At 42.1% G+C, this 72089-nt stretch overlaps 1 protein-coding gene across 1 annotated transcript; it reads right to left on the bottom strand.

Annotated features, from left to right (window-relative positions):
- Positions 1–10405: 10405 nt before the first annotated feature.
- LOC148018295 (uncharacterized) lies at positions 10406–53389 on the bottom strand. Its single transcript, XM_087661489.1, has 5 exons — positions 53332–53389; positions 52418–52502; positions 51991–52117; positions 12600–12815; positions 10406–12486 (listed from the first exon to the last, which is right to left on the bottom strand). The coding sequence occupies exons 3-5, from the start codon at positions 51994–51996 to the stop codon at positions 11617–11619; spliced, it is 1092 nt and encodes a 363-aa protein (XP_087517615.1). The 5' UTR covers positions 51997–52117; positions 52418–52502; positions 53332–53389; the 3' UTR covers positions 10406–11616.
- Between the last annotated feature and the right edge of the window lie 18700 nt (positions 53390–72089).

Raw genomic sequence — 72089 nt, forward strand, 5'->3', positions numbered from 1 at the left:
AGGGAGCACATTCATAAATTCCTTGAGCGCTTTCGCATGCAGGACGTAAAGCCTATTGGGCAGTCCTATCCACTATTGGAAAAATGCAAATTAATGGTTTCTATCAAGATTGAGAGTCTACCCATCATCTTTTAAGTGCTATCTAACAAGGAAAGTGCTGGTAAGGAATCATTGTTGAGTTGTGAATTCAAAAAACAAGTTCATTGTAATGTTGACTACGACTTGCAACGCATCCACCTTGCCATCGGCAATATTAGAATAGTAATGGCTTTCAACAAGGGCACCACAACCAACCACAGGCCTGGCATGCTACCACCGATAGTTAAACCCAGTGTCAACCCTAAGGAGGGGAGTAGTGCACCACAATATATGCCAATTGTAAAGCCCCACCAAGATCTAGAGACCACAACCAAAGCCACAATCCAAACACTCAAGTGGATCCCCAAGCGGAGACCACAATCTCACAAATGCCAATCATTTGGAACTCATGGTTTCCATGCCTCACACTCTAGACCTAAACGGAGGGGTTGGCACTCCTATAACTTACAAGTGACTAGGCCGTGTTGGGTCCCAAAAGCCCTATTGCAAACCCAAGGATACTATGAAGATAACACCTTTGGTGTGGTTGCCTAAACTCTCAACAAGTGGCATGTACAATCCTCAATCTCATGCTCCAAAAACTACGGCCCAAAAACGTAAATCGAATCAAGGGAAGAGAAAAACCAAAAGAAAGGCTGCTCAATCCATGAGTGCTCCAATGGTCTATCGACCCAAAGCTCAACCAAGCATCAATGAGCAACCACTCATGAATGAGCTCCCACCTAATGACTTTGATGTAATCACCATAGCAAAAACCAACGATAAAGCATCAATCGAACTCGAAACCTCCCAAACCAAGCTCACCAAACCCAATGAGAATCCCAAGGTGGAACTACCACACCCCAACTTGTCTAATCCAACAAAACCAAAGCCATTAGGGCCTTAAGCCATCGCAACAACGATGATCCATTCTTGAAGTAGCTTCCAACATAGCCATGGACACGGGGGATGACTTAGTAACATGCATCCGATGATTGGACTCGATTTTCACATTGTTTGCTATAAGTTACGAATGTTTAGACCTAGGCCTACTTGCTAAACCCATAGCAAACGAGGTACGTTCCTTGCCATGTTCGTGGGAGGAATACGAATTCATCTTCATTAAGGCCTCCACCATTGCAAAAGAGATGATTTCCAATCAAATCTCCTGAGAAAAGGCCTTAAGCCAACACTTAACCATATCCTATAAGCAAAGCAAAATTCTCATGCCACCACAGGAACTTACTGAGCTCTAATGAGACTGAGTCCACTTTTTTACACAAGTGGTATGTTGTGTGCATTTCATGGGCTCAAGAGGGTTATCAAATCATGACCAACGTAGAGCAACAATGTGCCATCAAGACTTTTGGGTATGACCAGACATATGTGGCCCCCGACCCCAACTTCATTTAGGGTGTTAGCCATGACAAGAAATCGGCCATTAGAAGACAATATCATGCTACATCCATACTTGGATAGAATTGTAACTAAGGAGGAACTCCACATTGCTATTTAGTAAGCAAAGTGCAAGAACTTGCACCTGCACCAAAGAAGTCCCCCCCTCCAAGAACTAAAAGGCTAGCAACACAGTCGATGCCAAATCATGCCAAGGGCTAAAGTTACCCTGCTTGAAAGTATTAACTACTTCGGTGCCCCCAACCATATGCAACACAAAAGAATATGATGAGTTAGTAAACTAACTTCAGAGCTAACTTGATAGAATGACTAAAGAGAAAAGGACCGCACTTATTACAGAGCTGGAAGAAGAAAAGAGTGCCTTTGCAACCTACATGCTAGCAAAAAGGAGGGTAATGAACATCATAAACATGGAAATGATTGCATTAAAATAGGCCCTAAAGGCAAGGCAAGGTGAAGAAAGCCTCATCAAAGACGTGTATGATGAGGAAGGAAAGAGACAATCATATGGCTCTAGAGGAAATGTGTCCCTTCAATTCCAGGGAAAATGGACGCCTAGAGCTAGAAAACGAGGAGTTGAAGAGGCAAAGAGAGGAGGCAAGAAAAGAGTTGCATGCGGTAAAAACACAAAAAGATGAAGAGACCGCGAAGAAGTTGGTGGAGCTCCATAACCAACTTTAAACACCTCTCCACGAATAGGCAATCCTAAAGGAGTAAGTAGAGCGTCAGAACCAAGAAAAAGATCAAATGAATATATTATGGCAGGAGTGGGAGCAGGTTCTCACCACTCTAGCCCAATACCAGAATCCAGGTTTGGAGTAGATGAAAGAGAAGGCGGAAGAATGGGCAACCAAGAATGAGGACAGAATCAAAGACTTAGCTTACCGACTGGCCCATTCAGAGAGTAAATGCCTCACGGGATAGCAGAGAGCAAAGCTGCAGTCATAGAGATGGGGATATTAGAGCAACAAAGAGCCTTTTTAAATATAGTGCTAAATGTAACACAATCAAGAGAAGAAGAGACCATTGAGGAAGTCTAAAGAAAGTTAGAGCTAGCAAGAAGAGTACTTCAACATGGCTTCTTCCATGCCAAGGCACCCAAACCTAGCACCGACTTAGGAGTAGAGGACCAAAGAGCCCATTTGATCATAGCCGGGTTAATCACGCAAGAAATTGAATTGCTAGGGTTTGGGAGCTAGAGCAATGAGTACATCCTCTTCCACAAGAGCCGATAGAGCCAATCCATGAAGAAGGGCCAAACTTTGAGCATGACTAGGTGGAGAAATAACAATTGCATGAACCGAGTCCCCCCCTATGTAACCACAAGCACAACCAGAAGAGCAAAGGGAGGAAGCCATGCCACCCGAAAGAATGGTGGAGATGAGGCACAAGTACAGAGAGCAAATAGAACTAGCACATAGAAAATCCAAGTCAAGCTGCTGCAAGTTTCACATGTGGCCATCCTTGAAGGACAGGAGTGTGACCCTGTAAAACTGGGGCCAGAAACTAGCAGTGTGGGAGCAATGGGAAAATCGTTGTCGCCCTTTCAAATTTTCATTCACCTTCCCTCGAACGTTGGACTTGGTACTATCTCCAAGGGTGGTGGAGAACGTAATAAAGCTCTCGGTGAGGTTGGGGAGGAGATGGTTGGAGGAAAGAATGAGACACCCCATGAGGTGGCAATTAGAGTCTGTGGATTATTGAAAAAACAAGGCGGCGAAAGTGCCCAAGAGAGTGGAAGTGTATGAGGCTCAACCTAAGTGGCGTAAAAACATCTAGGACTCTAACTTAAATTCTTGGAAGGATGGCTTTTTGTAGCACCCTACCACACGAGAGGAATGATCCTACCTACATGCCCTACCCACAGAGGATTGGAGTTGACATCAACTAGGAGGTGCATGGTAGGTATGACTTCCCTATGATCTACAATGTGAATGCCACATCTCTTGAAGAATGCCTAACCTTCACTAAAAGGGACCTCTGCCCCCATCAATAGCAGGCTTCCTCAAAGATTTCTCCTTGTGCCCAGATCCTGCTTTCATTACCACCTATAATTATCTCTGCCTTTTGTGAATACTACTGAAACAAAAGCCTACTGCAAAAGAAGAGCAGTTATCGCCCCCTCTTTTTTGATATTAATACAGGAATAGATAGCTATGCAATGGTCCCGCCTCATGATGAGATCCACCCTCTTGCCAGCATTTTGTATGAGCCTATTAGAGGATATGAGTGACAATAGACTCAGTTAACTTGAAGGGCTATATGCAAAGTAGGGCCTTCCAAAGCAAATCCCTTAAGCCACCATGCAGCTTGGCCCCTGCCCATGAATGGGATGCTACTTAAGGTGCTCCTTTTGTAATAGAGAGAGAGAGAGAGAGAGAGGGAGAGGGAAGAGAAAAAGTTAAAAAAAAGTAAAAAAAAAGTTTTTAAAAAAAGTAAAAAAGAAAATGAACACAAAAATGAAATCCATCTATCTGTACTCTGAGCATCACAATCATTGCACCTAGGCACCACCCTAGCCCTTTCCCACTTCACAACTTAGGGCACATCAAGGGCACGACATTTTGATAGACATGTCTCCCTAAGTCACTCACATCACCTTCCTTTACACGGACAAGGTCCTCAAGTGTGGAACAACACCTTAGGCTCGCCTGTGGTTCGTGACCCATATCCCAATTCCACCATCACTTGCATAGTACACTGTACGATAAGGTAAACACAATCCCCTAAGAAGTGCACTCTTTTTCTTTTCAAGTACATTGTACAACAATGCGGCAAGCCAACAACTACGGAGAACTTCTTCAACCAACCATCTATCTCCAACATCGGCAACCTTCAAAACCTGCTTCACAAAGCGTCCCCAACGTAACCTACCTCTCCAAAGGCACCATGAATCATTCCACATTGACCCTCAACATTTTCAACCCATACCATCACATGCCATGGGACTGACACTCAGCTAGGAGGGCAGTAATGTTAACCCTCGGAAGACCAAGACAGGAAATCCGAAAAATCAAAAGTGAAAGACTGTCCCAAGATACAAATTGTGCAAAATTTAGGAAAAGCCCCAAATTTGTGCTTGGAAAGGAACTTATGTGTGTATAAAGGCTTACTGGAATAAAAGAGTAAAAATAAATGATAGATTTTTTAACATTAAAAAGAGGCTTTGACTTGTTGGTTGAAGGCATCTAAGTTGATGACACATTATGATGTGGCAAGGTGATCACACGGCAACTAGTAGGCGGTGATGAGGTGACTCATAGGCGACAACTGTATGTAGGTCAACAAGTGCACGACAAGCAAGTGACAGGGGCGGCGCTTTGAGGGTGGCTGCAAGTGATCGCAAGATCAAGGTGGCATGTCGGATCAGATAAGGGCAACACTTTAAGCAAGTCGACTGGGACAAAGTATCAACTCATTCATGTCATCAAGAACAAGCATGTCCAAGGTGGTGCAACACGAGCAGCATGCTATCACACGTATGCCAGCGAAGTCAACGTGGTGAGCAATAACCAAGATGGGCAGGGCAACTAGCGCACAATGGCTACGATCAAGCTAGAGAAAGAAAAGCCTTCAAGGGCAGCTAGATAGATCTCGAGCAACGTGCAAGGTGCATACAAAAGTAGTCAGCATGTGACCAGTAGGCAGGGCAATGATGGCGATTGAAGATGGCACCACACACTGCAATTGCCAATAAGTTAGTAGAGTCAATGTGAGGGCAATGGCTTCTAAGTCAGTCATCCAAGCACGAGATGCTCAATGGCAATGGCTGGCGGCAATGTCGCCAATGATGGCGATGGTGAAGAATGTGAGTGGCTCTATACCACTCTTGGCCTAGGTGTGGAGTAATTGTGCAATTAATTTGATCGAAAATGAATAAGAATGAAAGAATTAAATGATGCACAAGAATACTCAATCATAAATGAAAGGTGATGTATTAATGAGTGTGAGAGAATGCAATGCTCAAGGTGACCAAAATGAATAGTGTCACACATATGTGCTAATGATGCACAAATTGTCCTTTTATCATGAAATGAAACCCTAAACCTCTTAATCATCATTAAAAACCCCTAGCATCACTTAAAGCCTAGTACATTACTAGTGGGTGCCTGGTGTTAGTCTTGGCCTAGAGCATTTACTTAGTCAATAAATTTGAGTGGTAACATAAGGAATTGGTTACGTACTAGTGGGTGCCTGGTGTTAGTTTTGGCTTAGAGCATTTACTTAGTCAATAAATTTGAGAATGGTGACATAAGAAATTGGACAATAATTAGTTAATTCATGCCACTTTAGGAACCAATTGATGTATAGGATGTAACTTGGTGGTGAAAGGCAAAGTAAAAGACTATGATGAGGGTGGTAAAGTAGTGAAGTTTGAAGTTTTTAGTAGGACACAAGGTAAATTGAAAGCATTGACTTTCATTTAGCAATTTACTATAGCCTGCTTAGGAAGAAACTTCATTGAGTCGTCAAAAATCCAAAAGAGAGCCACTTTTCTGAATAGCATTGTATTGTAGTGGTGGTATACTTTGATGCAAGGTACAACATGGTCCCTAGATTTAGTTAATTAATTGTTTACTTCTACTTGGTTGATGCACACCTTTGAAGTTGATGTAATGATTGCATGGCATTGAATGTACCACAAAGCAATAATTTGAAACAATATAATAAGAAGTTTTGGAAGGAGTTGTTGCTTATCACTTCTTATTGTGTAGTCCCCCTTTCTAAGCAGTTTGAAAAGTGTTGTGGATTGCCCAAACAAATTCATGATTTTTGCATTAAGATCATTGTGAATGGCATGTTATAACTCACATATATAGCATATTCTGCGGATTGTTTGGTACATGGGAAGTCTTCAATCTCTAAGAGTGATTAGGTTAAGTCATTGAAACATATTTTGAGGGTTAATAGAAAGGGTAGATTTGTAAATAGCCCTCAAAAAAGACAGAAACAACAAGGATGGACATGGGAGAGTGTTGCCTAGCACAAAGAATTGTTGGCAACAAGTAAATGATTCATTTGTGAGCAAGAGGGATATATGGCAAGTAGCTATCCTAATAGATAGCAAGTTGAAATATTGAAAGTAAAGAGAATGCAAAGGATAAAAGACCTAGAACATCAATTGTGGTCTTCGATGTGCTTAGTGATGAGTCCAATGTGGATGCTACTAAGCTTTACAGAGCATGGGAAAATGTCTAAGATCAATATGCTTTGATATTCTTTGATTTGGGTGCATGAGCAAATTTTATCTATATAGGCTGCTCATTTAGGCATTAGAGATTATGAGATCAGGCCTATGGGAGAGATTGGCATGGCATACAAGGGGTATGCAAAGCCCATCACACCCATCATTGGGAAGCTTTACTCGCACATGCAAATTTATATTGATAGTGAGGAGTTCTTCATTGTACCACTTCACGGTTGTGATGTTTTATTGGGCATACTGTGGTGTCATTGTGTGGATGCAATGATTGATACCCATAGCAAAGTTGTCCATTTATAGCATATGGACAAAGCACATATATTGTATTTAGAGTTGAAAGGAGAATCACTCCCAATTGTATCCACTAGCCATCTCTAAAGTAATAAAAAGTCATCTTTCAACGTACTTGATTTTTATCGAGAATAAAGATGATGTTGAGACTATTGAGAACATGTCTAGTTTGGATAAAGACCGCACGTCATTTCTAAAAATGTAAGTTGATTTTTTTCGCACAGTCAGTTCTATGACAGCTACTGCCCAAAAGGCCAGAGAATCATGCCATAGATTTGATCCCTGGAAGTACTTCTTTGAATAAGGCACCATGTAAGGTGAGTGCAATCTAGGAGGAAGAGATTATGAGTCAAGAGAATGAGCTACTAGATAAGGGTTGGTTTAGTCTAGCTCATTTGCCTTTTGCTCACATGTGCTTTTGGTACAAAAGACAGATGGTTCATGGCATATATGCATTGATTATCGTGCCTTGAATAATATCACAATCAAAAATCAGTTTCTAATTTCTAGAATCAACGATATCATGGATAGATTGTTAGGATCAACCATATTTATTTAAAAAGTGGATACCATTAGATATGCATAAGACCATATGATGTACAAGAGACAATCTTTAGGACATCTTTTGGGCATTATGAGTTTCTTGTCATGCCATTTGAACTCGTGAATGCTCCAACTATATTCACTTGTATAATGGATAGGGTCTTTAGGTCACATAGAGAAATTGTGAAAATATTCTTTAATGATTTGATTGTATATTCAAAGGATAAAGAGGAGCATAGAAGGCACTTGGACAAACATCATTTGGTGATTAGTGATAATAAAAGTACATTTTTCTTGCATAAAATCCACTCTTTTGGCCATATACTATCGATTGATGGAGTAGAGATAGATGTTGCAAAGGTTGAGACAATATGTTCATGGTCACATTTGAGAAATTTATATTAGATTCACATATTTTTGGGCTTGTGTTCTTATTATAGAAGATACATCCCATCTCCAATGCATGCTTTGCAAAATAAGGGTGTGCCATTTAAGATGGATAGCAATGGAAATTTTAGCCGTCGATAAGTTAAATAAAAATGTGACTTTAGATCCAATGCATATGTTGCCTGATCTTAGGAAGTCATTTGTAGTGTAGTGTGATGCTTCTAATTTCTTACAACTTTTACCTTTGACCTATACAAAATATCAAAAATACACGTCCCAATGACATGACATACCACACCAACCCACTAATTCCACACCCTCTAGAGCCTCGCCCTACCTCATTCACCTCCTTCACACAAGATATGGTGAGGGCAATAGAGCACCTATAGCATGGACAATCGATAGATCATGCATGTGTACAAGGTGACCACTTCATTTATGCAATGGATGTTTTGGTTACACTTTGTGCTTTCATGTTTAACATGGCACAACAGGAAGGCTTTCCTATCTTGTGTGAGGACAATAGAGCACCTGTAGTATGGACAATCGATAGATCATGCATGTGTACAAGGTGACCACTTCATTTATGCAATGGATGTTTTGATCCCCCTCTTTGCTTTCATGTTTAAAATGGCACAACAAGAAGGCTTTCCAAACAAGTGGACCATCCATAACATTGTCTATCAACATGTCTAATGATCCCTTAGATCTAGGTAGTTACAAGATTATCATGGTGGGCCACACTTTGGCCAAGCTACATGTAGTAATGATTGAGGAAAGTTCCAGTGCCTATGTAGAGAGAGGGAGATTGAGAGTTGTAGGACATGCTAGATTCAAATGAGGATTCTCTACACTCAACCACATCTTCACTCTAAGATGCATGATCGAGCAAGCAAAAGCCACAAAGAAGGGACTTTACTTTTGCTTTGTGGATGTCCATAGGGCTTTTGATATAGTCCCACAAGATAGACTACTACAGAGGTTGCAAGCACTTGGGATCCCACTAGACATGATTTGGGGCATCCATGTGTTGTATATGAGAGTGATAAATCAAGCAAATGCCCATGAGGACTTTCAAATTGGTCTCTAGCACCATTAGCATGAAGTAGGGATGCCCTCTCTCACCTGCACTCTTTGGACTCCACATTGACGAGATAAGAGACCATATCACACAAGGAGATGGGGTGGACATAAAAAGCACATTGGTCTCTATTATGCTTTCTATTGATCACATTCTCTTGATCTTTTGAGTCACATAAGAATCTATAGCAACATGTCCATGCCCTACATGACTTGTGCACATAGCATGGATTGACAATTTATCATGGAAAGACCTTGATCTTAATCTTCCACACCATCCCCAATATGGAGCAGATCAATCTTCACTTAGAACCACATGTGTGGAAATTATGGACTCGTACGTCAACCTAGGGGTCACACTTACTGCATCCATTGGGAGATTCACCATGGCACAAGCAAGCAAAGATTGACTTACATGAGGATATGCAACATGGACCATGCTAGAAAGAGTGTCATTAAGGGCATTTCCATGAGCACCACACATGAAGTTCACTATTTGACACATTGGTCACACCAAACATAATGTATGAAGCATCTATTTGGACCCCTGGTCTAGCTACATATCTATGGACACAGTTTGAGAGACTGCAAATCATTATGCTCACAAATGATCTACAGCAAACCATCAGTACCACATGAGATCATTAGAGCATAGTTTGTTACACCCCACATGATGATGGAGGCTCTTCCAAACCATCAACTTCATACACAGAGTACGCAGAATGCATCTGCACACACTGCTTAGGAGACCTTTCAACACTTTCATCAAAGCACAACAAACATGAATTCATGGTATGCTCAAATTGAGCAGTGGCTCACAAGATATGGGATCAACATGGACTACATCCCCCCCTTCCGGTATGACCTTGACTTCTCCATACACCTCTTGCACTAGAGGAACCTAGTCATGTGATAAGATCTATACCAAGAAGCAGCCTCCCCACTCAAAGATGTCATACTATAGGGACCAAGGACCATGACAGATGGTTTCATTGAGAGACTTGGATAACTAGAGATATACATGCCACATGAGATGTGAGTAGCCGTAGGCCAGCTCAAGGTCTCCTCTCATCAGCTCAAGATTGAGATATTCAAAGGAGATACCCCCCTTAGGCTAGTCCTAGAGTCCCAATGACACCTAGGCCAATTCCTACTTGAGATTCAAAGGCTCCGCACATCATCGCTCCAAATAGGTACTTTGCAAAAGGGGGGACAGACAATCACAACTCACTGATTCTTTCCAAAATATAGCCACACACACCCCATTTATATAGAGTAACAATCCAAGGCCTTTTGTGGAAATCAATCAATCAATCAATCAATCTCTCTCTCTCTCTCTCTCTCTCTCTCTCTCTCTCTCAGCTCCTTGTGATTAAACCCTTGACACGTACGGTCACCCCTCATAGAAATTCTTTAAAAATCAGGGATTCTTGGGTTTTACGCCACATTATACCTGGGCTTAAGAAGAATGCAAATTCCATGTCTCCACACAAACCTATCCCAATAACAAGAAGCTGATTTCCAAGCAACCAGATATACAATCTATGCATCCTAAAGGAAAGCCCCGTGCTCCAAAGCCATGGCCCTACACCTATACAAACCTTCTCCAGCAGTAAGGATGCATCTAACAAGATCGCCCTGCAGTAATATCAAGCCATATCTGCAGGTTTGAGAAGTTTCCCAGTGAAGATAGCCACCAGCTGTGTCATCAAACTTGCATACCTGATCTACCGCTGTGAACATCTCCATGTTTACCATATGGTTTCTGAATCCTCTCTGTAATCACAAACTTAGTTTTTTGCAACATTCTCCACTCAATCATAGTTTCCAGATGAGCACTCAGCATCCATAGCAGTAAGACAGAGAAATCTACACCCAAAACTTAAGATGTGATCACTTGTTCCCTAGCACAAGAATTCATGGCACCATCTAATACGACAAATCCAAGCCACAAACAGTACCAGGAAGTGCTGCTCCAACTTGGTCCAACTTACTGTCCACCCAACTAAAGATGCGCAGCCAAGTATTGCTCCTCTTCTCCACCCACTCCACTTTATGTCCCAACAACACCACCATATTTGTGCACATTGCTGCTTTCACTGTAGCAGCCAAGTTAACCATACCAACTGAAGGTACTCATGCATGTGCAGACTGTTCTGTACTCACTCGCGGTGATTGAAGGTTTTTCAGCCAGGGCCTTGAACTCTTTGACTACAGGCAACATACATTTCTTCTAATGTTTTGTTCAAAAACCCATAATAGCTTGGCAAATCTATAAGTTTGATTGCTCCATCTCAAGAGAGACTAGTTTTGTTGTACTAATGTTCCACATATGTTATCACATGGCAAAAACTCCAACTATCAGATTATTGTAGATATAAACCACTCCAAATTTTATAGCACAAAGGCAATCTGAAAGACTAGTATTAAGTAAATAGCTTTTGCACTCAGAACAACTTCTTGGAAGCATCCTTCGTGCATACAAAGATACTGTCATCGAATCTCAGCAACATAAAAATGATGTCATTATTATGATGTGATTTGCAATTTTCTTCACAAGTTTCACACCTTCCAGAACATTTCTTGACATCAGGAAGGTTCTGCAAGAACCTGAAGCGTCACCTTTCCTTGTCTGCATCACATTTACCTTCCCTTTTGTCTTGTTCATCACTCTGTAAGGACTCTTGAACAACTTCTAGTGTCTGGTTAGCAATACAAAGCTCCTCGTCAGTTGGTATTATTAGCACTTTTATCCTGGAAGTCTCTGACTGAATATCTCGAGGGCCTCTTCCTTCAGCCTTATTTTTCTTGAGATCAATACTCAAACCAAGACCTTCAAGACCATCACAGACCATTTCTCGTACACTTGAAGACCGCTCGCCTATTCCCGCACTGAATATGACACCATCAACTTCACCACCAAGATTCAGATAGTAAGCCCCAAGGTACCTACGAATACGGTGTACGTAGACCTGTAATGCTAGTTTGTGTTTCTCACTACCAGCTTCTGACAGTTCTATTACGGTCCTCATATCTTTCTCTCCACAAATGCCATATAATCCACTCTCTTTGTTTAAAATGTTGCTGATCTGACTCAAATTTAGGCCTTTTGAAGCTTCCAGTATCTCTAACACTGCAGGGTCAATGTCTCCACATCTTGTTGCCATTACCAAGCCTTCCAGAGGTGTCACACCCATGGTAGTATCAACACACTTCCCTTTCTTGATCAACGCCATGCTTGCTCCAGCCCCAAGATGGCAAGCAATGATATTCAATTCCTCCTTCTGCTTTTCTAGAAGTTTCACTGCTTGGTCAAGAAGATATTGATAGCTTGTTCCATGAAAGCCATATTTTCGTATACCAAGCTCTTTGTAAAGGTTGTATGGGAGACCATATGTATAAGCATAAGGGGGGATCGTAGAATGGAATGCTGTATCAAATACAGCCACCTGGGGACAGCTGAACAACCGCTCTGCAACTTGTATACCCTGTGTAAGGCCAGAGTCCTTAAATTGATTGAGTATAAGCAGATGCTGAAAAGCTGAAAACAAAGAAGGTCCAGTTATACAGCAGTTGGAGGCTTGCTCAGATGTTCACATACCTCAAGATTCGGAGGATTATGCAGGGGAGCAAGGGGGATGGCTCGCTCTATTGCCTTCTTTACGTCATTTGTGACCAGCATTGCCTTTGTCATATGCTCTCCTCCATGCACAACTCTATGACCCACAGCATAGACATTATCTGTATGACCCCTGTCCAAGTGAAGAAGCTCCAGCACTTTCTTCAAACCCGTGTCATGATCAACAACAGCATTTCCCTGCAGTGTTTCTCACCCTTTACCCTGAGTAACATAATCTTCTTAAAGTCAGAAGCTATACGTCCTAAATTACTCTTTTGAAGACTAAAACATTGGATCTTAAAAAGTCCTGCATTGTTTAGTTGAGATCTTCTTAATAAGGCAATGGTGTTAGCAACATGAATATCGTAGCATTGGCATCCCAAGGCTGGGAAGAAGGATTCTACTCAATTAGCATTCTGCATAACAGGTTGCAATCGTTGTAAGAGGCATAAAGAGCACTGTAGCCAGTGTAATTGCATGACTTACACACCTGACTATGCAGAGTGGCATGCAACTTATGTGATTTTCACTTTCCACTATTATGATTATTACAAAGTCTACCAGAGAGAAATGCATTGCCAGCTGTGCTTCTAAAGCAGTTTGAGTGTGCAAACAGTAAAAGTTGAGATATCTGTAGTCCGTATGGATGAGTCTTCAACTTTGTGCTTGTTCACCTGCAAGATCTAGTGGGCCTACTAGAGCTATGTCCCTATCCCTAGGGTTAGGTTTGCCTAACCAGGGTCACACATCTAGGGCTGATCTAGTGGGCCTACTACAGCTATGACCCTATACCTAAGGTTAGGTTTGACCTAACCAGGTACATGCATCTAGTCAAGGTAAACAAAGGATAGAAAACTATTATCTTTGGTTAAGCTCCCAAAGGATGAGAACTTTAAGTTGAGGGGATTAAGAGGACAAGGTCACAGAAGCCCACAAAAGAGACCATGTGGGTCATATGCGTAGAGGATTCTCAATTTTGGACTTGGATAGCTTGGTGCATACACTAGGCAGATATGGGTTGGTAGTAAGGGATCCCAACTTTGTGGCTTGAAAACTGAGACTTGAACCTGTTTCTAACCCCAACTCCAAGGCGAGCCAGTAGACAAGATCATGTCTGGACAAGCCCAAATGACTCCTTACTCCCAAACTCTAGGCATCGGATCGCTTAGTGCACACATACTAATGGAGACTAGTGGTATCAAGATGCTAGTTCTTGAGGCTTCAAAGTCAAAAGTCTAGTCTTGCTCCTAACCCATCTCAAGATTTCAAAGTTGGGCTCTAGTAATATCCCCCCATATAGAAAGAAATGGATCTATACATAATCAACTTGCCATCCATATTCGTTGCCAATGCCACAAAAGGATTAGCATCTCATCTCCCAATAAAAGAATCGTAACACCTCAAAACCTAACAAAAGTCTCCTTTTTACAATGTCCCTTTAGGACAATGAAAAAACTTCATACTCCTTGTTTACCATGGCTGTTTGGCAAGAGCCTATGTGCTTATTAGCATCTAGACCATGGTGGCATGATTGTATATATAACAGTGCTAAAGGTCTCATAATTTGCTTCTTTTAGTTAAGTGACAAGACCAAGACAACATTTCAAAGGGGAAAGGAGGGAAAAGGCGGAGGTGGGAAACTCATAACATTGTGAGTGAGAACCCTAGGGCTAACACAATGCACAAGGTGTACAAATCAACACAACTAACAAAAGAATACTCAGAAAATGGAAATTGGAATGAAATCAAGATGAACAAAAGGAATAAATGAATGATGCAATGTTCTACCAACTACAAAGTATTTAGACCTGATGGTGAAGGCTCAATCCACAAGAGTAAGAAAACACCTAGCAAGCCAATGTCTCTTGAGGAGCATCTTGAAGGGGAGGCTAGCATAGCCGTCAATAACACCACAAACAGCACGATGAGTGTGTCAAGCAAGTAAACAAAAGGCTCAATTAATGGAAAATTACAATGCATTTCGACCTAAGATTCTTAAAGTTAGCCTCAAAAAGAACTTTTTATGTAAAATGCATTTTAATTTCGACAATAGGACAAATGCCCAAAAATCTCCTAGAAAGGACGTGGGAATCCTCATTCACCCCTCATCATTATCATCTTCACGCTCTTCCCTTCAACCACCAACATCCTCAACACAAGTAACAAAAGAATACTCCGAAAATGGAATGAGAATGCACTAAACGAATGAATGAATGATGCAAGGTTCTACCAACTACAAAATATCTGAAGCTGAAGTAGAGGTTTGATGCACTAGAGCAAGAGAATCCTAATAGGCTAATGTCACTTGAGAAGTGTGTTGAAGGGGAGTCAATACAGTCGTTGAAAAACACCATGAACAGCAAGATGAGTGTGTTGACCAAGTAAAATTAAAGGTCTTGATTAATGAAAATTACTATGCATTTTGGTCTAATTTAACTCTGTTAAAGTTTGCCCCCAGTAAATTATTGATTTAAAAAGTATTTTTATTTTTGAGAGTAGGACAAATGCCTAAAATCCTCCTTTAGAAGTGTACATCATCTCGTGGGCTACACATTGATGCGCTTTGATCCATGATCCAGGCTCCCTAGGCATTTAAACTGTCATTAAATGCAGTTGTTGCCAGGTTAGGGTTTATTTCAGGGTTTCCTATGACAGTTAAGCCGTTAAAGTTTCATTTTTTACTGTAAAAAGACACTTTGTGCCTCATTAGCACATAAGTGTGGCATTATTCATTGTGATCGCCTTGAGCATTGTGCTCTCTCTCACTCATTATTACACTGCTTCTCATTTGTGATCAAGTATCCTTGTGCATCGATTAGTTATTTTATTCTCATTCATGTTCCATTAAATTAATCACATAATTGCTCCACACCTAGGCCAACTGTGGTATCAGAGCAAGGTTTTTTCATCACACTCACCATCGCTCGCGATCATTTTCCATGCAGCCATTGCCATTGAGTGCCACACCTCAGCTGGCTGCCACTGGGCTAAAGCCATTGCCATCGTGCCAATTTTCATAGCATTGGTTTTCGTCACCCCACAACTAGTGGCTCCGACAATCGCACATCACCATGCTGCCATTGTCGCCTCCAATTAGTCTCTTCAGCATACAAGCTTCCTACAAGCATACAGCCACTATTGTTCCTGCCCTGTTTTTCCAATTACTGCCCTGTTGAGTGCTGGGCCTAGTGCCCTACAGGCTGCAAACACCCAATCCTGCAGTCACTACCAGTGAGACCAGTTGTGTGCCACTCTGTCTGTGCATCTGCAACATCATTCAAGCTGCTGCTGACACTAGCGCCTTGACTGCCTTGTCCTGCCTCCAACTGACCTGGTTCACTGTCACCTTCCTGATAGCAACAGTGCCTGGTGACGATCTGCTGACCTGTGCACAGGAGCTGCTTCGTCATTGCCATGATCCTCACGTTAGACAGTCACATCGTGACCTGCAGCTGCCCATGTCCACCGCCATGTACCAGCCAACAAGTTGCCGCCCTTCTGTGACCTGCTTGAATTCGATGCCGCCTATCTTCTCCCACCAGCCAACTGGGCCACAACGACCACCTGCCCGCTGCAACATCAACATGGCGGTCTTGCCGCCTTGGGGCCATCTTTATTCAAAAGGGTTTTTTTTTTCAGAAAATTCTTTTACTTATACACTACAAAAGCCCTTGTTCACAAGCTTGCCTGATCTAGGCACAAATTGTGCTAAAATTGGGGGTTTTCATAAAACCTTTTCCAATTCAATCCCAAATTGCATAAAAGTTTGGGCCTTCTCATCATTACTCAGCAACTCATCACCAAATTGGCAAAATTTGTCATCGATCATCGACCAATTTGGGGCTTTTCACCCAATTGGTCAATTTTTACCCAAACTTCATTGACAAATTTGGGCCTTTTCAAGAATTTGGGGTTCTTCATCAACATTGAGGCTCAATTCATCATCAGCCACAACATTCAGCACCATTTAGGTAAAAATCTCTAAATTCCTCTTCAATTTCCCAACAAAATTTGGGGCTTTTCAACATTTGAGCCCAATTTCACCCCAATTTCTTCGAAAAATTTAGGAATTTTCTGAAATTCATCAAATTTCATCAATATCGAGGCTCAATTCATCTTGATGTGTGGCATTCAACATTAATTGGGTAAAAACTTTATCCAATTTCTCTTGAATTTTCAGGTAACTTTTGGGGCTTTTGCCCAATTTCCCTTCTTCAGCATACAAATTGCCCCTCCTAACATTGTCTTCGCACTTCTTCATCATTGGGCTGCCGAAATTTGAGGCTTTTGCTTCAAATCATCTCCTTTAGATTCCGCGCATTGAAGTCGTCCTTTACAGGACTGTTTGTGCCTATCTCCATCAAGATTCAAGACAAATTTTATTATTTTGGCATATTATTGGGTAAATTTTCAGTATATTTTGCTGCTGTTCGCATTATTGGAGCACTTTCAGCAATTGATCTTTGATTTCAGCATATTGCTGATTGCCACCTTGATCGGGTAATATTTTATTTCTGAAAATAATTATTTTTTGCATATTTTCCTCTCTCCTCAGCAATAAAACAACAACAAAAAATTATTCTTCTTCATATTATTCGACTTCATTGAGGTGGGTAGCATCTCTTCTATCAGCGGCTTATTATTATTCAAGCATCTATTTTCTCTCTCTTCACTTGGGAAAATATTACTTTATTGCTCAATTCCACTCATGGCCAACAATAATAATGATTTGTTGGGCACGCTTGGCACAAACACAAGCTCGATAACACCAATTACCCAATGTGGGCTTACATGATGCAACTTGTTCTTGTCATGAAGAATCTATGGCATATTGTCAATGGCACTGAGCAGAGTTAGCTTCTCCAACACCAACACCACCTCCGCCTCCACATCACGAGGTGACGCTCATGATGCCAAATCTTCTTCTTTGACAATGCCTCCTACTCAAGTTGCATGATGTTCTCTACTTGCCCAGCATCAAGAAGAATCTTATTTCCATTTCAGCCATTGCAACTTCAAGGTTTCACATCATTTTTTATGGCACCCAATGTGCGATATATGACAATTAAGTCTCTTCTTCCATTGTCTTGACATGCACCTCACTAAAGGTCCCCATCTTCTTGATACTTATGATCAGCAACTCACTATATCCTATTGACAATTCCTTATTAACAAAGGAGTCTTTTCATGATACACAGTTATGGCATCAGAGACTTGGCCACATTAATTATCGAGCATTGATGAAGCCCCAATCGCAAGATTTGGTCAGAGATCTTTCAAAAATTCACTTGCCAACAAATCACATATGTAAAGGTTGTTTACTTGGTAAGATACACCGATTCTCCTTTCTAAGGATTCTCATATTCATTCGCCATCTATTTTGCATCTCCTTCACTATGATGTTTGCGGTCCTAAGCAAACCAAATCCATTGGTGGATTCCTATATTTTGTCACATTCATTGATGACAAATCTTGATTCATTTGGGTATATGGGCTGAAATCTAAGTCCTAAGTCTTTTCTTGCTTCAAGACTTTTATTGCCATGGTGGAAAACCAATGCGGTTTTTGCTTTCGGACCCTTCGCACTGACAAAGGGGATGAATATTTTTCCAAACAGTTTTCAGAGTATCTTGCATCTCAAGGCAGCGGAACGGAAGAATAGATCACTCATAGAGATGGCAAGATGCATGCTGAAGAGTAAGAATTTGCCTAATTCTTTTTGGTTCGATGCTATTCTATGTGTTGCTTATGTTTTGAATAAGTATCCCACGAGAGTTTTACGCACAATCACTCTTTATGAGGCATGGACTGACTCCAAGCCCTCTCTCTCTCTCATATGAGGATTTTCGGATCATTGGGCATATGCCATGTCCCCTCTCAAAAAAAGCATAAACTGGATGATAAGGATGTTTGCTGCATATTTATTGAATATAGTGCTGAAAGTAAAGGGTATCATCTGTAGAGTTGAAGCGGAAGCAGAGAAAGAGGGCAAGCACAATAGTCGAGGTGCTCAACATTGCTGAATAGTGAGATAGTGTGAGAGTGAGTTGGCATATAGGTGTGTACCAGTGTGGTACACAAAGAATAAAAGAATGTATTTATACTTGGGGTACGGTACACTTACACCCGCTAGGGTGAGTTCACATGTGTGAAGTAATATATACACGGAAGAGTGCATAAAGAGCCTTTGAGTTGAAGCAAAAGCAATGAAAGAGAGCAGGCACAATAGTCAAGGTGCTCAACACTGCTAAACAGTGAGATAGTATGAGAGTGAGTCGACGGATAGGTATGTACCAGTGTGGTACACACAAAGAATAAAAGAATGTATTTATACTTAGGGTACGGTACACTTACACCCACTAGGGTGAATTCACATGTGTGAAGTAATATATACACAGGAGAGCACGTAAAGGGCCTTTACACCCAACAGCCTCCCACTTAAAGGTCTGAAGCGAACCTTTAACCAACTCCCACAAGTCTGATGCAATGCTCATGTGGAGCCTTTGCAAGGCTTTTAGTGAGAACATCTGCAGGGTTATCTTGTGATTTGATCTTAGTCAATGTGACTAGGCTATCATCCAAAACCTGTCTGATAAAATGATACCGAACATCAATATGTTTGGTACGTGCATGAAAAATGGCATTCTTAGCCAGACATATAGCGCTTTGGCTATCACATCTAAGTACAGGTATTTTGGTGGGCACCCCAAAATCCTTGATCAAGCGACCAAGTCAAACTGCTTCTTTTGAAGTTTCAGTGGCTGAAATATATTCAGCCTCAGTGGTAGAGAGTGCTACTATTTTTTGCAATCTAAAGCACCAAGAAACCGCCCCACCAATCAAGGTAAAGATGTACCCGCTAGTAGACTTGCGAGAATCCAAGTCACCTGCCATGTCTGCATCACAATAACCCTACAGATCTAACGTACCCTTGCCATAGCAAATACATTTTCTTTGTGTGCCCTTAAGTTATCGTAAGATACATTTCACTGCTTCCCAATGTGCTTTGCCAGGATTTGACATGAACCTGCTTACAACTCCCACTACATAAGCTATGTCAAGTCTAGTGGCAACCATAGCATACATGAGTGAACCACAAGTTGAAGCATAAGGCACACCCTTCATAGTATTGGCTACCTTATCACCTTTCGGGCAATCTACTTTGCTAAGCTTAAGATAAGGTGAAAAAGGTACACCAAGAGACTTAGCATCAGCCATAGAAAAATGATCAAGTACTTTGCTAATGCACTTTTCTTGTGAGAAAAATAAGAGTTATTGCTCTCTATCTCGTGTTACACGCATGCCCAAAATATGTTCAGTTGCACCCAAATCCTTCATGGAAAGGGCTGAATACAGATGTCTTTTCAATGCATTAATCTGGATCTTATGCTTACCAGCAATAAGCATATCATCCACATAAAGCATAAGTACAATAAGGCTTCCATCATCAGTCTTCTTAGTATATAAGCAGTGATCTGCACTACTCCTTTTAAATCCATGTGAGAGCATGAAGGCATCAAACTTTTTATACCATTTTCTAGGAGCCTGTTTCGAACCATACAAGCTTCTCTTAAGCTTACATACCAAATGCTCCTTTCCTTGTATAACAAACACTTCCTAAAAATCAATGCCCTCCTTTTGTGTATAGCCCTTGGCCAGAAGTCTGGCTTTGTATTTGGGCTTGCCATCCACACATTTGATTTTATAGACCCATTTGTTAGGAATGGCTTTCCTATCCTTGGGTAATGTAGCCAAATCCCAAGTATCATTCTGATACAATGACTTCATTTCTTCCTGCATAGCTAGCTCCCACTTTTTCTTTAATTCACATGATGAGGCCTCTTTATACGTAAGAGGCTCACCTTCATCTATGAGTAAAATGCAGTCCAAAGAAGGATCAAATCTTTGTATAGGTCTTCTGACATGTGTAGACCTTCTTACCCAATGATCTGTGTTATCAAGTAATGAATCCACATTCAAGGGAATATCAATGATGTCACAGGGACGTGAAATTTTGAGATGCTTTAATCTTGCTAGTAACATTTGATTAAGTTATTAATCAAATGTGCAAGGTTGTTTAGCACATGTGATGCACATGGCAATTATTTCATGGGAACGGGCCAAGGACCCCGCGGATGCAGTGGGTATTAAAGGCAAAAGTTGTGTTAAGTTATGCCAACTGGGTTTTGGTGGTCAGTTGGTGCCAGGTTGGACCCTAGGACAATTGTTTGGCCATTAAGTGTCAGTGGTGACACTAGGGGCTAGCTAGTCTAAGGGTCAACAGAGGTTGGGAACCACTTCAAGTTGCAAATGGCCTAGCCAATTTCATTACAGATGGGCATATTTAATTTTGGGCAGGGTCAAAAGGGCTAAAATTAATTTTCAGAATTAATTAATTCTGAAAAATTAATTTAATGGCTGAAAATGCATTGGGAAGGCTGCCAATTGGCAAAACTTTCCCATGCAACTAGGGAGAAGGCTATTGAAGGGTAGTGGAAGTGAAATTGCAGCCATTCGGAGCTTGGTAGGGGAGAGGAGGTAATCAAATTTGACTCTGAGAGGCGACGACGACTGATCGCGCGCCGCGACAAGACAGGGGGCAGCAGGATTTCTCTTCCACCTCAAGAGAGGGCGGCGGAAGAGGAGGGCTCGCCAGCCAAGCTAGTGTTTTACCCCCCTTATGAAGCTGTTGGTGCCATCAGATTTGTCATCAGAGCTACGAATCAAAAGATACATTTCAACTGATTTTCTCTCTCTCTACAGCATTCTCTCATCTCCTCCAATCTATGCTCAAGCATTCTCAGTAATTCTCAGACATTGGTAGCAGAGTACAGCCAAATTTGGTGGACAACAGAGAGTTTACTGCTGTAAACCCTAAATTACAGCAGTAATTAGGGTTTAGCAGCCACCTTGGGACCCGTGGCATCAGTCAAAGGCATTGTACATTGAAATCGGTACCGAAAATTCGTGGAATTGTGGGGATTTTAGATGCTAGCCCATCTATTGTGAATTTGGGGCAGCATTTGACCAGTTGGGGTTCCATTAGAGCAAGTCCTGGGTGAAAATCAAAGGGCAATTTGCCTGAATGCTTTGCTGATTATTGAAACAGCAAGAGGCTTTTGAACCAGCCAAGGAGATCGTGAAATCTCGGCTTGTAATTTATCCATCAGCAATTGAAATTAAAGAAATACCGAAAGGGGCGCCAGTTTTGGGGCCAACAAGGTGTCCACTGTCCAAGTTTATGAAGGTAAGTGAGCATTTCAATTTATGTTCATTTGCTAATTGCTGTAATTAAGTGCTTAATCAGGTTAAACCACCCTATCCGAGAAGGAAGGCTGGTTTCATGGTTCCATAGCAGGGATACTCACTTAATCTCTTGATTTGGTGACCCCGAGACACCTGATTGCAAGCCAAAGCTTTGTGCTACTGCTGATTTTTGTGCTCAACTGAGAAATTACAGCAACATGTCTTCATACAGTGAGATGGAATCAAGCAGTGATGATGCCTCTCAGTATGGACATTCTCGTGGAAATGAAGGAAATGCAATGCCTAATCTTGGACAAGGCTGTCATGATGGACAACAAGCTGAAAATATTGCTGTTGGGCAAGATGCAAGGCCTTCAAGCCGTCATGAGGTAGATGACCAGCAAAGTGAAGAGGAATTTGATGACCAGTTCAAGAATTGGATGAGGACAGCAACAAATCTATTTGCTGAATTGGCAAAGGATCCTCAGTTCACCCGATTTTTGAATGCTCCGAAGAAGGACAGCAAGGGTAAGAAGAAAAAGTCAACTTCTACACCTTCGGGACAGCAAGGTGCACCAAAGGTAGTGCCAAATCCTTCACTTGAAGCTCCTAAAGAGGCCAATGAAGCTAAACAGTTGGTACCTATGGGGCAAGGAATGCAAAAACAAGGCCATTATGGAAGTGCCAATCCAATGGATTTTGGACAGCCGGGCATGCATGCTATGATGGGGCAGCCAAGATACTTTGGTGGTAGTACGATTTTTCATGCAATGGTTGGCCAAGGGCCGTATACGGGAATGCATGGCACAAATCGCTATGGTATGCAGCAGCCAATGCATGGTGTGCAAGGCCCTTTGTATTCGGGTATGGCTGGAAATGTGCAAAACCCTATGTATGGTGGCATTGGCTTGATGCCTGGGGCACAAAGTGGAATGTTTGGCAATGCATCTGCACCCCTGAATGCTTATGGAGCTCAAGGAATGACTGCCCTTCATGAGCAAGTGGAAAAATATGTATGTGGGTTGCCCAAAGGAATCAGGGATTTTTGCATAAAATCCACCGTGTCTAGCATGTCTCAGCGCATAGAGACTGCTGCTACAGCCGATGCTTTGCTGCATGGAAAGGATTCCGGCTTCCAAGAGAGCAGGGAGAAGCCGAATAAAAAGTTGTTTAAGGCTGAGAAAAGGGGCATATCTAAAAATCAACCTGAAAAGAGGCCAAAACAGCAAAGAAAGGGCTCGAAAACATTGGCACAACGTAAGGAATTGATGGCTGCAAATAAATGCTTTATTTGTAAACAGGAGGGTCATATTGCAAAGAATTGTCCCAATAGACAGCAAGCTGCAAAATCAGAAAATCAGGGAGATCCTAAGGGTAAAAGGCCCAAAACATCAGTGGGATTGGTGCCCGATGTTGTTAGTGATCAGCCCAATGATGATGCTACTGAGTTGTGTAGAGCATGGGACAAAATTAGGGATCAACATGCATTGATCTTCTTTGATAATGGTGCACGAGCCAACTTCATCTCTACTGACATGGCAGCCCGTCTAGGCATCAAAGAGGATGAGATGGGAGCTATGGGGAAAGTTGGAATGGCAAGTAAGGGTCATGCAAAACCTATCACACCACTCATTGGAAATCTTCGGTTGCACATACAGGGATATGTGGACAGCGAAGAGTTTTACATTGCTCCACTTGAGGGTTGTGATGTATTGCTTGGTATGCTATGGTGCCACCGTATGCATGCAGTGATTGATTCATATGCAAGAGAGATCACTATGCAACATTAGGGAAAGACACTCACACTTGATGTAAAGTTGAAAGGGGAATTTGTCCTTGTTGTATCTGCAGCTGTTATTTCTAAAGTAATGAAAAATCATCTTTCAGTGTATTTAGTTTTTGCTAAGGATAAGGATGATAGTGAGAATGTTGGGAATATGTCTAAATTAGAGAAGGATCGCATGTCATTTCTGAAAATGTATGTCGATTGCTTCTCTTAGTCACTTCCAGGGCAACTACCACCTGAAAGACCCGAAGATCATGGCATAGACCTTATCCCTAGAAGTAGCCCTCCTAATAAACCACCCTATAGAGTCAGTGCAGCCCAACAAGAGGAGATTATGAGTCAGGTAAATGAGCTGTTAGAAAAAGGGCTGATTCAGTCTAGCTCATCTCCTTTCTGTTCTCCAGTGCTTTTGGTGCTGAAAAAGGATGGTTCATGGCGTATATGCATTGACTATTGTACTCTGAACAAGATCACGATAAAGAACCGCTTTCCAATCCCTCGGATCGATGATGTTATGGATAGATTGCAGGGGGCAGCAATATTCAGCCGTATAGATTTGAAAAGTGGGTATCATCAGATACGCATTAGAACGAAGAATGTGCCTAAGACAGCTTTCAGGACATCTTTTGGATTATATGAATTTCTTGTCATGCCTTTTGGACTTACGAATGCTCCTGCCACTTTTAATCGAATGATGGATTGCATCTTTTGGCCACATAGAGCATTTGTGGGTACTTTCTTTGATGACATGATTGTCTATGCAAAGAATGAGACGGAGCATAAAAAGCACTTGGACATTGTTTTCAATGAACTACGTAAGCATAGGCTGGTTATCAATGACAAGAAGAGTAAATTCTTTTTGCATGAAATCCACTTCTTGGGACATATTATATCAACTGATGGTATTCGTATGGACCCTGCTAAGGTTGAAGCAATATGCTCATGGCCAACTTTGAAGAATGTTCATGAGATCCGTAGCTTCTTGGGTTTATGTTCTTACTATAGGAAGTATGTATGTAGGTTTGCTGAAATTGCATCTCCATTGCATGCTTTGCAAAAGAAAGATGTGCCATTTAGATGGACAGCAGTCAAAATTTCAGCATTTGAAAAGTTCAAGGAAAATATCACTTCAAATCATATGCTTGTGTTGCCTAATCTAAGGAAGTCATTTGTGGTTCAGTGTGATGCATGTGGTTCACTATTGAGGATATTGGTGATGCAAGATGGCCGAGTTGTGGCTTATGAGAGCCGAATTCTCCATGGTGTAGAGAGGAATTTACAAGTTTATGAGAAAGAGCTCTTGGTTGTAATTCATGCACTGTCTACGTGGAAACATTATTTGTTGGGGACTGATTTTATAGTGTAGACTAACGATCAAACTTTGAGATACTTTCTGACGCAAACAAAGTTGTCAGAGAAGCATATGAGATGGGCAAATTTTCTCTCTGTGTTTCATTTTCATATTGTACACATTGATGGTAAAAAGAATGTTGTGGCTGATGCACTGTCACGTAAGCCACAAATTTCAGCCATCACTATGGTTTATCACACTGAGTTGGATGCCATGAAAGAGCAATATGCTACTAATTTGGACTTTGCTAATGTTTATGATCAGCTTTGCAATGGCCAAAGGCATGAGCATTTTATGCTAAGAGATGGATTTTTATTGATGCATGGACGACTGTGTCACAAAGCAGTTGAGGCCTAGAGTGATCATTGAAAGTCATGCTCCTCCGTATGCAGGACACAAAGGTATTGATGCCACACTCAAGGCAGTGAAGCATTTCTTTTATTGGCTAGCTTTGAGGCATGATGTAGAGCAGTATGTTAGGACATGCATCATATGTCAGAAGGTAAAGCATCATAGGCAAAAGATGTCGGGCTTGTTGCAGCCCTTGCCTACTCCAAATAGGCCTTGGCAGAGCATTGCTATGGACTTTATCTTTGAGCTTCCTAGAACACCTACAGGGAATGATGGGATATGGACTATTATTTACAGGTTTAGCAAACAAGCCCATTTCATTCCGGTGAGAAAGAAGATAAAGGCTGATCATATGGCACGATTATTTATACAGCACATTTTCAAGTATCATGGTATGCCTGAGTCGATCATCAGTGATCGAGACCCTCGAATGACCAGTCTATTCTATAAGGGGTTGTTTGAGAATATGGGTACCACGCTGAAATTCTCATCATCCTTCCATCCGTAGACAGATGGTCACTCTAAGGAAGCAAATTCCACAGTGTTGGACCTTTTGAGGTGTTGTATTTCAGACCACAAGACACAGTGGGAGCAATATTTGCCATTGGTTGAGTTTGCATACAATAATACGGTGCATAGTTCCACTGGCAAGGCTCCATTTGAGGTGGTTGAGGGTGGCAAGAAGGTTCCACCTATTTTGCACACTAAGGATAAGATCTTTGAGGCTGATCGCTTTGTGGAAAGCTTGGATGCAGCCTATCCAAAGATAAAGTATGCACTTCAGAGATCACAGGACAAGCAAAAGCGGGCAACTGATCACCATAGACGTGCTTTGCAGTTTGCATTGGGCGATTATGTATTGTTGCGTTTCGAAAAGGCAAGGCTGAAAAAGATGAAGGAAAGAGAAAGGTTGTATCCGAAGTTAAGCGTGAGATACTATGGGCCCTTTCAAGTGTTGAAAAAGATTAGCGATGTTGCATATCGGCTGAAATTACCTCCACATTGGCGGATACATAATGCCTTTCATGTCAGTTTGTTGAGACCTTTTCGTGGTGATGTGTTGAAATTTAGCCAGAGGTTGACGAACTAGATGAGATCTTGGTACCCGAGCAGATTTTGGCACATAAGGAAAGGAAGGTCAGAGATAAAGTTTCCAGAAGATATTTGGTGAAGTTTCAAAACTATTCACCAATGGATGCAAAATGGATGGAAGAGGATGACTTGGCAGACCATCCTCACTTGTTGCAATTTTATCTCGATGCCTTTCAGTTAGAGCCGACTTTGGATCAGGCTTACTCAGGTTCAACAAAGCGGGGGTCCAGAGCATTACCTGATACTCAAGGGAGAGGTAGTACTTCCACTCCACCGGTTTTGGACAGCTCTCGTATGTAGTGGATCTCGGATGTATTCAGCATGCATCCAAGGTACTGTGCTGACAGTATGTCTGCCATGAGGTCACTACTCGGTGTACTAGTCACTGTGAGATACATGTATATGAGTATGGTTGTCACCGCAGCTCTGAGACTATACTTATGCATGAGTTTTTGGACAAGTTTAGCATGCATTTTTGCCTCAATTTTGAGATCAATTTCTGATTACTGCGTTTATGATCACTTTGGGATCAGTTTTGCATCAGTTTCTGATCAGTTTTTTTTTATTTTACCATCAGCTTGTGATCAGTTTCGAGCCACATTTGCAGCCATTTGTGATCAGTTCTCATATCAGTTCATGATCAGGTCATGCTCAGTTTTTAATGGTTTACAACTGATTCCATGGACAGCCGCATGTAAACAAATGTCATTGACAGTTTCAGCCATGGTTTATGCTGAGAATAAGCCTTACTGTGGTTTTGAAGTCAGAACGGTTGAGAAACATGAGTTATGGATGCATCCAATGGTTTCTAGCAACAGTTTTAGACTGTTTTTCAGTTTTCTATTATGTTTTTCTGGCTGGAAATTTTCAATAAGTTTTGCGCATATGCAACGGTTCGACAACAGTGGCCAATGTTGTGATCATTGTCATACCAAATTGAAATTCCAGTGCAATATACTTTTCCTTTGGCCCAATGTAGTGCAATCGAGGACAATTGCAAGGTTTTCAAGGGGGAGGTCTGTCACGGGGACGTGAAATTTTGAGATGCTTTAATCTTGCTAGTAACATTTGATTAAGTTATTAATCAAATGTGCAAGGTTGTTTAGCACATGTAATGCACATGGCAGTTATTTCATGGAAATACACCAAGGACCCCGAGGATGTAGTGGGTATTAAAGGCAAAAGTTGTGTTAAGTTATGCCAACTGGGTTTTGGTGGTCAGTTGGTGCCAGATTGGACCCTAGGACAATTGTTTGGCCATTAAGTGTCAGTGGTGACACTAGGGGCTAGCTAGTCTAAGGGTCAACAGAGGTTGGGAACCACTCCAAGTTGCAAATGGCCTAGCCAATTTCATTACAGATGGGCATGTTTAATTTTGGGCAAGGTCAAAAGAGCTAAAATTAATTTTCAGAATTAATTAATTCTGAAAAATTAATTTAATGGCTGAAAATGCATTAGAAAGGCTGCCACTTGGCAAAACTTTTCCATGCAACTAGGAAGAAGGTTGTTGGAGGGTGGTGGAAGTGAAATTGCAGTCGTTCGGAGCTTGGTAGGGGAGAGAAGGTGATCAAATTTGACTCTGAGAGGCGACGACAACTGATCGCGCGCCGCGACAGGACAAGGGGCAGCAGGATTTCTCTTCCGCCTCAACAGAGGCGGCAGCAGAAGAGGAGGGCTCGCCAGCTGAGCTAGTATTTTACCCCCCTTTTGAAGCTATTGGTGCCATCAGATTTGTCATCAAAAGATACATTTCAGCTGATTTTCTCTCTCTCTACAGCATTCTCTCATCTCCTCCAGTCTATGCTCAAGTATTCTCAGTAATTCTCAGCCATTGGTAGCAGAGTACAGCCAGATTTGGTAGACAGCAGAGAGTTTACTGCTGTAAACCCTAAATTACAGCAGTAATTAGGGTTTAGCAACCACCTTGGGACCCATGCCATCAGTCAAAGGCATTGTACACTGAAATCGGCACCGGAAATTCGTGGAATTGTGAGGATTTCAGATGCCAGCCCATCTATTGTGAATTTGGGGCAAAATTTACAAATCTCAAAAAGATTCTTTGTGTCAGATGTAGATGCACTGCCAGCCATCTTCAACAATACACATCTGCAATAAAAGGCTGAATGCTTTCAGCACTAGCAAGGTTGATGAATTGTAACAGCAAGTACACACTCTTGTACTTCCAAGGTGTCCAAGAAGCAAATGTTTAGCTGCAAATTTCAGTCTCAAGTACTGATTACAGCATATGCACGAATCAAATCTGATACATTTGCATTAAGGATAGCTCCCACTTCGGTAATACATCACCAAAATTCCCAAATGCAATGACCCAAATGCTTTATTTACCACTGTTTCACTGCATAATGAGTATTCAGAAATACACATACCAAGAGAAGCTACCCTTTTTTAACATTTGAAGCATCCAAAACTCAAAAGACTCCCACTCAGCAATGAATCTACTGCAAATTTCCCTGTCCAGTCTCAAAACAACTCAAAATACATCACCAATGTGAAAAATCCCAAAATTTCTGCAGTAAATCTGATCCAATTGCATAAATACATCTTCCCAAGCATCAGGTATGGGTAAATGTTGCAGAAATTTCATGAATTCTGCAAAAGCCCCAATTTTCGAGGTCCAAGAGTGCACAAATTTCCAAGAAATTGGCTCAACCAAGTGAAAATTTCACTTGAATTGGAAAATCCCCAAAATTTCTGAGACTCATGCACTCATCGTCTGCAATTTATGGTTCAGAAATCACTGAGTCATGTGTCTGTCACCAAATTTGGGAAAAGCCCCAAACTTTGAGAAACATATTTGCACAAATTTGTACTCTGTGCTTGTATGTGTGAACACCCAATAGAGAGGGGAAAATAAAATGAAGTGAGAATTTCTGAATTTTAGAGAAAATGGGTTGTTGACCTGCCCGTCATCCATGCAGCCGGACACCCTGTCGCCCGTCACGCGGCAGTCTTCAGTTGTGTCACACGCATGTCGAGTCGCCTGACTCGCCATAAACCGTTGCCATGTGCAAATTCGTTTGCCTGCCACGCCGTGAGCTGATCGCATGCTGTCTGACTGTCTAACCACAGGCCTGTTCACAGCAACTGTCGCCCACTTGTCGACTGAGTTCGTCCCCTCTGCACCTGTCGCGAAGCCGGTCAGCCCGTCAATCTGTCCACATGCACCTTCAACAGCACCATCCTTTGCAACTTGGCCTGACGACTATTTCTGATCACAATTAGTGCCTGTGCACCGATTGTGACTGTTTGAGAATCTATGGCTCTAATACCAGTTGAAGTGGAAGCAAAGAGAGAGTAGGCACAATAGTCGAGGTGCTCAACAGTGCTGAACAGTGAGATAGTGTGAGAGTGCGTCGACGGATAAGTGAGTGCTAGTGTGGTACACACAAAGAATAAAAGAACATATTTATACTTAGGGTACGGTACACTTACACCCGCTAGCGTTCACATGTGTGAAGTAATATATACACGGGAGAGCACGTAAAGGGCCTTTACACCCAACATCGTCTTTATCAACCCTCTACAAGCAAGGTTATTGTCAGCCGAGATGTTATCTTCACTCAAAATGCTTCTCACCACTTACTGAACTGTCAAAAACAGCCTATTATTGATGCTTCGGACATCCTTGACAGCCTACTACCACTTTTCCATGATGGTTCCATGGCTGATTCTTCTTCTCAGCCTTCATTTCCACCACTTACAGATACATTACAGCAGTCTATTCAGCCTAATTTACAACCACAACAGCATCATGATACCTTGTCCGAAGAGCAGTCCCCCTTTTCTTGATCAATTGGAGCATACAAGGGCTGAAACTCAGCAGCCTAAAAGTGTCCCTTGCTGGCTACTAAACACTCTTCAGGACAGCAAGCAGCCTCTTCCTTTGGCTGCCTACACACAAGCCTCCGCTCGTAAGGAACAAGGTAATCTTCTTGCATGTGCATTGGTGGCTACAATATGCAATGAAGGATCTCTATGTTATAAAGATGCTTTTTCAGAAGATCATTGGGTGGAAACAATAAAGGTAGAAATCGATTCCATCTGTCAAAATGACACTTGGGAGCTATGTGACTTGCCTCACAGCAAGTGTGCAATAGATACCAAATGGGTTTATAAAATTAAAAGAAAGTCATATGGTTCTATTGACAAGTACAACTTCAACCTTGTTGCCAGGGGCTATGCCCAACAATAAGGAATCAACTTTGAGGTGACTTTTGTCCCTACCTCTCACATTACTATCATCAAGAGTATTATTGCCCTTACTACCCACTTTCATTGGGAGGCCCATAAATTGGACATCAAGACAGCATTTCTCCATGAATATCTCATGGAAAAGACATATGTTTCTCAACCTCCAAGATTTGCAATTAAAGGCTCTGAGCACAAAGTATGTCGCCTCAAGAAGGCTTTGTATGGTTTAAAGCAAGCTCCGCTTGGTATGCCCGCATACATTCTGATCTATTGTATCTTCGATTTCAGAATCGCTCTACTAAGGCTACTCTTTACATTCCACATTAGGGATCTAATTTTATTATTCTAGTGCGTTATGTTGATGACTTGCTTGTCACTGGGACTAATACTGGTCAAATTGCAGCATTTAAGGTTGATTTACACAAATCTTTGCCATGACTGCTTCACTATTATTTGGGTATCCAAATTTGCCACCATTGAGAGGGGCATCATCATGACACAATCCAAAAACATTTGACAGCTTCTTCAACACTTTCAATTTGAGGATTGCAAGCCCATGTCTACTCCCTTGGAGCCTAGTTTCGAATTTACTTTTGATGATGGCAGTGGATCCTTTGATACAACTTGATATCATCAGGTTGTTGGATGCTTGATTTATCTATGTTACACAAGGCCTGATTTTCAATTTGCTATCTCCCAATTGAGTAAATTTATGCACATTCCTTCAATACTTCATTGGTAGGTAGTGAAGCGTGTCTTTTAGTATCTTAAAGGCACCCAGGATCTTGGCCTTTTCTACAAGGTTGATTCTTCACTATCTTTGCATGGATATTCTGATAGTGATAGGGCTGGATGTTGAAATTCTCGTGTCTCTCATAGTGGCAATTGCTTCTTCTTAGGTACATCTCTTGTTTCTTGGTTTAGCAAGAAACAAACTACAATTGCTACTTCCAATTGTGAAGCACAATACAAAGCAGCGTTCACAGCCACAGTGGAGTGTCTTTGGCTCCGCAAGTTACTTGCAAATCTTCATGTGCAGCAGACGGCTCCAACACTTACCTACAATGACAACCAGAGTGCTTTGGCCATTGCACGAAACCCATTGTTTCATGCCCGCACAAAGCATATAGAAGTTCATTTATCATTATGTTCGTGAACAGATGTCAGCTAGAGAAATAGAGTTGTCTTATGTACCCAATGAAGACAACTTGGCAAATCTTTTTACGAAGAGTCTTTGTCGGCCAAAGTTCCAAAGCCTTTCAACAAGCCTTGAACTTGATTCCATTTGTTCCATGATCTGTCATACTCTGTACTGTCATAGGTTGCTATATCCACTTGGATGAACTTGTGCAACCATGACCTTGTATTTCTTTTTATTTTCTAGGATTTTGTCATTTTTCCTAGATCAGTCCGCCCATTAGGAGGGGCCTTTGTAGACCATCTCGTGGGCTACGCATTGATGTCCTTTGATCCATGATCCAGGCTCCTTGGGCATTTAAACTGTCATTAAATGCAGTTGTTGCCCCTAGTCACTTTGTGCCTCATTAGCATATATGTATGGCATTATTTATTGTGACTGCCTTGTGCGTTGTACTCTCTCTCACACAGTATCCTTGTGCATCGGTTAATTCTTTTATTCTCATTCAACTTCCATTAAATTGATCGCACAATTGTTCCACGCCTGGGCCAACAAGAGGACATGTGAACATCAGATACCATTCAGGTGCTCTATGCATGTCATCTCCTAGTTGTGAGCTCCATCAAATGGAGGACCTTTAACACTCAATTCATGTGTGCATTTGGCCTGCCCAGCATTTGTGGTCATTTCGAGTTATCATTTCTGCCCAATTTTCACAGTGCACTTCCAGCTTGCCATGTAATAGTCCACGACACCATGTATTTTTGCTTTTACTGCTGCAGGTCAGACTTTATTTATGCGTTTAAGGTAGCAAGTTGGCCAGTTTTCAAATGCCTTTCTATTTATTCTGCTACCAATTATGGTCTGATATCCATCATTAGATCACTCACCTCCAGTCTCCCTTTCATTGCCTGCAATCTCTTCACTCTCTACCACATTGTAGTACCCTCACTGTCGCAGTTCAGCAGCATGCAAGCACTGACTATAGCAGCCTTTTATTCAGCATTTTGATCAGTGCAAATTGTTCCTTTTTTCTCCGTGTTCACTGTCTTTGTCTTCCCCTCTCTCTCCATGTTCATGATCTGCTTCTTTGCACACTCTCACATGGTATTGCCAAAGGAGAGGAGCCGGGGCTACTACAAAGAGAAGAGACCTTCCTAAATTTTTGTAAGTAACTCCAAATGTGAACACTGGGACGAATGTGAAAATGAGAGCCAACTAGATCAATTATCACCACCAAAGGAAAAGATAAGAGAGTGTAGGGACACTCGTCGCTGTCAAATGACATGTGTCCTATTCTAGATGCCACATGTCAACTTTCTAGAGAAAGAAGCTTCTAGACCATCTACTCTAAAAATATCTCAACCAACTAAGAATTTGCTATAGTTGTTGAAGACTATTACACTTATCATGTTCCTACATAGCTCTTGTATGAACATCCCCTTGTCAATGGGCTCTTTTTACCTTCTAGCTGGAGAAGGGTTTTTTCCCCATATGAACACCCATCAATGAGAGTGATACTTTAGTACCTTAGGAGGTTGTACTTTTATTATCATTCTCACATTAGTAGATGTGACATTCTAGAAACTCTCCTCTCTTGCCATTCACTTGTTTGTTGTGAGTGTGTCTTAGAATGTGTGCAACTGAATCGTAACATAACAATGGTATTAGAACCATAACTCTTTCACCACCACTCAGCTCGTGAGTCACCACCGCCTCAACTACCATTGAGTCTCGAACTTAGCTTTTGTTGCTCCTCACAAACCACTGCTCTCTGTGCAATTATTGCGACTAATCTCAACTTCTTTATTACCTAGAGACTTTCTATATCCCACATGCAAACCCTAATTTGGGAGGCCCCAAACTTTCTATAAATAGGCACGATGCCCTCCGTTCAACTCAATCCCGTTTTTGCAACTTGCAGGTGCCAAAGCTTCACTGTCCACACCCTATACACGGATGTTGTACGCGGACGATATCTCAACCAGAGCTGTCCCAAACTGCTCTCTACCTATTGGCACGTGCTGTCCAGCCATCCCTCGCTGTTGGTGACTATCTTCAGCCCCAATTCCACCACTGTCCATTAGGCAACTGTTGCTACCGCCTTTCCCAACTATCATCATAGCAACCAGAAACGTCAAAAATGTGTAGAAACAAAACATTAGAAACATGTGTCATAGGTTTCTTTCAAGAGGGTGTAAAATAAGAAATGTGGTTTTTTCATATAGGGATTTTTTATAGTTTTGACTAGGGAAAAAGGTTCTAAACCTCTATGGAACTCTCTGTTAAACAAAGAAAGGCCAATTGAGCTTCAGTGATAATACATGAGAGTCAATTGAGAATAATACGTTACATATCCATGATCCATTATTGACTTATCATTTATGTCAAAGTTAGTCTTTGGACAAGCTATACTATGCTTTAGAACTCAAATGTTATGATTCATATATATCACACAAAGAAAATTGAAATAAACATGTAGATAGCCTATCTACAATATGGACTGAGTCAAGTTGCAACACCATGATTCTCATTTTAAAACAAGCTAACAAAATGTCAAAATCGAGAATGAATTATAATATATCATAAATAACTCATAAATGAGACTAAAGTCGTATAATAATCAACTCTCAAGACAAGAATAGACACTAGATTTATAGAGTCCAATAACTAAACAAAATCCCAAAAAAGTTAGTCTCTCATCCAAAATCTAGAGCACTCACGAGTCATTACTCATCATCATGATCATGTTTAATATTGCCCAACAGTTTTTGTCAAAAAAACCATGTTTTTGGGTTCCAACTCAAAAAAAAAGAGGCCCACATTTTTACTCTCAAAAACATTTCTTACTTCAAGAAACATTTCATAAGTTTCAAACTGAAAGAAACGTGTTTCTTTGCTACTATGGCTGTCATCCACTATTTGGTGGTGCTGATCAAGCTGTGTTTCCAGCTCAGCTTCTGATGTCAACATCAAGCGACTTGATTCTAGCTGTGTTTACACTCAGTTGGTGCCTTTTTGACCAAATCTGTTGTCGCTTAGCTCCAAACTATTCCAAAACCTATGTTTTGCAGGTTTTGCACTTCGCCAAGCTGCCACAATATCATTCAGGCTTGCTATGTTGTTTTCTCTATGTCTTAACTAGAGACGGGCCCATTCTCATGGTTATCATACCAGCCATTATTAAAAGATCCACCTACCTAGGACTAGATCTCGACACTAGTCCATACTAGTCAAAGTCAAATCCTACCCATCTGACAGTGATCCAACATTTGCTATTGCATTAGCTGCTACTAAGACACCTTCAAAGGCTGCCTTGTTGTGTTTCAAGATCTATCGAAATACGAACACACTCTCCAGTTCATACTCTCTGCCCCAATCCTCGAGATACAGGAGTTTGGGGCTCAATATTCATTCACTGAATAGTGCATTTGCTGCATTGAGCATTGTATTCTATTCAGATTGATTTATTGCATTATTCTCTACATTCATTGTCTCTATGTTACCCTAAACCTAACTATATTCTATTATCAGTTTGTGCTTTGCCGTATGATTGTATTTGAGTTACTCTTATTAGTGCATTTCCATACACAACCAACTCGTCAGTGGCATGTTCATCGCTTGCAACTTGACAATCTATCCTAACCTACTCAACTAACACTAACCTACACATGTAACAATTTCTACCCATTCCTGCCTCCACCATATGCCCAACATTAACGTTTGACATGCACACAACACGCCGACCCACCACAACCACTCCTATCACCTAACACAACATGGACAAACACTTCACACTTGCAAACCCCCCCCCCCCCCCCCAAATCGATCTTGAACTCTGCCTCTGGATTAGCCACCGGCTAGGAACCCGGTAGCCATGCAATCTCCTCCTCGGGAGCCTTACACTCTAATGGCTCCATCTAAGCTAGCTGCAGCAACTACCTATAGCTTGGATCTCCAAGGATAGGGTGCTCCTCACTCAAAAACCCCCCAATGGCTGGAAACTCTACAAACCGCACTTCTCTATTGGAACTCCGGATCATAAATCCAATATCCCATTGATTCAAAATTATAGCCCACAAACATGTCTAAAGAACTTTGGATCCATGTTATTACACTCCTTCCTCAAAATGGAGACAGAAGCATTACATCCAAAGACCTTGAAATAAGACACATCAAGCGGCACACCAAAGTATACCTCAAAAGGGGTCATGCCTGGAACATTTGACAAGGGTGTTGAGGATATGGACAATTGTGGCTACAGCCTCTAGGTAAAGAACCTAGCATACCTTCCAATGCTCCAACATAGTCCTTGCCATCATGACCACAAACCTATTCTTTCGATCCAAGACTTTGTTCTCTTGCGGGGTAATGGTTAGGATATAGACTTACAAGGCTAGGCTATGTTATATTAGGTTATATTATACTTGGATTATGTTTAAATTATGCGTTCATATTGTCACTAATTATGGTATGTCATGTTTTTGTAGATATCAACGAGATCATCATTGAAAAATCCTAATCAATGAAGAGCTAATCTTGTACCAGTGCCAATAATTCCTTTTTGCACAGAGTCACCTAAAATTCTCACAAGAAAGACTGCATGATACTCGACTTTTCCCCAAAATATTTTAATACCTGGTGCCGCCCAATGTTGGAGTCAAAATTAGGTTGGGGACTCCACTTACCCCGTTGAGGTCCTAATGGATCCCTTGCTCTGCAAAGAAGCAAGCCATTTGTCGGAGGCAAATTCCCTACATTTGTCAACTCTAACTGTTTATAGCTTCCTCCCAAATTGATTTTCCTCGAAGATTAGCCAATCTCAAAAGTTCAAGAGGCCTCGGACTTCAACTAGAAAAGATAGGCCCAAGTCATGCTGCTATAATCATCCACAATGAGCATAATATATCTGCGACATTGCACAATGGAAGAGGAACATAAACACAGAGAGAAAAGAAGAAGAGAGAAGACAGCAAGAATGAAAGAGCAATCTGCACTGAATCTAGAAAAAATGCTGAATACAATAATGGACAGATCAGTCCCTGCATGAAGCCCAAAGCATCAATGAGGGCACCGGATCAGGCTGGAAAACAATGACAGCACCACAGACGGTGATGGAGACGGAGGGTGCAGCAGCAGTCTTCACAAATGATGGTGAAGAACGCTGCAATCTGGCTGAAAACCTGCAGAGATAGAAAAGAGATGATCTGCCCAAACTAGTGAGCTGGCTATAAATATCCAAGCCCCACCAAATCTGGCCAATCAGCAGCCTAGGGCTCAAATATGCAGTCAGCAAGATAAAAAACTGGCCAACCAGCCCCACCTGATGCACAAAATGCTACCACCCTGTAGAAAAAAGACCGCCTTGCTCCAAACCCGCACATACTAGCTGCTGGCCACTGTGAAGACTGAGAACTGGCTGCAGGCACAGTGTAAACACACCTAAACCAACTAAAAAAGAAATGCACACAAACTAAGTGCTCTAGAACAATCAGAGCTCTGCTGTCTCTGTCAGATTCTAACAAGGCTCACAACCATGAGATGACATAGACTAACAAAATGTGGTAGGCTAACACCCCCTCTCAGATGCTAGGAGATTCTAAAGACCCAACAACCTCATTTGATGAAGCATAGAAGCCTGTGAAAGAGGCTTTCTAAAGAGATCCGCTGCATCGTCTGCCATGGGACAATAGGCCACCACTAACTCAAAATCGATAATCTGCTCCCGAGTCATATCCATCTGAAAAACAAGTAAATGATGATGGGCTACAAGAGCCAAAATAGCCCAAATAGATATAATTCAAACCTACACGTTATGCAAAACCCTTGGCAATAAGCCTAGCTTTATGCTTGTCCAAGGACCCATCAGCCAAATACTTGGTCTTAAAGCCCCCCTTCACACCAATCACCTTCCACATCCATGGATGCCATACCCAATCCCAAGTCTAATTACGCTTGATCACATCAAGCTCCACCTGCATAGCAGGGCACCAAATATCTTATGCAAGAGCCTCATCAACTGCAGTAGGCTCGTGATCCTAAAGAATCCATGACATAAGAGCATAATTCACACAAAGTAAATTGTCTCGTTGGTCACGTATCCTAGCTTATCTACCTGTTGGGAATAAAGGCCCTCCTGCCTTTAAATGTGCTCGGGTGTGAACACACCCTTAGCACTTGTACTTACACATATATATCTATCTAAAAACCTAAAGTGGTACATTCGTCGTTGTACCTAAAGTCATGCACACTCTCTGCTCTACTCTCTCGCACTCTCTCTGTCGCTCCACGCCTAAGGAATACCTACTGTCTCGATCTTCGTGTCTCTCGGTCACTACAAACTGGTATCAGAGCTGCGGTTGAGGTGTTCGTACTTCTCAGAGTTCGAGCAGGAGTTGACAAGCAAGCTCGAGTCGTGAGTTCATGGGCGAGGGTTGTTGCAGGCGTAACAGGGCAGCTGACAGGCAAGCTCTCTACGGGCAGCAGACTGACAATCGACGGGAGGGTTGACAATCAAACGTAGACCAGGTGGCATGCGACAGGATATGCTTCCTGTAGAGGCGACGGCTGTTAGTACTCAATAGACGGGACCAGCAGAACGTGCCACAGACGGGACGGGGCAACCACCGTGCAGACGTGACCAACACGACCAGGCGGCAGGCGACGTCCAATCAATGACCTGCACGGGGTCAATGGACCCCCCGTCACACCTTTCAAAATCATTTTTTTAAAGAAAAAAAAAAGGAAAATCTCCTTTATCCCCTTTTCCTCTGACAGGGTTTCACGCGTGGAAACACATCTTCCATTTTTTTGTGCAATTTAGGCCCAGAAATTTGGGGCTTCTCCAAACTGAGCATTATTCATGCAAAATTGAGGCATCCGTGTCAAAAATTGCAAACATTGTGCACATTTGAATTGGGGATTTCGCCAAAATTATTGAAATTTTGCTCATTTGAGTGAAATTTCTCAACATTGGACCCATAAAGTTTGGGGCTTTTATCGTATTGGTGAAATTCTGTTCAACTGAGTTAGATTGGCTGACATTGGTGCACATTTGGACCCGAAAAATTTGGGGCTTTTGCAAAATTTAGTGAAATTTTGCTAATTTTTCCCGGTTTATGCTTTCCAGAACATGTATTAATGCAATTGGGATAGATTGGTCAGTGAAATTTGGGGGTTTTGCTGAACTTGCTCTATTTTGGCAAAACTCGCCTATTCTATGCATGTCAGAGACAGTTCAGATGTATGGTTAATGCTTTGAGCACAAAAATTTGGGGCTTTTGACCGTGCATGTCAAATTTTATGCCCGTGAGTACATGTAAAACAGAAATTGCAGCTAAAATTTGGGATTTCTCATGTAATGTGATGCATATGCCCTTGGAACAGCTGTAATCAGTTGTGAAATGTTGTAGCACATGGTTTGGTGCTTCTGAAAATTTAATTACAGATCTGAAATCTGTGCTTCTACGTGGTCATTTATTGCTAGTTGGTACTTGTTTGTACCTTGGTCACTGGGGTGACAGCTTTGGGCATGCATTTGCTGTTTTTTTGTCACATTTGGGCTGAAAATCATGGCTCGCAGCAGTGACAGCAGTAATCTCATGCACATAACTTTGCAGTTTGGCAAAAACAGTGCTACAATATCCTGTTGCAAAAGAAGCAAGCAAAGCCGATTAAAACCAAAGGGGCAAAGCCCACAGACATGGAACAGGAGGATTGGGATGAGTTAAATGAGCTTGCATGCTCAACCATCAAGCTATCGATTTCTGATGCCTTGTTGTTCAACATTGAAAGTTTGGATTCTGCATATGCTATTTGGACTAGACTGGAAGAACTGTATGCACAGAAGAGTGTTGCAATCAAAGTGTATTGGCTGAAAAAGCTTATGGATTTGCGTATGAAAGAGGGTACAGCAATGTCTACTCACTTGAGTGAGTTTAACTCCATTTTCAGCCAGCTGGTTGCCTTGAAGTTCATGATCGATAAAGAATTTAAGGCTACTTTCTTGCTTTGCACTCTACCAGAGAGTTGGGATACATTCAGGACTGCTATGAGCAATTCTAATGTGATCCTTTTGTATGCTGATGTAGAGAGTGCTCTACTCATGGAAGAAATGAATCGGCAGAACAATGCATCCAGTAAGCCTTCCAGTGCTTTGCATACTAGGGGCAGATCACAACAGAAAGGTAAATATGATAGCAAGGGACGCAGTAAATCACGTGGCAAAGATGTTGAATGCCATCATTGTAGCAAGAAGGGTCACTTTAAACGTAACTGCTACAAATGGAAGAAAGAGAAAGGAAAGAGCAAGAAGACCGATGATAGCAAGGAAGAGAATAAAGACACTCTACCTAAGAAGAGCAGTGTCAAAATTGAAGAGGTGAATGTAGTCACTCATGACAATGATAGTGGGAGTGACGTACTCTTTGTCTCTTCACACTTTGGTGCACATGCTTTACTTGCAGATACAGATGATGACATGCATACCTAGATTCTCGATTTAGGTGCTTCCTTTCATTTCACCCCTCATCGTGTACAGGGGGTCGACATGGTGTTGTCCATCTTGGGGACAACTATGCATGTGACATTAAAGCTCCTCGTCAGACGGCTCAAGTCCCCCCGAAAGACACCTACAAGAATGGGGAAGGAGTAGAAGTACTAGACAAAGAAGGAATAGAAGAAGCGTCAAGGGTAAGAGGAGTAGAAGGGGGAGAAGGGGATGGAGGGGATGGAGGGGGAATAGTCAAAGACAAAGAAGGGGTGCCAGTAGGTAACCGAGAAGGAAGGGGTGGAGCTAATGGTTGGGAGGGGGGATCAGTCAATGACAAAGAACCACCTACACAAGAAGCACCATCAATGGGACCATCAGAGGCGAAAGCCTCATCAAAGATAACATCATGTCTCGCATCAATCTTTCGTACCAACAGGTCATAGAGCTCATAGCCCTTTGTGGTTGTGTTGTAACCCATGAAAATAAGTTTCTGTGACTTTTAATGAAGTTTGTTGTCCCGTTTCTTCTTGTCCACATAGACATAAGCATCGCACCCAAAGATGCAAAAGTGGTATACAAAAGGCTTCTTCCCAAAGAAAGCCTTATGTGGAGTCATGCCTTGCAATCCAAAAGTTGGAGACCTATTGCGAATATGCAGTGTTGTAGCAACCTCCTCACCCCAAAGGAAGCGAGGTAAACTCTGATGCTCCCACATTTATCACACCATCTCAAGCATGGTTTAATTGGCGTGCTCTAAGAAACCATTCTGTAATGGTGAGTTAGGATGGGAATACTCCACCCAACCTTTCCAAGGAAGGTTGTGCCCACCATTAGTTTGCATAGGTTGGTGTGAACCAACTCTACCTGTATAGCAGCCCACTGTGAAGCAACCTGAGGCTGCCTATGCTAGGGCACAAGGTGTGAATGGGACGAAAATCACGGAACCCTCCACTAACTTCTTCTGAGAAGCTTTGCACACAGCATTAAAGTTTAGGTGCCCATGATGGGCATGCCAAAGGAGCCCAAGCTCATGAGAAGTCCATGCAACAAGGGCAGTAAGCTTATAAAGCCCACCTCCTGAGTACCTATCCAAAGGATAGAACCTATAGAGAAGTCCTCAACACTCATAGCATCCTCGTTAAAGATTGCACGGGTACCTAGCTATGTTAAACCACTGACAAAAAGAAGGTTAAAGCTCAAATATGAAACATAAAGGACTTTGGACACTAAGGCCTAACGATCGAACAAAAGGGGAATGGTCCCCACTCCATGCATTGGCATGGAAGGGTTGGCACCAATGATGACCGAAACCCTTTGGAATGAAGATCCTAAAGCCAATCCTAACAGTAAGTCATATGGAAAGTGGCCCCACTATCAACGAGCCATGGCTTGTCCTCGATGGAGGAAGCAAGAGCAATATCCTTCACGTCAAATAGATGCACAAAAACAAACTACATAGTAGCCAAGATAGCCTTCAAGCCCTTTCAATCATCCTTTGGCTTCAAATGGGGATACTTTTGCCAACACTTCTCCTCGAGATGAGTGTCCTTCCCACAATGTGGACACTTCGTCTCAAACGACTTCTCATCCTTCTCGTTATCCTGCTTCTTATTGTTATTTGCCTTCTTGTTCCCCCTCTTGTACCTGCAATAAAAGCTTAGTAGAGCCAAATCCACTAGCTCCTCTCTCTTTAAGATGCTCGTCATGCTCTAAGATAATTTGAGCTAACTCCTCCCAAAGAAGAGTCTCACATACGCTCGATGTCAATAGGCTAGTGTAGAAAACCTCGTACTTAGGAGATGGCAGTCGGGTGAGAAGAACCATAGCCATATCCTACGAAGATATCATCCATCAGAGGGATGCAAGCTCATCCCTCATATCCTCCATTTTGTTGATGCGGTCCTTTATGGAAGAAGAGTCATCAAACAAGAGCATGTGAAGTTTCTTCTCCAAGGTGATATGGTGGGCAAAATGTTTTCTAATGCTAGAGAGAAAAAAGCTTTATCCACACTTTTATTGCCATCTTTAACTTGCACACATGAACAAGGACAGAGTCCTAAGATCAGGCTCGAGAAATGAGCCTATTCTAAAGGGCTACACAATCCATAGATGAGCCAATAGCAGGATCCTCTACGACCAAGGAATAGGGGTAGTAACAAAAGGCCAAAGATCAAAGGTGTCAAGAATATACTCCGCTTTGCAAGACCAAATGGAGTAGTTTGATCTATCCAAATAGTCTTCTTTGGATAGTCTCATGGCACACCTCCTTCCTCATTTGGCCATCCAAAATCCAAAATGGCTTGCTATCAAATTCCACAATGAGTCCTAGTCCACATATCTTGCTCACCAAAAGCATATGGAAGCCAAGACTAGGGACGTATAGAATGTTGGGGTAAATGCCAATGTGGTTGGCCACCTATCTTACTCACTAACCCTAACTACACATGCTCTCTCTCTCTCTCTCTCTCTCTCTCTCTCTCTCTCTCTCTCTCTCTCTCTCTCTCTGTGTGCAATCTCCATTCTTGCAACTCCATCAATTGGTATTCAAGCGGATGGGAGTCTCCAACTCTAATGTTGCCAGCAAAAATCTTTACAGTCTTCATTTGGGACAAGATTCAATGTAAGAGCTAAGTGTGTATTCGGGCTCCGTTTTTTACCTATAAGTGCTATAGATGCTATTTCCTTTTTTTTTAATAGTCTGCACAGGTTGTTTAGGACTTGAAAAACAAGTAAAGGCTTGCAATGTTCATTATAGAGACATTGTATACAGGTTACCATGCATTGGTAACCAAGAAAAAACAATTGGAAACAAGCAATTTCAGGGTGCAACTTGTTTGGCATAGGCTGTAAGCGACAAATTTCATAATTTTGGAGTTTGTTGTTGGTTGCTACTGTATGCAACAAGTATCATTGGAGTAGAGACTTTAATATATATGCTATATCAATTATTGAGCTGCATACTATCATATTGTCCATACACATTTGCTCATGAATAAGCAAGAACATTGTTTTTCGATGTACTGCAATGGTTTCAAGGAGGTCAGTCTACTAATGTACTTCTGAATAGCTTGATGCTGTTATGCTGCTATTTCTACAAGGGAATATTGATGAAGTAATACAATGTTTTGACTATGCGCAGTGATTTTCACAACGTTTGGACAATGAATATTTCTATTCTAGTTACACTAAGCAGCCTCTAGCAATTCTACCAATTTTGCAATACAGTTTGTTGATTTTTCGATTGCTGTCACTTGACAGCTAGTTGCTATTTTGCATAAATGCCCTCATCATTTGCACTGGACAAGGAACTATATAACATTTACAAAATTGACGGTACTAACTTCAATTTGTGGAAAAAGCATATCCAAGATGTCCTTATTCAAAAGAAATAGTTGAGACCCATAAGAGGCATAGATGCAAAGCCAATAGATATGTTTGAAGAGGATTAGTTGGAGCTTGATACATTGGCCAAATGCACTATTAGGCTGAATCTGTGTAATTTACAGTTATGAATGAGACCACTGCACATGACTTATGGAAGAAGCTAAGTGACACTTATAAGAAGGAAACTACCTCTAATAAGGTGTATTGCATGAAAAAGTTGTTTTGAGTTGCAAATGGAGGGCACTACTATTGCCTCCCACCTTAATGAATGCAACATCATATTTAGCTAGATTCAAGCTCAAAAGTTAAAGTTTGAAGATGAGGTTAAGGCAATCTTTTTGTTGTCTTCCTTTTCTGCATTATAGAACACCTTCAAAACACTCATCAATAATTTAGCTCCACACAGCGAGAGAAAGTTTAATGATATTGAGGGTAATTTGTTAGCTAAAGAGATACATAGAAAATCGATGGACCAAGCAGAAATGGTCAAGCATTGGCAACTAAAGAAAAAGAAGGCGAAAAAATATATATAGGTAAAAACCAAGACCATGGGCAATCATGCAGCAAATCCATGTCCAAGAAAGACATTGAATGCCTCCATTGTGGTTAAACATATCATATCAAGGGCTCTTATAAATGGAAGCGAGAGCAAAAAGATAAGGAGGAAAAGGATAAGAATGCTAAAAGGAAAAAAGGTAAAGGAACGGAAAATTTGAATAAATAAATGCAGTGACTACGCATAGCAATAATGGCGAAGTGCTCTACTTCTACTTCTACTCTTCCACCACAAATGCTACTTGTAGCATATCAACAAGTGGCTCAAGATTTGGATACTTGATTCTAACACCCATCTTGTTAATGACTATATATGTGACATGTTTAGTGCAAGTGATGTACAGTTTGCTTTTCAGAATGGATCTACCTTTACTCTTTGGAAGTACGCCATGTACCCAAGCTTGCTAAGAGCTTGATATCTACTAGTCAACTGGATAACTTCGGATACTCTTACTACTCTTCAGAGTCAGTCATGAAAAGGCCAGAAGGAATCATTTGTTGTTGCTTAAGGAGCCAAATGTAGCACTTTGCATCCCCTTCATGTATCTCAGTCAAAAATCATGTAATTATAGTAACTGAACAGCCAAGTGTATCTTTGTAGCACCGCCAATTAGGACATATATCCAAAAAAGAATAGGACATGTCATCTCATTTAGGTTACTTTCATTCTATTGATTTTTTTTATCTTTTTGTTTGTGAGCATTGTATATATAGAAAACACACATATTCAACCCATAAGAAAAACTTAAATAGAAAATAGAGTGAGACGCTTGACTTAGTGCTAGCACTTGCAAAAAACTAGCCTGGCAAGGGACTTAAGTGTCTCCAAACTAATAATGGTGGAGAATATGTCTCTCATGAGTTCATTAATTTTTGTGAAGCACATGGGATAAAAAGGAAACTCATTGTACCTAGTAATCCTGCCCAAAATGGTATTGCAAAGCATATGAATAGAACGACAAATAAAATAATAAAAGGATACTGAGTATGCTATCTAATGCAAGTCCTACTCAAGAAATTTGGGCTGAGCTATGGGGATTGATATACATTTAATAAACAAGTCGTCTAATACCACTTTTGATGCTGCATACAAAAATGCACATAATGTAGCAATCGATTGGTAGGAGAGATAGCAACAACTTGTCGCCTAGCACCAGATGCTGAAAATGCAAGCTAATCAAGTGCTATGATGGCATAGTAAATGGAGACCTCCAAATAGCAAGGCCATGGCTGGATGGTGATGGGCTGCAATTGGTGCCTCTGGAAGGACAATCTACATGTGTCAAAGCTACTCCTGTACCTGTGTAACATCGAGCAAAAATGATTGAATGGTATCCTTTGACTCAAACTTCATCTACTAAAGTTGTCCATAAAGGGTCACAACACACATGGGGGAAAGTGCCTCGTACAACATCTGAAGCTTCGACCATATTTACCAAAGGCTAAGAAATTTTAGATTTCTCTACTGTAAACCCTAATCTACAACAAAAACTAGGGTTTAGCAGCAGCCTCAGGAAGCGTGCCAAAAATTGGAAGCTCCAAGACTTGGATTCAACAGGGCTGAAGCTGTTTTTAGCTTATTCAAGTGGAGGGACCAGCAAATAATTGAATTTGGAGCATTTTCCATCTCCATCAAAGTAGGTGAAGGCCAATTGATTGCCCGAATCAAGCAGCAAATCAGATTAAAGACTTGCTCTTCATTTTGAATAGCAAGGGGAGTTGGAATACCGAAAAGGATTGGGAGAATCCCATTGTACATCAACTTCTTCTTCAATTATGTTAAATAAATACCAAAAGAGGCACCAGTTTTGGGGCCAACAGGATGTCCAATGTCCAAGATTATATGGTAAAGTGTACTTTTCAGTTTTGTGAATTTGTTAATTGCTATAAATAGTGCTTAATCAGATTATTTACCACCCTATCCGAGGAGAAAGGCTAGTTACATCCGCACACTCCACCTCTTTCACGCACTCCACCTTCTCTACCTTGGGCCTCCATCTCAAGCGAAAATGTCTCCCACAAGGTTTTCACTCATGAACATCAGTTTTGACTCTCTTTATATTAGGTACTATATGTATTTTATAGCCTATACATTTTGATTTATGAGTCATGAATCCTAATTTCTGAATCAATAAGTGAAATGGATATTTTGATTTTATGCTTTTGACTTTTGACCCTAGGATCTAGGTGGAATGAACATTTTCATCTTGTGGATCTATTTTCTTTATCTACTAATACAATATATCAACCTACCTTTCTTCTACTAATATCAGTAATATATAGTAATCTTAATTATTATAAATAAAATAATATTTTTCGAAACCTAAAACATCAAGGTAGCTAACGAAACGAAAACGCAAAACCTCAAAACACAAAACACGGCAAAAGGTTTCTAGTGACTATAAACTACATGCGATGTTTGATGTTTGTCAAGCTAGAATAGCAAATGTATCATTTTTGTAGCAAGCTGAAAGTTCTAAGGATTTGGGTACTTCAAAGGGAAAAAGGCTAAGAACCTAGTGCAGGCTTTGAGGTAACTAAAATTAGAGATACAGTTTCCATGCACTACTTGGTGAAATTTCAAGATTGTTTCATCTATGGATGCAAATGGATGGAAGGTGAACTAGGTGATCATCCTCAATGTGTACTTCACCTTGAAATGTTTCAGTTGGAGCTGAGTCTCAACTTTGGATTGGGCTCATTCAAGTTCAACAGAGCATAGAGGGATTGTCGGACATAGTGGTGAGCCATTAGCCATGTGTCTCCTGCATTCGTGGGAAACTGCATCGGGATGCGATTTCCAACAAAGCTTCTAGGCGGTCTACTTCACCCATGGAGCTTGTATCTACGAATCTTTGTGGTCCGATGAGGATCGAGTCCCTAAAAGGGAGCTTGTACTTCATGTTGATCGTAGATAACCACAGCAGGATTAGACCTATTTCTTGACTTTGAAGTCGAAGGCTTTCTCTCACTTCAAGGATTGGCTTCTCTTTGAGGAGAACCGCTCTGGCCGGCGACTCAAGACCTTGCGTTCAGACAAGGGAGGTGAATTTATGTCTAATGAGTTTGCTCGTTTTTGTGCAGATAGGGGCATTCACCAGGAGTTTGCTAACACCAACACTCCCCAAGAGAATGGCATTTTGGAGCGGAAGAACCGAAGTGTGATCGAGATGGCACGCACCATGATGGAGCCCCGACAGACACCTCACTTTCTGTGGGCTGAGGCAATGGCTACCGCAGTTCACATCCTCAATCGATCTCCCACTTCGGTCGTTGACAGGATGACACCTTTTGAGACTTACTTCGGGACTAAGCCTAATGTCTCTTATTTTAGGATCTTTGGGTGTGACACTTATGTGCACATTCCGAAGACGTAGCGTGATAAGTTCAAGGCGGCTTCCCGACGACAGGTTTTTGTTGGCTATAGCTCATAGTCCCAAGGTTATTGTTTGTTTGATCCCGTCAAGCGCGATGTCTACAAAACACGAGCAGAGATGTGCGGTTCGTGGAGGTTCTGGCCACAGAGGGGGGTGAGGAGCACCCTGTCCTTGGAGATCCAAGGGAGAGTTGGGCTCCTGAGCCAATTCCTTTGGAGCCAGAGCCTCTTGATGGAGATTCTTCTTCTGATTCAGAGTCTTCTCTTCCACCTAGGATGTGCTTTGCTTCAAGATAGTCGGTCGAGTCTCATTTCAAAACCTTGGTTGATATCTTATCTTTGGTCTTTTTTTTGCTAGTTTTGCACGCATTCCTTTTGTTTGAGTTGTGTTGTGTGTTCACTATCTAAATGGCACCCCGTATGCCTCCTGTTTAGTACATCCAGTTGATCAGTAGGGATTATTCTTCCCTACTCACTTTTGAGCCTATTGCGAAAGATGGCCTTGCATCTTTTGTGGTTGCTCCTCTCCCTCTGATTCCAGATGATCCAGCCCTTTGTGATGAGTTTCTTGCGTCATACAGTAAGAAATCGGGCTTGGTTCATAGTACTTCCATGGTCCTGACACCTAGAGGGTTAGAAAAGGCTTTGTCTATTCCCTACAAAGGGGAACCCTTTGTCACATCCAGACAGTTATTCTCAAATGAAAAGATCCTCAAGTTGTTACAGAAGCAGACTAAAGAGATCCTTGATGTCAAGAAGGTGATTGACACTTCAGGAGTGTCTTTCTCAATGATCTCACTAATCCTCTTTGGAAGCTAGTCTACCAATTTCTCCAGGATAGGTTCATGCCTGCCAAGATACCATCTCACTACTTGTCTAAGGAGCTCTTCACAGCTTCCAGAATGGTTTTGAGAGGGATTGCCATTGACTGGAGAACTTACATTCTTACGAAGATGGACCAGCATTTTGTCAAGGCGACTAGAGGGAATGTTACCAATGTAACCTTGGTTCATATTTATATGCTTTTCTAACATATTAAGGCCTTAATAAGGTTGTTTTACCTCCTCCTCCATCTGATCCAATCCCTCCCCCTCCACCTTCAGAAGATTTAGAACCCATTGACATAGAGGATACTGACTCCCCTCCTCCACTAGTCATTCAACGGAAGTGCTTGAAGCGTGTAGTAGAAACAATTCCACCAATCATTCCTTCAGTGTCAGTTGCTGCTACCTCTGGAAGTGAACTCCCTATCTACCTCACATGCAATAACTTATTCAAGGCACATCGAGAGGATTCTTTGGATATATCAGTTCCTCCCCTGAACCGCTTAGTGACAGGGAATGCCATCTCTTTCCTTTGCAAAGACATCTAGAGTTCTATTGAAATCTCAATGCTGACAACTTGTGCTCAACAGTTATATTCTTCTTTCTATGAAAAATTGAGGCAATCCAAAGACCAGATGAATAAAGCAACCACAAAGCTAGCCTTTACCAAAGACACTCTTTCCGATCTGTTTAAGCAGATGGAGCATCAGACCAAAATGATTGAGACCCAGACTGAAGAAATATCTTCTTTGAAAAATCAGTTAGCAGAAGCTCAGTCAAAGGTCACCAGGGTTTTTGAAGAGAAAGGAAAAATATCCAAAGAAGCTCAAGAGCTCAAGACTCTTTTGGATACAAAACTGTGAGACCTGCAAATTGCTCACAATACAGTGGAATCCCAAGCCAAGCACAAGGCTCGCCTTGTTGCTAAAGGTTTTGCTCAGCGCCCCAGCTTTGATTTTCATAATACTTCTGCCCCCACTGCTTGTATGGCAACTATTCGAGCTGTTCTTGCCTTGGCTGGCCATAGGAGATGGCCTGTTTATCAGTTGGATATAAAGTCGGCATTTCTTAATGGTGACTTCAAGGAGGAGATCTATGTTGAGCAACCTCCTAGCTTTGGATCCTCGGATGGGAAAGTTTACAGGTTGAAAAAGACCTTGTATGGCCTCAAGCAAGCTCCACGTACATGGAACAAGAAGATTGACTCGTTTCTTCAGTCGAAGTTGGGATATCGGCGCTCTACGGCTGATCCGCAGCTTTATATGTACACTTTCGAGGTTGGTCGTGTGTTGTTAGTGTTATATGTTGATGATTTGATTTTGACAGGGGATCATGCACAGAAGGTCCGAGAGACCAAGACAACGTTACATCAGACATTCGAGATGACGGATTTGGGGCTTCTTTATTTCTTCTTGGGTCACGAGATTTATCAGTCTCAGAGGGGGATTTTCATCTCTCAGCAGAGGTACATTCAGGAGCTCTTGGTGACTTTTGAGGTGGAGACTTGTCGGCCCATTACTACTCCTATGAATCCGAATTGGAAGGCCACTTCACACTCAGATTCTCCCATGATGGATGCTTCACGCTACTGTCAGTTGATTGGATCCTTGATTTGGCTTCTCAACACTCGTGTTGATCTTTGTTTTGCTGTGGGTCTTTTGGCAGGTTTCATGACGGAACCCAAACTGGTGCATTGGCAGGCTGCCCTGAGGATTCTTCGGTATTTGAGAGGAACCTTTGATTTAGGGATTTCTTATCCCGCAGGTACAGATGCTTCAGATCTGGTTCTTGCAGGTTGGAGTGACTCGGATTGGGCTGGCGATGTGGACCACCGACGGTCTACTACAGGCTACTCTTTTATCTTGGGTACAAGTATTATCTCTTGGAGTAGCAAGAAACAGCCCGTGGTCACCCTTTCTTCTACCGAGACGAAGTATCGGGCTACGTCTTCCCCCACATGTGAGGTTGTGTGGCTTCGGAGATTGTTGGAGGAGCTTGGCTGTCCCCAGACTCGTCCTACTCTACTGCGGTGCGACAATGAGAGTTGCATTGCCTTGGTACGGAATCCAGTATTCCATACCCGGACGAAGCACATTGAGATCCAGTATCACTTCATTTGGGAGAAGCTTCTAGATGGGACCCTTGATGTGGAGTGTTGCAAGGCGGAGGATAATCTTGCCGATTTGTTCACGAAGGCGCTTCCCCAAACTCTTCTTCGGCAACATTCCAGATCCCTCAGTCTTCTACCCTGTCCAGGATCTGAGAGGGGGTGTTAGAGTCATTCCATGTACAATCGTGGGCAAAGCAATACAGCGGCAATGCAGTCGCAGAGGATGCCACGTCAGCTGGTCGGACAGGGTGCCACATGGCACAGGTTGCTGCAGTCGGCCAGTTTTCTGCAGTCGGCTGCATTAATTGCAGCCAACCTGGTGCTGGGAATTTTCTATTATTTGGCTATTTATAGCCAGTTCGTGGCACACTTTCAGCATTCATCATTTCAGATTTTGATCTTGAGATCTGTTGGCTGAGACAGACTGTGCTCGGGCTGACGGAGATCGAGGTCATCAAGTTGGAGACATACGCAGATATTTCCTCTGCCCCCTTGTGTATTTCTGCACTCTTATACAGCATACTACACCGCAGATTTTCTGCATTTACACACTCTCCTTTTCTCTCTCTCTCTTCGCTCTATGTTCACTCTCTCTCAGTCTTTGTCCTATGCTTCTACATCGCTGCACTCTGACAGTAAGAACATTTAATGCATAATCCAATGTATGCGACTCCTTTTTGGGCATTTTCTGCATGATAGAAACACAGTTCTTTCTCATCTATTGCCTCTCTCTTTCTCCTCAATGCCAATTGAAGCCTCAATAGTGAGTTTGAAGCATTTCAGCAGTGAACTTGCTCATTGCAGACCTGATTTCAGTAAAAATTAATGTTTGCATGGAGGGAAGAGGGAAGGGAAAAAGAAAGCGGGGAAAGGGGGGAGGATCAAGTGCGGATATAAACCTCAAATCATGTAAGTTAATTGCTCTTGAGAAGCTGGGATGGTTAAAGCATCTCTGCAAAGACAATGATAATCTCCATCTCATTCTTCTTCTTTGAAGATACAGAACCATGCTTTACTAATAGAAGTAACAGCTTTGCCATCAAGTTAGTCCCTACAAGTAGGGTATCAGTCTACACAACGAGGCCCATCATTCAAAACAGCATGCTATAAGAAATGTGTCTATATCAATGATGAGGAATACAGCTGATATGCAAAAATATAAGCAACAAAGCTGGAAAAACAAGTGTAAAAGTAGCAATTGAAAGCAGCAAGCATCATCAGATATGAATAATGATAAGACTAGTCAAAGTCTAAACATATAACAAACCAATCAATTATACTAAGATCAGTTTTTCTTCAATCCCACGTTGCCTCAAACACACCAACGATAGTTTTGTATTTCCCTTGCACTCTAAGAAAGTTAATCATTGAATAATTTTCTTAATTTTCCTGAGAATTGACATTGTTCACTACTACTACACAAAAGCACTCATCAAGAGAGGTGATGAGCATCCCACCTGCATTTTTATGTTCTGTCCAACTTGCAAATTTTTGTGGGAGATGTAACACTTCGGAGTTCCAATGCCCTCAATGACTCCTTTGGACGTGCATGTTGCAGTCTGCTTCAAACTATATAAAGCATACCTGCCATGGCCAGTATGAAAAAATAAGCAGGTTATAGGTGTAGAACATATCACTTATTCATAATATAAACAATTGTGTCAAAGCCTGGTGAGCATTTTTATCATCCACAAGGAGGATACTAGGTTCACCTAGTACTGGAGGCCTCTAGTTCAAAGACCCTTTGTACATCTTGTTAACTGACTCATCATTTTGTCCCATTATCCTACTGATGCATTTTGTGCCACATAGTGGAGTCACTAGGTCATTCACCAAAATAATTAGTTCTGGATCAAGTACCCTTGGCTGCAACAAGAAAATGACCTCAATCTAAAATGCTGGATTGACAGAGAATTTGTCTTCTTATTAGATTGATTATCACATGGAAGCCCTTGTCGTACAGAAAAACCTGTGGTACAAACACAGAAAGCAACAAGTGAACCTTGATTCATGAAGTTCATGTCTCTATACAAGGTGAAGACACTGGCGGCCAAATTTTGGGAGGACTTGAACGCAAGCTACTTAGCCTGTATAAACTCTTTAAGCTCTGCAATGTAGGATTTTCAAAACTCTGGTATTGCAAATTATGCGAATGATTGAACAGAAGTTGATTGACACGGGACCAACAAAGACAAATAGTGTGTGGTCAACCCTTGGTTGACTTTGATCATTACGAAACAAGCGAAGCGGTATTTTTATTATAAAGGAGGCACTTGCAGAAAAATTAACATGGAAAGAAAGCTTATTAGTATTTATGCAGGTCAGCGCACAAATAAAACTTTACTACTTGAATCTTTTGACTGTAACAAGATCAATGAAGCATTTTCTGAGGCGTCGAAGCTCTCTCTCCCTCGGTATCTTGTCATGAAATGCATAAACCATTGTCTGGGAGAAAGTCTCATAAATTCTGACAAGAATTTTGAGGATTGACGCTGCGACAGGTATAAGGTAGTCAGACATATCGGCCTCTCAGATCTCAGGATCTTAACTGATCTCATTATATCTTCATTAATCGCAAATTAAAGCATTAGCATCCTATGAAAGAAACTGTGACGCCTTCTGAGGTTTAGCACCAAAGCCTGAAATGCTAATGATTGCTTAGATTGAAGAGCCTTTTGAAGCAGATTGAGAGGCCATCTACTACCGTCAGATAACCCTAACAGACCAAGCTTTAACTCAGTCACGAAGTTGAGATTCGTGAAGACAAGAGACTCCAGAATGAAGTGTGCAGACTTTACTTGAGGGAGGAGCTTCCCGAGTTGAGGACGAGGACGGATTTGACCACTTTGGACATGGGGAGGTCTCTGCTGCAAACAAGAACTAACAGTCAGATAATGATGATCACGACGACGTTGATGGAAAAAGCAGCGCCTTTCGTCTGAATGAGATTTTCTTTCTTCTTCCTTTCGAGTAACAAAAAGAAAGTCAGTCTCAGGAGACCCAATGACCATGTGTTGCACGGTTTGCAAACTTACAAAGTTCATAAGACTTCGCCTTAATCGCTTGGCACTTTTAAAGAGCAAAGGGAGTACAACCACTTCTCTTAATTCAAAAAAAAAGAAATCGTAATTCTTGCCTAATGTATGATATGTCAGGAATATATGTCTGTCTCCATGCAAAAATGCATTTACTTGTGAGATGTATCGCGTGAAGGATGTCCTTCTTCTCTCTCTCTCTCTCTCTCTCTCTCTCTCTCTCTCTCTATTATAACACTACTAGGCACTCCGTGCCTAGACTCGCCCCAATGCGAACCGGGGGCGGGCGTGATTTTTGCCGGGGGGTGCTGGACGCGTGGCACCCGCCCCCGCGTTCTCTTTCTTTTTTGTGGGGGAGGTGGGGGGATGCCACGTGGCACCCGCCCCCACCTCTCCTTAACTAATAGTATAGATTTGTGCACCTCAAATGCTAAAATTACAAGAGTAGTGATTTTGATGTGAGTAACACAATTTATTGTTTTTTCATAGTTATCAACCCTATAAAACATTAGACGTTGCTCAAATTTATCCTCCGTAACCTTAGAACATATCAAGCATATGTCTAAATGCTACAAAACGTATTTTAGAAGCATGGAGTTTAACAAAACATGCTTTAAGTTTCATGTAAAGTTTCTTGGATAAAAGAAATCTTCAAAGTATATTATTACTTAGGGTATTATCCACACAGAGAATAAAATAAACCCAACATATGTACCTCATATTAAGCTACATCCTATTGGTGCCAACTCGTAGATTGTGGCCTAGGATGCATTTTCAAAACACATTTGAAAGAATGCATTGCAAAAGAATCAATGAAATTCTTATCAGGTGACATCTAATGTGCATATGCACATTTCAATCATCGCTTACGTTCTAATCATAACCAAAGTGTTTTAGATGGCATCTCTCTTATACAATTGTTTGTTATCTAGCATTCCTATGGTTTTAAATAAGTACTACCAAAATCTTAGTCAATATGCATGGCCGGGATATAGGATATCCCATCTCCAAAGCTATCTACTTAGACATGAAACACACTTTCCCAAAGCTTAAAAAGATGTGAACATCATGAGATGTGATGAGTTATGAAAGAGGGAGACTCATACATGATGAAGAGATTGATACATGCAGAAGTTGGGTGTGGAAGACAAATCTTGTAACACTAAAATGCATTCTCATCACATTTAGGCTACAACCATGCTAGCCTAGTTATTATAAAGAGCAAGAATATTTTGATCTGATAAAAGAGGAACAAGACATTGACCCAAGCTCTTATCATTATGCTTGTATGGTTGACCTTTGATCACGGCATGAACTATTATGCTCAAGAAATACTAAGTTTCAACCGTGTTCTAAGAATACTCAGTTCATTATTCTCAAATGCAAGTACAAAAGTGGAACATATGACATTAATAATGTACAAAAGAGCATGAAAGCCTCAAATCTTTATACCCCCTCATAAAGAGCTTTGTAGCACAGACAACTATGGCTTAGAAGCAAACATGAATTTGATTGCCACTAAGTTATATATAGATGGATGCATCTCTGATATTGATGTATATTAGCATGCCCAAACTTGAAGCGGATGCTATATATAACAAAAATTTGAGAGAGATGGGTGCATCTACTCCCTTCCTCATATACCTCTTCTTAGCCCCATTTTTATGTGTCTGCTTCCCTCGGGACTATCTCCCACGAGGTCTTTATGACCCCCGAGAGATGGGATCAACGGTGCTCGTGCCACCTCAAGGCCCCTCCTCGATCTACGTCATCAATCCATGAAGAAGTAAACCCGTATTGCGATAGTAAACCCAACACCAAAATTGAAACTTGGGCGCTCGGGAAATTGCTGCAGGGTGACGGACGTTCATGGACCCCACTCATGCCACAGTTTGGGACGGGACATGCCTTAACTAACCATGATTGGCTGGTGAGAATCTTCGTAATTCTCGCCATGGAAGTGACCAACTGCTATGATTGGCGGCAGAATTGGAGTTTGAGGTGAAGATCGAGTCCGCGGCATCTTTTCTTTTCTTTTCCATTTGCCCCTTCTCTACCTTGACCCTACATCGCGTAACTCCATCTCCACGAGGCACCCTGTCTCAAGACTATCTCTGCCCCGTCTCCCACCCATCTCCGCCCCCGCTCAAGACTATCTCCATGCTACACCACGAAACAACGCCCCCATGCCATCTCCAATGAAACGACGCCCCTGCTCAAGACTAGCCTCCTTGGTCATCGATGCTCGCAGGATTGCTCTACGGCTCAAGGTTGGGTTTAATCTCTCTGAGGCTCATCCACGCATTGGGTTCGTCTAAGCTAACTGCCTGAGGTCACACGCTCTTTTCGACAAACTACTGGAGGTTACATGCTTGTGGCAAATTGTTCCAGGTCGTGACACTGCAACTGTGAATTGGGGGGGCCATCTTCTTTGTCATCCTTTGTGAAGAGTCCCATATTGATCCCATAGCTCGCAGGTAGCAGAGGTTTTGTCATTGATCATACTTTCCATTGTCATTGATCATGTATGTATTTAGCTTTAGGGTGATGACCTAGTATCAAACATGTTTTACACCCAAAATTTGATTTAAGACCACATGCTTGTAAATAGATGGTGACCTAGAATTGGTTGTAAATAGACTTGCAATAGCTAGTTAGAAACAAAGAAATTTGAACTTTATGAAAAAAAGCTTTGGGGGGGTAAGATGCCTCTTCCACAAGTTCTACTCACCATGTGTGTTATTTACTCATATTGTTCCAATCACGTTCCACCAAGAACCACTTAGGGCCATGCCCTCATCCATTGGCCATTATGGTTTTTGGTTCACAAACGAATTGTGAACTCTCCTATTATGTGAACTCATGAATTGAAGAAGGAAGTTTTGAACTTGATTGTGAATCGGAGTTTGGTGTGAATAGGTCCTAAGCTAACCTTGTGGAAGCTCCTTTTAGCCTTCCTTTTATCATCATGACCATCATCATCTCATCAACATGATCATCATCACAACATCCTTAAGCCTCTTTTCCCCCTTTACGTTAGCCTACATGTATCAAAGTGGAAATTAGGGTAATGTCCAAATGATGTGATGTGTAAAATGTATCTAAATTGCCACTTATGTAGAGTAGTGTGCCTGTGATGTATATGTGGTGTATGTGTTGGTAGAAGAATACCCTTTATGAAAACAAGTGGCTATTTTGAGGAGCATGACCAATTCAAGCCTTGGTTGAAATGCTGGGTTTACCTCTTCCCTCCATAAAAATGGTAAACTTTCATATTATCATGATACTTTTTTTTATTCCCTATCTAAAAATTTACTTAACAATATGTTGCACCCACATGAAATTTCCTTGGAAAATGGTAAATTGGGTTGTTCTAACATGATACATTACATCAAGATCACAGTAAAACATAACAAATTTCTTGTAATATCAATGACTTGTACTAAGAAGTCCAAATTCTCATAAGGATTTATAACCAACTTGATGATATGGATCAAATTTCCCTTTTAAATATTACTTTCATAAACTTTTTGAACCTAGATTATGTAAAACATAGTGAATCATTCACCTAATACCATGACTTGGTTCAATGCATCAACTATACAATCTTGACGCATTATGTTTTTGTTTGGAAGAACATTTATTTGGTTTACTACATCAAGTTCATTTATGGTTCGTTGGAGAGTTGCGTGTACACAAAGCTTGTGGGATCATGGTCGAGGCTACACTTTGATATTGAAAAGGCCTTGATTGATGCCTTGCTTCGCCCTAAAGAGGCATCAATACGCACATTGAATCTATTTTCCATGTGAGTGTAGTACATTGTACAATATGTGGTGTTGAGGGTTTAGGGTAATATCATAGTTTACATTACTAATGATAGTTTTGGTTCTAGATGGATGGAGCATGTGCTTCCGAGAGAGCACACACATGACGTGTGCTTTGTCAATAGTTTGTGGTATACGTACTTGTCCATCATTGAGGAGCATGACACGTGACCTTGAAGAATTACTTTGATGGCACAAATCCCACGACAACCACTTTTATTTTCTTTCTAGTGGTTTCGAGGTTCGTATGCCATGTGACCAAATTGTTATTTGCAAGGGACTTCCACTTGATCTTGATGACATGACATGCATTCTTGTTTTGTTGCAGGTCACATTGGAGCCTGTTCATTGTCTACAACCCTAGACTAAAAAGGGTCGAGAAATTGCCTGATGATCGAGGTGCCATCTTATACCTCGATTCATTGGGGTGTACTGATCCCATGGAATGCTTGCCCCTCGTATATAGGTACACTAAATCCGCCCAACTCCATTTGCTTGTGTGGATTGTGATGTTGTTTCACATATTGTTTTTTGATCACTCATGTGTATGTGTTACATGGATGTATATGCATTGTCTAGGCGTTGCATAGATGCGGAATGTGCCAACATGCTGTCAAAAGTGGATCAAATGTAGCTTGTGCACAAAAAGGTTGTACTTCATGAATGTCGCATAAGGGTCGCTCATGGTGTAGTGATTAGGGTAAAAGGCCTATCTAGCCTTCTTTTTGTGTTTTGCTATAACTAGGGCCCTCAACAAACAAATGCAATGGACTGCGGGTTCTACGTGATGGCTTACATGAGAAGCATCATCGAGGGTGGGGTGATTAGAAAGCCACCAAAGTACTAGGTAAGAAATTTTCAAGTTAAGCAAAAATGCGTTTTGGTTTTTTGGGCGTTTCTAAGGATTGCATGTTGCCTCTTGCAGTTTAGGAGAGAGATGGTTTGATGCTGAGTACGTGTGATCGACCAAGGAGGATCTTCACAAGTGGGTTGTTACTGTGTTGGAGGGGTAGTTGAGTGGTAGTGGACATTCTCTTATAGTCTTTGGAGTGCAAGTTAGCGTTTGTAAGTTTCATGTATGACCTGATGAAATATGGATTTGAAATATGCTTTTATTGTGTCATGCTTATGGAATTGGATCACTCTTATTGTGGAATTTGAAATATACTTTTAGGATGATTTGAATGTGTTAAGGGAGGTAAATGCCAATATATGAATCATCACTTTTTGTGAATTTGTAAGAGTAGTAATATCTATGAGATTGCTTGCCATGAACAACTACTTGCTTGAATGAGGATTGATAATGAATAGTTGAAATGTTTCTAGCATACTGAATTCACAAAGTACTTGATTTTGTGATGAAATAATCCCATGTTTCAAGAATGGACCATCATAGAGATGCAAGAGGTTTAGATTCTCTCATAGTCTTTGGAGTGCAAGTTAGCATGCATAAGTTTCATGTACGACTTGATGAAATATGGATTTGAAATATGCTTTTATTGTGTCTTGGTTATCGTGTCCTGCTTATGGAATTTGAAATATACTTTCAGGATTATTTGAATGTGTTAAGGGAGGTAAATGCCAATATATGAATCCTCACTTTTTGTGAATTTGTAAGAGGTAATATTTGTGAATTTGTATGAGATTTCTTGCCATGAACAACTACTTATTTGAATGAGGATTGATAATGAGTAGTTGAAGTGTTTCTAGCATATTGAATTCATACTTTATGAGGAGTTTTGTGCAAAGCATTGCACCCTTGTTCATACTTTATGATGAGTTTTGTGCAATTTTTGGTTTAAGGTCAATATTGCAAGAACTGAGGCTCTAAAGTTCCATTTTTTTACCACATTAAAATTTTTAATTCCACAAATTTACCTACTCTACTCTTTTTAACAACGAGGGTTTGAATTAAGTGCTTTAAAATAAATAGTAAGACATATGAGCTAATTAGAACTATTTTGCCATTATTAGCACATTATAATGTGAGATTTATTTATTTTACAATTCCATATCAATGGAGTGAATTATTCTCACAAAAATTGCAAGATGTTATACGTTTCAACCAAAATGGAGGAGAAATTTGGATTTGAACTGAGGGGGTGTTTTATAATTTTTTATATTTGGGTGGTATTTTGTGAATCCCTACAAAAGTTGGGTATTTTGATAATCTTTGCAAACATCAAAATGCAACATGTTTTGATGGCCATTGTTTTCAAATAATTGAACAATTGCACATTTGATTAGTGTGACACTTTGCTTAACATTGTAGAGGATTAGAACTAGTTGATGGATTTAGATGATTGGTTCATGCTAATATTGTGATTGAGTAGGTGAAGAGAGTTTATACTAATATTATATTGAAAGCATGAAGAGGGGATTATGGATGTGGAAGATTTAATTATGATACACTCTTATTGTAGCATAAATTCCGATCATTGGTTGCTTCCTTCATTATGAAAGCCTCATCTTGGTTATGTGCAAACATGTTGTTTGTCCACTAGTTTCTAGCTAATGCAATAACAACTATAAACCATAAACATGCTTTATGTGGAGTGCAATGCATATATAGAAGAAAAATTTGTGGAATCCAAACAAGCAATGCTCAACTATACAATAGCAACATTCGACATCTAGATGCTAGCACGGGAGTGATCACCTTCCCATTGTGAGACATGAGGGAGAAATTTCGCTCCTCATAAGGCCCCGTATATAGAAACAATCTGAAATAGTGAGAGTGCCACTACACGCCTCATCATAGACTCGCACTAATCTACCTACCAAGATCGATGCTGCATCATGTGGAGCATGCTGTAAGGTGAGAGGGAGCAAAGCATGGCACGTATGGCATGAAAAAATGACCATAGGGTCGACCAAGAATGTTTTCGTGCAGCAATGACTACAATATATGCGAGGTTTAGTGCTGAACCTCACTCAGCCCCTTCCTCTTTGATGCTTGTGCTTTAGCACACCTGTGACAGGAGGATGCATGGGTTGCATGGAAGAACCCAACTCCTCGTTCAGGCGATAGTGAGATCTCCTGCATGGCCTAGGCGTGTCTGTGTCACATTCACTTGGATTTGATGGACCCCACCCTTTGTTTGCATACCAATCTCCATAGGGGCAAACATGTGATCAAGAGAGCTCTTGACACTCTGTAGATTCCGCAAGTAAGCCTCTTTCTGTGATGAGTCATATGAAGGAACCTCATCCTCAAACCTCTTGAGATGCCTCCTTAGGTCCTCTATAGAGGACACAAGATCCTCATCATGTACCCCCTCCTATGAAGAAAGCTCCTCTAAATCAAGGCCTTTGGATGCAGGTACGCCAGCTAGTGCATCACCCATTGCCTGCAAGTTATCGATGATGGGTAAAACTTGGTGAAGGTGTGGAAAGTGCCTCTCCAAGATCAGTCTCAAGTCGTATAAGTGTTTGCAGTCAATGACCCAATCAGCACAATCACAGTAATTTGACTGCATACTCACATGGTACCATTTCTCTTTTTGTGTTGTACTGGCCATCTTGAAGAGCATCATTCCCTCATTCATGACTTGAAGAGAGGATTGATCCCTCTCATACCATTGGAGTATCCTCTCCCCTGTAGCCATCCTAGCAGTGTAACTCTTGCTCGATCCATAGATGGCGAAGTGCTTGGAGTTAGCTATCACAAGTAATCATGTTTAAAGTCACTCAATCACTCTTATAGTCATAAAACAAGCTCTATTATAGGTTGAATACGCTACCTATCTCCCGCTTTTGTCTGAAAAACTCGATCATGGTTCCACCCATCCTAGAGCCCGAGGTTGAGCTACCTACCAGGGCGTGTAATAGATCCAATGCAGACCTATTGATTTGCGCATCAAGAAGTGTGAACTTTATGAATTTCCATAACCTCTCAATGAGATTAGTGGTGTCTACATTGCCATGGGGAAATATTCGACCAAACTTGGGCCACCTTCTTCGCCAAAATGCAAGCATGCCCACATCATCCATTGGTCACATATGGCACCACGTTTGGGAGAGAGGAATAACAACAAACCAACTGCTCAAACACTTCCTCAAATCGTTCCTCCATTGGGCAGTTCATTAGATTGCATAGTGATGTGTAAACATGGTCACGCTTGTCTGTAGGAACCTTCATTCAATGGCCACACATGTATGAACCTCGATGTATAGACTCTTAAATATAAACCCCAAGCTAATCAAACTACATCAAATGAAGCTAATTTGTACCTAGGGGAGGAGATTCTCAACCCATGCCTTCTTTGTGTGAAACCAACAAAATATTATGTGGTAGGCAATGTGACATCTCCCACCATCAAGGTTGCTCATGCGCCAACAAAAAGGATCATCCGAAACAATGTTAGAGAGGGCCTCTAGCTCTTGCTGGGACTTGTCAATGACAAGAGTAGCTGGACGAATATCACCCATCTTGGAGAGAACTACATGCATTTTTAATTTGCAATGCCATGATCTCCTGGCTAGAACCGTTGTCACTTGTGCATAACATGAACCAAATGGGAACACCCATTCCATGTTGGTTCGGTAAAATGGCAGCATAAAGCTGTAGACCAAACACATTGGTCTTAAAGGTGTTGTCAATCGACCATGCATTGTTCCTTGAGAATCTCTTGCTCATCTCTAGCATCCATTCATCTTGGATAACCAGTGTGAATGGTTTATCCTTATCCTCTTTTGCATGGGGATTATGAGGCTGACAGTACAACACCTACATGATCCAAATTTGCTTCATCACATAGGCACAATGATTGTTGTAATATACGAACGTGAAAAGGGATATGTGCAATACCTTTTTCAAGTCTTGTAGACAAATTGCTTCCATGTACATGGCTATCTAATCATCCTTGGAAAGTTTGCCTACAATGCCCCATATCCAATTGGTGCTGACAGTAATTGATTGGCATAGAATTGAAGTTTCAATAAACCCAACATGCCTTTGAGGCACAGTTGGTATGACAAAATTCTCACTTCTTTTGGGATCATGAAGAACTTGAAGGTGGCCCAATCTTGTGGAGAGGCATTTTGCAAGTGAAATTGTTCCTTTGAAAGACTCATCTTGGCAACATGGCGGGACATCCCAACATCAAACAAGTCCTCCTTGCATCAATCAATGACGCGAGGATGCACTAGTAAGTGATACAAATGTGCACAAGAACCAAGAACATGCCCCTCGTACAAGGCATGAACCCTTATATTGACTTCATGGGTGCCATCTTTATACTCCCCTTGGACCTTGAATGGGCAACCATGCTTCTTCGATGTTCTCAGCCTACGAACTTGGGATCCCTTGCGAGTGGCACTACCACCACGATGGCATGCAAACTCCCCAATCACCTTGGATGGACCGTGCTTTTTGGTCGATCGAAGCTTGCACAACCTAACCTTATGCTCAACCATGATTTCCTGCAACCTATGCTCCACAAGCGATCTATCTGACTCAAGCTCAATGATAGGTGCTTTCCTTTCCACCACATGAAATGGATACAAGGAAACTCCATCAAATCGATGGGACTTTGTGATAACCTTGCAAGCACACAAATTGATAAGCTCCTTGACATAGGGGAGAGGAATGCCATGGCTCCGCATGCCGCATGTCAGTGCACCACCTTGATTTGATAGACTCAATTGTCACACTGACACCTTCATGAGCACTTGTAACCCTCTTTATATGATTTGCAATGGATATGCTCTCCCAATCCTCCAAGCATGCAATATGGAGTGAGGACTTCGATCTCAAGGCGAGCACAACTTGACCCACATCATTTGTGATAGTGCAAAGAGATTCTTTGATCCTTTTCCATCTCTTCAATTCTAGCAACTTCCTCCTGTTGAGTTGTTGAAGCACATCTAGTGTGATAGCTCTCTCCTCATTCAAGTCAATCTCACCATCAACATGTAGCTCTTTCGGTCGAACGAGATGTACTTTGGTGAGATAAAATTTAGTGGATTTGACCCAAAGCTACCACTTTCTTGTGGTGTTGTATCATTATTTTTAACATGTATCATGTATCTCATCCTCCTCACTTGATGTTTCAACTTATGTTTCCTCATCCATATCATCATCACCAAGCTCAACATCGCTTTCTAGAATCCATTGCCATTGACTAAACAAACCATCCAGGAGCATGTATATAGTATGCTTAGCCACGCAGGCCTACCACAAAGCTTTTGGGCTGAGGCAGTTAGTACAACTGTGCATATCATAAACATCTCACCTTCTAGTGGTTTGGATTTCCAGGTTGCCGAGGAGGTATGGACTAGAAAACCTCCCTCTTATGTGCATCTCCATGTCTTTGGATGTAAGGCATTTTGCCATGTGCCCAGGGACAAGAGAAGTAAGCTAGATCCTAAGAGTGTCAGATGCATTTTCCTTGGTTATGGGGATGCAGGTGAGATGGGTTACCATCTCTCGGATCCGCAGGCACGGAAAGTCATCTGCAGTCATGATGTATCTTCCATGAAGACAAGATGCATAGGCAGCCTGAGAGAGTTGTTGAGATCCGCAGGGTCATATTTCAGGAGGAGCCGAGAGCTCCCACACAACCAGTTGGACAGCCTATAGCTGCAGCAGATGCTCAGGGTTAGGTGTTGGATAGGTAGCTAGGCAGGCAACAGTGCCTGCCGTGAGATGGTCTACTAGAGACAGACGTCCATTTGATAGATTTCAGCCCTCGATGCATTATGTCTTGGTTACATATGCAGGAGAGCCTTTCACTTATGATGAGGCTATGCGCAGGGGTAACAATCACTCTTGGGAGATGGCTATGCAATCTGAAATAGACTCCTTGCATAAGAATGACACTTGGGATTTGGTTTTCTTACCTACGAGTAAGAAGGCTTTGCCATGCAAATGGGTGTACAAGCTAAAAAGTACCCCTGGACACCCCAAGCATAAAAGGCTAGATTGGTAGCAAAGGGTTTTAAGCAGGAGCATGGTGTGGACTTTGATGAGGTCTTTTCTCCAGTGGTTAAGATAACCACCCTGCGCTTAGTCTTGGCTTTGGTTGCTCAGTTTGACTTGGATTTATAGCAGATGGATGTGAAGACGGCTTTCTTACATGGGGACTTGCATGATGAGATTTATATGGAGCAGCCTAAGGGCTTTGTAGAACCTGGCAGGGAGCACCTAGTGTGCAAATTGAAGAAAAGTCTTTATGGCTTGAAACAGGCACCTAGGGAGTGGTATCATAAGTTTGATGCCTTTTTGCAGTCACAGGGCTACAGTAGGAGTGCTATGGATCCATGTCTTTACATGAAGAAAGCCGTGATGGTTCTTTATTGATTTTGGTCCTCTATGTGGATGATATGTTGATAGCAGGGAAAGCTCATGATGAGCTAGATGCTCTTAAGGCTCAGCTCAAGAAGAGCTTTGAGATGAAAGATCTGGGACAGGTTGCTCACATACTTGGTATGCGCATTAGATGCGACAGGCGCATCAAGGACTCCTCTACTTGTCACAGAGGGAGTACATTCATAAAGTCCTTGAGTGCTTTCACATGCAAGATGTTAAGCCTATTGGTTGTCCATTGCCTTCTTATGTGAAGGTATCACAGGCTGATTGTCCGCAGACAGATGAGCAAAGAGCCGAGATGGCTAAGATTCCCTATGCATCCGCAATGGGCAGTCTTATGTATGCCATGATGGCCACTTGTCCAGATATTGCCTTTGTAGTTGGTGTTGTGGCACGCTATATGGCTACACCTGGCAAGAAGCATTGGGATGCCGCAAAGGGTATCATGAGGTACCTGAAGGGCACTGTAGATATGTGCATATGCTATGGTAGCCAGGATACAGGAGTCGTGGGGTACATTGACTGTGATTATGCAAGACATGCAGATAGTAGGAAGTCCACTTCTGGCTATGTATTCACATATGCTGGAGGTGTTGTTTCTTGGATGTCCAGGGTGCAGAAATGCATGGCCCTTTCTACTACAGAGGCCGAGTATGTTGCAACCATTGAGGCTTGCAAGGAGGCCATTTGGTTGGGTCATGTGGTTGCTGACCTTGGTATTGATGCTATCCCTATACTGCATTCGGATTCTATGAGTGCTATTCAGTTAGCCAAGAATCCGGTCTTCCATGCGAAGACGAAACACATTGAGGTGAGGTATCACTTCATACGTGGGGTCGTTGAGGACAAGTCTGTTGATCTTGTCAAGATCTCGACTGACCAGAATCCTACAGATCTGCTCACGAAAAGCCTCTCTATAGAGCGCTTTGTCTTCCTTAGGAGGTTGATGGGCGTGGGATGAGATGATGTCTTTCCTCACCCTATTGAACATGTGTACATGTTGTACTGTCTTTTTCTTTTTCTTTTCACTCCTCACTAGGGAAGATTCGCCTTTAAGTGGGAGGTTGTTGGGGGTAAAGGTGCCTTCGCCTAGCCGCCCGTGTATTACTACACTGACAGTCACCGCCACTGCACACTGCAGGTGGCGGGCGCCCGTCACCGTCACTTTATTCTTTATTCTTTTAGTGACAGTTTGAATAAAGGAAGGCCCGGTCACACATTGTGACTGTTGGAGTTCCCATTTCTTGTCTCTCACTTTCTTGCTCTTGCTCTCCCGCCATAGCTCTCGAGTGCAAGCTTCGATCCTTCTCACCTTTTAACTGGTATCAGAGCTCGGCTTCCCGACTCTTGAGCCATTAAACCAAAAAATAAAACTCACACTCAACACACATAACCTAAACACCCACAACCACCCACCCCACCATTTTATTAAAAAAAAACAAAAAGAAAAAACAGAAAAAAACAATCAATGGAAAAAAAAACATACCCAACTGTTGATGTCGCGCGGCCTCCTCCTCCTCCCACATTCCCCTCTGTGCCCTCCCATGTTCCTCCCTCCACGTTTCACCCCGTTGCCTCCCTCTCCCACGCTTTGCCTCCCTCTCTCATGCTTCCTCCCTTCACCGCTTCCTCCTCCCTCTCCCACGCTTCCTCCCTTCACCGCCACCACTCTTCCTCCCTTCACCGCAGCCTCCCTCTTGTTGGGGGTAAAGGCGCCTTCGCCGTGCCGCCCCGTGTATTACTACACTGACGGTACCCGCCACTGTACACTGCAGGTGGCGGGCGCCCGTCACATCACTTTATTCTTTATTCTTTTAGTGACAGTTTGAATAAAGGAAGGCCCAGTCACACATTGTGACCGTTGGAGTTCCCATTTCTTGTCTCTCTCTTTCTTGCTCTTGCTCTCCTGCCATAGCTCCCGTGCAAGCTTCGATCCTTCTCACCTTTCAACTGGTATCAGAGCTTGGTATTCTCTTGCTCGAGCTTGACTCGGTGCTTCCCGACCTTCGCATCGACTCGCTTCACGCATTGGGTCTCCATCCTGGCAGCCATAGCCGACCTCTCGAGCTCCCGACTCTCCCCGGCTTCCCGAGCTCCATCCCGGCCTTCTTGAGCTTCATCAGGGCCTTGCCCTTGAGGTTTTGCTTCAGCATTTGCAGGCATTTGAGTGTATTCTCAGTTTGAAACAGGGCAGGAACAAAGGGCAGCCACTCTTCTTGAGCTCCATAGCTCATATCTTCCCTCCCCTTTGCATTGGGCCTTCATGGCTTGGTATGTGCCTACCTTGGGCCATCATTGAGCCTCCCCACACTCAACATTCAGCCACGTTGATCAGCAGCCATTTTCCAGCAACTCACACTGATTTTAGCGCACCTATTCAGCCCTCCCCTCCTCACGTGTTGAAGCTGCAACCACTTGATCTTCATCAAGCCCTTGTGTGTGGCCTATTGGGGCTTATTTTGGAGCCCCCCAACCATCATAACTCCACGTGATTGGCAGTAGCACTCCAGGCCTCAACATGCTGAATATGGCACCCATTTTCAGACTTTGACCTCCATGTTTTGCAGCTGAATGCTTTGTTGCTCATGGAGCACTCATCATTGGCCTATTTGGAGGGCATTTGAGCCATTTTTTGGATGTCATTTTGATGCTTTGGCTTGACATTGAGGTTGGGAGCTGATCATTCTTAGTTCTCAAACTGTCATTCACTGCATAACAGTGCTGGAAACAGGGCAGCACCCCTGACACTGACATTTGTTGCTTATGCCTCATTCCATTGGAGCTATTTGATGCCCGTATGCGGTCTACTTCCTACCCGGATGTATTGGGGATGTATGCATTTGGTTTGACCATGATTTTGGCTTGAATTCGGGGCTGAAATCTACCGTTTAGAACAGTAAATACATGCTGGAATAACAGTGGGCTGAAGATACTTTACATGCTTTGGCACTTACCTACCGATACCGGATGTATGCTTTGAGCTTTGGCATGATGTCTCTGACATTTGGGGACGACTTGGAGCATATGTATGAGATTATGGGATGCTTTTGAGCTTTGCATTAGCTCCGTCTTCACTGGCATTTGGACCGACTTGGCATGCTCGTGGACCGCCTATGCCTCATGTCTTTGCTTGACAGCTAGGCTTTTGCATTACATGCTTTGGTTCGTGACATATGCTATTTGGTTCGTGTATGCCATACCGACATTTGGAGCTTGGATTTGGATGTATTTGAGCATTCCCGGCTTACTTGATCACTGATCTTGGTTGCTATTTGGATGCCATTGAGTTGATCGAGAGCTTATTTGGGCTTATGTATTGCTTCATGGTTAATACGACCGGTGCTTCATGTATGTCATGCTCTCTTGGATGCGCTTGATGCATTGACAGGGTCACTTATCACTGGTGCTTTCTCTTGGGTTGTTTGAGCTTCTGAGCTCGCTTTGTACTCCTTTTGTGCCAGTGGGAGCATTTTACATGCTTGCTTGACCTTTGACAGTTGCATGCTATTGGAGCACTTACATGTATTTGGAGCAGTTTATGTCTTGAGCAGCTACATATGCATTGAGACTTTGGGATCATACTCCGATCTTTATGGATATGCATTGATGTACTCTTGGTTCACAGGATGCTTATGAGCTGAGTCTCATATTTGGATCTTTCTCTTTGAGCAGACACCTATTTGTGTCAGGTTTTGGCAGTTACAGGAACACTTTGCCTAGAGTATCTGGGGGTGTGCCTTTCACTGGCAGATGTTATTTTGACATGCTTCGGTGTTGAGCTCATGTTCTTTTCACTGTCATTGGCCTTGCTTATGTTCGTTTCATGCCGGCTTTGGACCTAGCATTGTTTGCTTGACATTGGATCCTATTTTGGGACAGTTTGCTCTCTAGACTGCATACCTGCAATTTATTACAGCAAGCAGTTATTGGTGGACTGAGGTGTACTTTTCATACTGAAATATCCTGATTTGGTATATCGCACCTAGTACTAAGTGGGCAGCAACTTTTGGCACACTTTGCTCGCCCTTTGGACCCCGTTTTGGTCATTTTTGGGCAGTTTCTGCAGTAAAACAACAAGCAGTTTTGGACTGTTTGGGCATTTCCAGCCTGCATAATGGCGTCATCTTCGCATGATAGTGCCATCTTTAACATTACAAAGTTGGATGGTACCAACTACTCTTACTGGAAGAGTCAAATTTGGCAGGTCTTGGTGCAGAAATCTCAGATTAAGCCACTTCGGTTGAGTGGGGAGTAGCTTGAAACTATGGACAATGACAACTGGCTTGAACTTGATGAGCTATGCAAGTCCACGATTGTATTGTCTCTCATTGAACAAGTACATTATAATGTATTTGAGGAAGCACAGAGTGCATGGGATCTATGGAATAAGATCAAGAATCTTTATGATAAGAAAAGTCCGGCGAGTTAGATGTACTGGTTGAAGCAGCTTATGGATCTGCGCATGAAGGATAATGCGACTATGTCTGCTCACTTGAGCCAGTTCCATGCTATACTAAAGAACCTGACTTCGCAGGATATCACCTTTGGAGAGGAAGTAACTCCTCTTTTCTTGCTTGGGACTCTGAATGAGTCATGGGATGTTTTCCGTACTGCTCTTTGTGCCTCTAGTGCTACTCTAAAATTGGCGGATGTTGAGAGTGCTCTTCTTCAGGAAGAGGTGAATTGCAAAAACTTGGATGCCTCTCGTGGTAGTCATGCTTTGACAGTTAGAGGCAGGAATGACAGGTATGACCGTGGTAATGGCCGAGGCCGTGACTCGCAGAAGGGTCGGTCTAAATCTCGTGGCAAGTCACGTAGTAAGTCGCGTGGGCGCAATGCAAATGTCACTTGTCATCATTGTGGGAAAAAGAGCCATATTAGACCACAGTGTCATGAGTTGCGCAATGAGAAGCGCAAGGATAAGGGGAAAGATAAAGTGCAGGAGAAGTCCTCTGATCGCAGCATAGTACCTACGAAGTCCAGCGTCAAGATTGAGGAAATTAATGTCACGCAGACTGAGGAGTCCGATGGTGGTGATGAGTTTATACTTGCAGCTAGTTCTTCTGATGCTTCACACTTGACTGAGACATCTAGTATGTATGCACATTGCTGGTTATTGGATTCAGGAGCATCCTTCCATGTGACGCCTTACCGTGAGTGGTTCCACTCTTACCGCACTATATCTGGTTCAGTCAGACTTGGAGACGACATGTCTCTTGACATTGTGGGCATGGGTGATATTCAGTTGCAGTTTTCCACTGGCAGTTCATTTTTGGTTAGGGATGTACGTCATGTACCTGCGCTTATGCGCAGTCTTATGTCTGCAGGACAGCTGGATGATGCAGGATTTCATGTATGTTTTGGGGATTCTGCCTGGAAGATTACTCGTGGCAGACTTGTGCTTGCTAGAGGCGCCAAGGCTGGCAGCCTCTATCCTCTTGTTGTATCTGGGTCCTCAGTTGACCATGTTTTGGCAGTGGGTTCTATCCCACATGTATCACTTTGGCATGCTCGTTTAGGGCACATGTCTTTGAAGGGAATGAAAATGTTATTTGGTTTGCAGTATCTTCCGCCTTTGGACTATGCACGTTTTGACTCGTGTGATCATTGTCTTTATGGTAAGCAGAATAGGTCTATGCATAAGAAATCGGGTAGGCCACGCATGAGTGAGCCCTTGGCATTGGTGCATTCCGATGTTTGTGGGCCTATGCCTTGCATGTCTATGGGTGGCGCGAAGTACTTCGTTACCTTCATTGATGATTTTTCTAGGAAAGTGTGGTCTTATCCCATAAAGCAGAAGTCCGATGTCTTGGCAGTTTTTCAGAGATGGCTTGCTCTTGTTGAGAATCAGACTAGGTATAGGCTGAAATGCCTTAGGACAGATAATGGGGGAGAATATCTCTCGCATGCTTTTGAGCAGTTTTGTGATGACAAGGGTATTAAGCGTCAGTTGACCGCCCCTTACACCCCACCCCAGAATGGTTTGGCTGAGCACATGAATAGGACCATTCAGGAGCGTGTGCACTCTATGCTTAGCCATGCAGGCCTACCCCAGAGTTTTTGGGCTGAGGCAGTTAGTACGCCAGTGCATGTCATAAACCAATCGCCTTCCAGTGGATTGGATTTCCAAGTTGCAGAGGAAGTTTGGGCTGGTAAGCCACCCTCTTATGCGCATCTCTGTGTCTTTGGATGTGAGGCATTCTACCATGTGCCCAAGGACAAGAGGAGTAAATTGGATCCAAAGAGCATTAAATGCATATTCCTTGGCTATGGCGAGTTAGGAGCGATGGGCTATCGCCTATGGGATCCGCAGGCGCGGAAAATAGTACGCAGCCATGATGTCGTCTTCCATGAAGACAAGATGCACAGGCAGCCTGAGAAGGTGGTTGAGATCCGCAGAGTAATCTTTCAGGAGGAGCCTAGAGCTCCAGCACAGCCAGTAGTACAGCCTGCAGCAGTTCCTCCACAGGGCCAGGGTATTGGACAGGCAGTTAGACAGGCAGCAGACCCTGCGGTGAGACGGTCTGCTAGAGACAGACGTCCACCTGACAGATTTCAGCCCTCTATGCATTATGTTTTGGTTACAGATGCAGGAGAGCCTTTCACTTATGATGAGGCTATGTGCAGGGGTGACAGTCATTCCTAGGAGAGGGCTATGCAGTCTGAGATAGACTCCCTGCATAAGAATGAGACTTGGGATTTGGTTGCCTTGCCTAAGGGCAAGAAGGCTTTGCCATGCAAGTGGGTGTACAAGCTGAAAAGTACCCCTGGACACCCCAAGCCGGCATACAAGGCTAGATTGGTAGCAAAGGGTTTTAAGCAGGAACATGGTGTGGACTTTGATGAGGTCTTCTCTCCTGTGGTTAAGATGACCACCCTGCGCTTAGTCTTGGCTTTTGTTGCACAGCTTGACTTAGATCTATATCAGATGGATGTCAAGATGGCTTTTCTACATGGGGACTTGCATGATGAGATCTATATGGATCAGCCTAAGGGCTTTGCAGAACCTGGCAGGGAGCACCTAGTGTGCAAGTTGAAGAAGAGCTTGTATGGCTTGAAGCAGGAACCTAGGGAATGGTATCATAAGTTTGATGCCTTTATGCAGTCACAGGGCTACAGCAGGAGTACTATGGATCCGTGTCTTTGATGGCAGTTTGCTTATCTTGGTACTCTATGTTGATGATATGCTGATAGCAGGGAAAGCTCATGATGAGCTAGATGCTCTTAAATCTCAGCTGAAGAAGAGCTTTGAGATAAAGGATTTGGGACAGGCCTCACATATACTTGGGATGCGCATTAAGCGCGATAGGCATCAGGGGCTTTTGTATCTCTCACAGCGGGAGTACATTCATAAAGTCCTTGAGCGCTTCCGCATGCAGGAC

The sequence above is a fragment of the Lygodium microphyllum genome, chromosome 21 (assembly GCF_053477565.2).
Source record: "Lygodium microphyllum isolate KBCC chromosome 21, Lygodium_microphyllum_v1.1.10, whole genome shotgun sequence".
Taxonomy (NCBI): Eukaryota; Viridiplantae; Streptophyta; class Polypodiopsida; order Schizaeales; family Lygodiaceae; genus Lygodium; species Lygodium microphyllum.

Coding starts and splice junctions, on each gene's coding strand:
- LOC148018295 (XM_087661489.1), bottom strand. Junction 12,487..12,599: donor ATAATCCTCCGAATCTTGAG/GTATGTGAACAT, acceptor GGCCTTACACAG/GGTATACAAGTTGCAGAGCG.